Source organism: Sorghum bicolor, chromosome 2 (assembly GCF_000003195.3).
Source record: "Sorghum bicolor cultivar BTx623 chromosome 2, Sorghum_bicolor_NCBIv3, whole genome shotgun sequence".
Taxonomy (NCBI): domain Eukaryota; kingdom Viridiplantae; phylum Streptophyta; class Magnoliopsida; order Poales; family Poaceae; genus Sorghum; species Sorghum bicolor.
This window is the reverse complement of record NC_012871.2, coordinates 4,505,279-4,566,226: the sequence shown is the minus strand read 5'-3', so window position 1 is coordinate 4,566,226 and position 60,948 is coordinate 4,505,279. Positions and strand designations below refer to the sequence as shown.

The window sequence follows — 60,948 nt, the reverse complement described above, 5'->3', positions numbered from 1 at the left end:
CGACTTCGAAGAGTCGCTGTGGGTGGTCAATCCCGCCACGAGGCGGCTAGTTGGCGGTGCTGCCGCCATTAGAGGACGCCGTCCGGATGAGGCCCACCGCACCGCTGGCGCCTACCTGGCGTTCGACCCGTCCGTCACGCTGCACTACGATGTGTTCCTGATCCCGGAGGTGCCTGATGAAGTACCCGAAGGCCGCCGACGACACGAGGGGGATGAGGAGGAGAGTCTCGAGCTCGACGACGATGCTGGTGCGCTGCTTGTTTGATTGCTCAGCGGCGGAATTGGCCGCCGGCCGTGCACAGGCTGCAGGTGTACTCGTCGAGGAGCGGGGTGTGGTGTGGGAGGAGAGAGCCTTCGTCCGCGAAGGCATGCAGTGGCGCCCCGGTTGCGACGGTTGCCGAGGCGTGCTCTGATTCGCTGGAACCAGTGTATTTTGTTGGGCCAACTCGTCGCTACGCTGTGTTGGAGAGGAGCGCTTTACGTCCATTGCCGTGGTGCCTATGTCATAATGTTTCTTATGTTTGTACACGTTGCCTTTTTCCATGAATCTATTATGTTCTTATAATGTTTTGTTGTATATAATTAATGTGTGTCATACATGCATTATTCTTTTGTTTGGCATAACTAAAATATTGGAGCTTATGTGAGTGAAGTATTTATGACCTTTATATGTTGTTTTGTAGGCTGTCTTTGTTAGAAGATAAGTATCAAACAATTAAAACACCAACAAATATTGAAGAGAGCAAGCGTACTAACCATTACCTTGGACGATCGGTTAAGGGAGTGATCATGAACTACGAGTATGGACATTAGACGAATCAAGGGGACAAATGGAGTGGGTGTTGGAGCATCACAGAGATCTCAAGGCATTGCATCAACAAATTCCAACCATTAATTCGGTACGACAATAAAGATAAAATTAAGCAACCATGGGCTATGCTTTATTATATCATTGATAAATATGACTTGGAGGTTCAAGAAGCATCCGAATGGAATTCAGATGATGATGATATTCTAGAGATCACAAAAGGCAATTTGGGACTGGGTACTGGATCAGACTTCAGATTTCTATAGGGTTTCATCCATACAAAGAAGTTATGTTTTTGCGGAAAGGATATGATGTGGTAACCTACCATTTGAGCAGCTCAAAAGCACAGTACTTAGGTCATGCTTACCCATATAATTATGAATGGAGCCCTTGGGCCATGGAGGAGTCATTTATATACACCCCATGCTTAGTTGATGCCCTTCCTAAAGATGATCTATCCATATTTGAGCCTATGGACAAACCAGAGACACCGGTGGGGCCAAGTGCGCCGTCTCCTCGGGAATCTGCAGTGACCGGAGTCTTCACGTGAGGTAGGGCTAGGGCGGCGGCGGCGTTGGTAGTCCAAGCGTTGTGGACGAGACGGAGTAACGTAGATGGATGATCGTGTAAGGAGTAACGGAGGAAATTTTTGGTAGGAGGGTTTAAGTGGATAATTATCCCACCTCCACCTGAGACCATCAAATTAGAATCATATGCTCTAGATTAGAGTTTGCATAGTTTACACAGCTAGTAGGTTTTCATAGCATACTCTCCCATTTATCTCATACTAATACAAGTACTATATTTACTTGGGGCCTAAAATCTTCTAAAAAGCAAGATCCACTTTTATTTTATTTGTGCCTGTTCCTGAATGCAGGTCAAGGACCATGGGTTTAGGACTGAAAAAGACTGATCCTGAATCTTCTTGAATTAACGAAACAAAAGAAGAAATGAAGATGGTCTGAAATCTTTTGAGAAAATTAACTGTATGGCCTTCTTAAAACTCAAGCTTTCTTTCTTGGTCACTTACCTATATTTGACATGCAATCCAACTTTCATTTGCTTTTTGGCCTTCCTGTCAGTTTAATTGTAACAGTGTTAGAGAAGAGAAAAAAAAAGGTAATTTTACCCGAAACAAGTATAGCACTTCAAGAAGGATTCAAACTTGAAGGGGAAAAAAAATCAGATTTGGCACTAAATGAAGAGAAGTTGACCGCTGAGGAAACATCAGCTAATTCTTGATCCAATTGTCCCCAACGACGAACATGTTTCAAGCAATAAATAGCAAGTTCGGCTGAGAACAGATTGGAGATAAAAGTGCTAGTCCTGATCAAACCAGGTATCCCAGTTTTGTACAGAAAAATTGGAGACATGTCCAATAACAAGGTGAAGGCCAAGCCATCCTTTTGAAGAGCTTTTATATAAATATCAGAATATAGTCGTGCAGAAGCGAAAGAATCGACTAAACGAGAACCAAAGGAGTTCTTCCATCACAAGTGAACGAACATCAACATAATTGGTGGTCACCTCAGTATTCTTCATCACATATCCTGCCAATGCATATGCCATGGACTGCATATCCAGGTATTCTAATTATAATCCATGCATGGTTTCGGTATATTCTTGGTTGCCATCTTGTCAAAATTCTAATTATGCTCTACGAAGGAGTCATCACATTGCGATCAGTAGCTGACTTGCCGTGGCTGCATCAAAGTTTATACTATTGAATGTGCTTAAATGTTTAGAAAGGCACACTATTTTCTGTATACATTTTCGATGTTGATTATAGTTTTTGAACTTTATTTTGGCTACATTGGCAGGCCCTAGCTCACCCTCTCTCCTATATTCTCTCTCATCCAGATGAAATTTTGTTGAGTTGCATATGTCTTAGCGAATCTGATATGGTTTAATTGCTACACTTTTGTTTATAGCCTATGTGCCAAAATGAAAACGAACTTAGGTTAAAAAAAATTTAAAAAGTCCATTTCACCTCCCTGTACTTTCCTTAAGTCTAGTTTTTATCTTTGAACTCTAAAACCGGATAAATTATCTCCCTCAACATTTAAAACCGTTCATTACTTCCCTGATCCGGTTATAGGTGGTTTTGTCTTTTTTATTTATTTATTTTGGTTGTTTCTTTTTTTAAAATCATAGTAGATCACAGAAAATCATAAAATAAAAAAAAATCTAATTTTCTTACACTCCACACGAGTAGATATACACAGTGAATGTTTTAGTACAAAGTTTTTGATGTAGCTTTAAATATATATTTTCTGTAATTAATTCAAAGTTGTAGTTTCTTTGGTCCAATTGTGCTGAAATTTTTATGGTAGGCTAATTACTATATAATTGAACTGTAGTAAAAATTTTATGCTCATTGGGTAATTTTAAAAGATTCGTCTTGTAAAAAAACTAATTACCTGCGTTATAGATTTATTTAGTTTATGCTTGTTAAAATGTTTTAAAAAGGTTAAAAGTGTGTAAAAAAAGAAACAACTATGAAACTTTTAATTAGTTAAAGCTACAATAACTTGACCACCATAAAAATTAATCATAATTAGACCATATAAACTGTAGCTATGAATTAATTATAGAAAAATATAGACCTAAAGTATAACAAAAACTTTATGCTAAAACATATCATATTATATATTTATTATGCAGATCTACTTACGTGGAGTCTAACAAAATTAGCTTTTTATATTTTCTATTTTTTATGATTTACTATAATTTTTAAATATTCATCCAAAATAAATAAATAAATAAATAAATAAAAAGACAAAACCGCCTTTGAAATAGACATATAACCGGGTAAGAGAGGTAAAATGAATGATTTTATAAGTTGTGAGAGATGGTTTACACGTTTTTCGAGTTTAGAGAGAAAAACTAAACTTCGAGAATAGTTCGTGGAGCTAAGTGGACTTTTTACAAAACAAAATGAAACCTAGGCCTTGTTTACTTATTTTTTTTCAAAATAGGAATAGTAACACTTTCGTTTGTATTTGACAAATATTATCTAATTATGGACTAACTAGGCTCAAAAGATTCGTCTTGTAAATTACAAAAAAAACTGTGTAATTAGTCTTTTTATCTATATTTAGTGCTCTATACATGTTCCGCACGATTCGATGTGATAGAGAATGTGAAAAATTTTACAAAATATTTTGGGAACTAAACAAGGCCTAACTTGAAACTGGGCCCAAAATAGATGTAAAGGTGGCCTTTTTCTAAACCCTAGAAAAAAAGGAATTCCCCTGGACACGGAGGAGCGTCCTTGGCATCGACGCCGCATCATCATCATTTCTGCGGTTTCCCCTCCCTACTAGCTAGCTAGTCTCCAAATCCCAGCCGAATTTCTCGCTCGCAGCAGGAGTGGACTGGTTGAGCTGAGCATGGAGGGCGCCCAAGATGCCGCCGTCAGGGACCAGGTAGAGCTTTCCATGCGCCTCCTCGCCCACCTCGGCAGCCCCGACGCGGAGGCGGAGTCGTCGGAGCCCACCAACGTCGCCTTCTCGCCGCTCTCCTTTCACGCCGTCCTCTCCCTGCTCGCCTCCGGCGCCTCGGGCACCACCCGCGACCAGATCGCGGCCTTCCTCGGCCCCGCCGGCGCCGACGCCCACGCCGCGCTCGCCTCCAAGGTGGCCTCCGGCGTCCTCGCAGGGCTCCCGTGGTCCGCAGCGCCATGGGCGTCTGGGTCGACGCCGCGCTCCGCCTCAACCCGGCATTCGCCGACGTGGCCGCCTCCCAGTTCAGAGCCGCCGCGAGGAAGGTCGCCTTCAGTGATAACCCCGAGGCAGCGCGAGAGGAGATCAACGGCTGGTTTAGGAGCGAGACCGGCGGCTTGGTACAACCCGATGAGAGGGAGATCGATAGTGAGGATGAGGAGCAGCTTGTTCAGTTTGACATGGACGAGAAGAGCTTGTTCGACGACATTCTCGCCGAGGGTTCCATCGATGCCGGCACGGCCGTCGTCCTCGCCAGCTCGCTCTACTTCAACTGCAACTGGTACGACCCCTTCTACCCGAGTGGCACCGAAGAGGGCACTTTCCATGTCTCGCCGGACCACGCTGTCCGCGCGCCTTTCATGACGGGGAACCACCTGCACACCCAAATGCGCATCGGCTGCCATCCTGGCTTCAACGTCCTGCGCATGTCCTACACCGACCGCAACTTCGCCATGTACATCTACCTCCCCGACGAGCTCGACGGCCTGCCAGGCCTGGTGCGCCAGATCGGCTCCGACCCGGCGGCGTTCCTGCGCAAGACGATCGTGCCGGAGAAGCCCGTCACGGTGGGGAAGCTCAGGATCCCCAGGTTCCTGGTGTCGCTCAAGGTGGAGGCCTCGCGTCTCCTGCGTGACCTCGGGCTCGACCTGCCTTTTGACCCGGCCATGGCCGACTTCTCGGCGATGTTGATGCCGGATTCTCCTCAGCAGGTGGCCGTGTCGGCCATGCTCCACCAGTGCTTCGTCAGTGTCAACGAGAAAGGGACCGTCGCTGCTGCGGGCACCGTTGGGAACATGATGGGCTTCGCCATGCCGGATGATCTCATCGTCGACTTTGTCGCTGATCACCCTTTCCTCTTCTTCATCATGGAGGAGAACATCGGTCTAATCGTCTTCGCAGGTCAAGTCGTCAACCCATTGCTCCATTGAATTGATCGCGGTAGGATCTATCCAACTAGCCATAGTCCATATATACTCCATACAAGGGTATGGAACAAGGAAGAGTTTACTTTGATGCAGACTTCTACCAATCGATTAGCAAGAACTCATGGCATAATCTCTGTGTATGCTTAATGGTAACTGTTTGGCAATAATAGTGACAAGAATTTCAGTACTTTAACCTCTACTTACAGCGAGTATTCATCACTGTCTGTGTCCAGTACTTATCATTGTCTGTCTCTGCTACTTCAGTGATTAGTCATCACTATCTGTCGACTCTGCTGTTGTTGGTGCTTCTTGCGCTTGCCATGTATGCATGCCGCTGTGTGGGCGAACTTTGCCAACAGCTAGCAAAGAGTGTTTTTGCAAGACATTGTTCTAATATCCTCAGAATGCCTGCAGTACTCTGTGTTATTTATAGTTCACTAGTAACATATATAAGTGCATACCATGAAAGATTGATGGCCGGGCTGGAACTTAATATCCTAGAGGTCCTAAAAAATGAATTGGTTGGTGTGGAACTTTTTATCAGGTGGGGAAAAAAATGTTTTCAGAATCAGCTGTTCTGTAGGAGGAACTGGTTGGTATTGAAATTTACTGTGTGTTCATTTTGTAACCAATATAATGAATTTCTCCATCTTTTCACTGCACGTGGATTTGGAGGCAGGGAGTTTTCAGTGTTTGTGTTCCCCAAAATGTGATAGCTTTTGTCAATTTTCGCAATCAGAAAACCTCACCAGTCAAGGGAAGACCTCCCCCGAAGTATTGCTACACGCACCGAGCATCTCCAAGAATTTGCTATTTTTTGCTTGGCAAATCTTGTTGTTTGCCAACTCTCTAAATAATATAAGGAGTAAAAAAACACTTTGTCTCCAATAGTTTGCTATTTTTGAGTTGCCAAAATGAAAAAAAGAGTCCCATAAGTTTTTTTCCCCATGCACAACTGTTTAAGCGAAACCCTTCCTCTCTTGTTCGTGAAGGACGCTGCCGCCGTGTGGAAACCTTTGTCATGCTTGTTGCAGCTGCCCTTCACCGTCGTAGCCAGCCATCAGCTTCTCCCAACCCTCCCAACCAGCCATTAATAGCCTCTCCCTGCCGCTGCCGGCCATCAGGTTCTCCCAGCCGACCATCAGATTCTGGTAGCCGGCCATCTCTTCCTCTGTTGGCCATCTCCTCCACCCAGTAGGCCATCTCCGCCAGCAGGTCTTCCCAGCCGCGAAGAGAAAGAAGAAGGGCGGTGGTCCTGGCTTCACGTGGGAGGCGTGACCTGCTCTTCACGCGCACGGGAGAAGGAGCTGCGACCGCTTCGTGCGCGTGGGAGAAAAGGCGACAGCGCAAGAAAGACCGATGCCAACTACGATACACGCGCGCATCTATACGCGCTGGGGGAGGAAATATGCCAAGTTGGGAAAAATAGCAAGTTGGGATGTCAAATTGTTGGAGGACAATTTTTCTTATTTTACCAAAAAAATGTAGATGCCAAGTTGATTTGGCAAACTCTTGGAGATAGTGGGCACGAACCTTGGCTTTACTCTTACCGAGCCACACCGTAATCTAAACCATAGTGTCACGCTGGTTTCTGCGCTTTATGAAGTTCTAGTAAGGGACCTTCCTGTTAGTCGGTCAATTTTCACAGTTCAATTCATGCTGTTGTATGAACTTATATATCCACCTTGGCCGGTAACTGATCGATCACTACCCAGTTGCACTCGTTGGTATTGTTTTTTTTTGCAACAAATGTCACTACAAGAAATGGTGCTTTACATGACGTTTTTCGGTGACCTTCTCAGAAATCATCACAGAATTACATTGTCTATGCCAAGGATGATACAACCGTGACGATTAGACGTCATAGAGCAACTTGGTTTGGTCACAGATGAAACATCCAACATGGTGCTCATGAAGCATCCAACATGCATGTCTTGTTAAAGTGTGCAAAAATTTATTGTTGATCCTAGGAATTGAACCTTGAATCTCTTTCATCAAAGGACTCAAGAGTTCTAATCATCGGGCTAGTGTTTTGTTGTTGAGTATTGCCTATCACTACCACAACTTAGTTCTTTCCCGTCGGCACTCACTCTGGGCGCGAAAAACCGAAACCCGAGAACCAAACCGAATTACCCGAGACTGAAACCGAAATACCCGAACCGATCAGTTTCGGTCCCCTGTTAGGTTCCAGCATCTCAGGAACCGAATTAGATAAGGTCATTTCGGTTCCATGCCTTGGTTAACCGAAATAACCCTAATTACCTGAAATGTGTATGGCCCATAATAAACATACACTGAAATGTGTATGGCCCATTAGCCCAATAGGGTTTTCCCCCACTCAGTCACTTCTGCTCCTCACTCCACCCCGAACCCAAACCCTACCAATCTCTCCCTTCCTTCTCTCCCCGCGCGCGCACTCCTAGCCGCGGCGCCCCGCCGCCGCCTCCGCCACGCTCGCTCCGCCCAGAACTCACCCTCCCTGCCCCGCCCCGCCCCAGCCGCGGCCCGCTCGGCATCGGCGTGTCCATGCCACGCCCTGCCCGGCGTCACTCCGCCCCACTCTGGCCGGCCGTCGGCCACTAGATCTGGACCGTTCGAGAAGCCCAGGGCCGTGGTCAAGAAGGTCCTCACCGAGTCGCAGCCCGAGGGGCAGAGCGCCACCGTCCGCAGGAGCATCGGCAGGTAAGCAAAGCTGGCAAATGCTCTGATTCAGTCTGTCTCTTTCTCTCCTCGATCAGTCGTTGACTTGTCCTCGCCGCCGTGCACGTACTTTGCTTGCAGGCATGAACTCCGGAACCTGGATCTCTTCCTCATGCTCGACTCGCAAGAAAGAAATGCTATGTAATCCATTATCTTATTTCGGTTTGCATTTCACTGATTCAGCCTCACTTGCTTCTGGGCTAATTTAATATTTTGGTTTGTTAGATCGACTACATGAAAATGATATCTATCAGGGTCAGTTTCGGCCAGAAAGAGACATATTTATAGAAAAAAAATCTCGCTCAACTCTAATTTGTCTGATCTAGCTGGGATACTATGGTAGTAGTAGTAGTAGTAGCTGAATAGCAGTGTAGTTAAATTACTCAATAATCTCAGTCTCAATTTTAATTATGAGCTCTCAATAATCGAATATAGGCTGGTATATTATTTGATATTATGTGAAATTAGATTCCTGATCTGAGTTTTTGTTTCTCATGCGTTTGCCGATTGGACTATTTGGAGAGCCATTTAATTCCATTGATGTTCATGGTGTCTCTGTTCTATTCAGTTGTTGCTCTTTGTAGCTGTAAAATACCAGAGGATGCTCAACAAAGAAAACTGTTCGGTCCTCCTTGGAATCAATGACATTATTCTATGTTATTGTTGCTCTGGCTTGAGGAGGTTGCTGGCGATCCTAGATCCCAACGATGATGCAAGGTGATATAGATCTGATTGTTGTCTATTTAGAAGTAGCAAACAAGGACAATGATCTGACTGTTGTGTTCTTAAAAAAAAGATTTGACTGTTCTATGTTTCATTTAGATTTTCTGTTCTTGCATCACTAATGGAATAAGTACCATGGGACAAGACTATATTATTGTACAGCATGAATGAATCCCAATGCACTATATTATTGTACCATGGGACAATGTTCCGATTGTCTATATTATTGTTTACTGAAACAATGATCTGCTATTGTTTTTGGAGCAGAGCTAGACCCAGTCGCATGCCTAGTGCTCTATCAATAATGATTCTCTTCGAATGTCATTTTGCTATTGCAATTTTCATCTCTTGAGAATAATGTGCTATCTGTACTGCATCTTTGATAAGCACCGGTGGTATGGGCATGATGGGGTTTCTGAATTGAACTTGCATTCCATTTCGTTCAACATTCAGAATATCTGGCTTTACCATGTCCATTGAATGATTCAAGAGCTTCTTTCGTTGCTTTGGGTATTGATAGATACTGATTGTCATTGGTCAAGAAAAATATAGTGCTAGGTGAAATTTGGAAGCCTCTGGTCAAGAAGTGACTTATTGATACCTTTGCAAAATAGTTTATTTCATAGTTACTAATAACTACTAAATCAATGTCAAATTCAATTTTTCTTGCAACCATAGCATATTTCCAGTTTTACTTCATGGTTCGACAACTAATCTGAAGAATGCATGAAGAAATTATCTAGATTTTCTTTACTTATCTTTCAAGATATCTAGAAACTGGTGTTGGAATCTCCCTTTGAAGTCTTTTTGCATGTTTTTAAAGCCCAAGGATATGCGCCAAGATCTTGAGGACCTCGTGGACTCCTAGCGGGGAAGGCCCCAACGTCTATGGTGCGTTTCTCTTTTTCCTGTTGGAGAAGTTGCGATTTGCTTGAATTTGGGTTCTCCTCACTTACGTATTTATTAGTGGATATTCCAAAGCTTTTGCTGCAGTTTGTCATGAGCTAATTGCTAAACAAGGCAATTGTTTAACTAGTTGCTTGTAAATGATAGATATGGACTTACCAGTTGCTTGTAAACAACCACTAAATATTGCTATACTTACCAGTTTGTGTAAGTATTCAAACTTAACTATGTTCACTGTTTCTTTTCAACCATTACAGTGTCTACTCAATTTCATGTACTTGTAATCTTGTTAAATGCAGTCCAAGTTTGAAGTGGATAAAACCTCAATCCATGTGAAAAAAGCATGTGTGGCTATGCTGTTCGCCAACGACGCTATAAGTTAAAGAAGATGTATTTTGATCCTCTTCCACTACATCAAGTGCCCAAGAAATGTGTTGATATTTGTTTGAAATGTGTTGAGACTTGTAATGGTGATGGCATTGACATGTGTAAGTCTTGCCATTTTCTCTGTAACTGATACCCTATGTTCCGGAGATGGGATTAACATGTAATGGAGATGGCATTGATCATCTATACCTGAACTTTTGTTTTCTAAACCTTTTCTGTGATGAAAATAGGTTGTGATCTATGATGATATTTGGTTGTGATTTGTGACAATCTTCATGTGATGTCGATTCAAATTTGAATTTAAGTCGTATTTGAACAAAAAAAATTTGGCCCTATAGCTGATGTGGCAACAACTGACTTGGCACAAACTGCCTGGCAACAATCCACGTGGACCAAATCCATGATGTTTTAGATCGTCACAGTACCCTTTTGCTATGCTTCTAGACCATGCAATCCGTGACAGAAATAAATACGAATCCATGACGGCTCAATTCGGTGCAACAAATGTATGACGTGAGATACATGACGGATTTCTCGTTCGTCATGGATAGTTGACTGTGACGTATTCTTGGCAATTTGTGACCAAATCCATCGTCATGTAAAGCACCAATCCTTGTAGTGTGTTTTGAGAATCAGTGAGGTTCTCCGCGCACCAGCTAATCATTTTGCACAAGACTACAGAGCTTGCGGTGGAGACTGAAACACAAGACTCAGTGTTGTTGGTCACTGACCGAACAATTCATGAGGATCCTGCAGCAGCTGATGTCACGACGCGGCCGGCGGCCAGCCTGACCACAACATTGCCTACTTCGTCTAATGCGCCGGCCTCTCGTTTTGGGTGATGCTGTGGCAGCGGACGGCGGCTTTGAAACGCCGGCAACAAGGCAGCCGCACCACTTGCGCAGTTGCAGAACCATCTCGTTGCGGTTGCTAATGGTGAGGGAGCACCATCCCTAGAACTAGAACCTTTTCAATGTCCTGCCTTTGGGAATCTTGTCCAGCAGGCCTGATCTGCAGCGCAAGACCAGCTGGGCCACTGGGGCAATGTGAGATGGCATGCAGAGCTCGCGCATGAAGTTGTCAAAGCTTCGCTGCCTCCCCATGGAGGCAAGTAAGGGCACAGCTACACCGAATTAAGAGGGCGGCAACCTGACACTGACAGAACACGCGCTGCCACTGCAGGTCATTGCCGCTGATTGTCTTATTCAACCTGGATAGGCCGGCTTTCATCTCGCGTGATGACGCTCTCATCGACCTTGGTGGTCGCGGATGCGGCTGCTGTTCCTGTTCTAGCAGGAGAGGGCGACGAGAAGACGGATGCAGCCTAATGCAAGACAGGACAACCTCGCCAGTTGCCCAGTTCTAGTTCCAGAAACTCCAGTTCAGCGCCAGCTTTCAGTTTCTTCAGTTTTGTGTGTATGATCTATCATCATGTCACTGACTCACTGTTGCTGACCATGCTCCGGTCCCTATGGGGGTATAAACCCCTATACCCTTACGGCTAGACTTGGGCCAGGAGGCTTGGCCCATTACGAGACAAGCTCGAGGTTTGATCCGACAACCCGGAGTTTCGCGCAAGGAAACAAGACGTGGAGATCAAACATGATTCTAGTCGGTTAGAATAGGAATTGATATCGAACTATCTATGGCAATTGTAACCGACTAGGATTAGTTTCCGGATCTGTAACCCTGCCCTCCGAACTATATAAGGAGAGGCAAGGGACCCCCCTAGGACATCATATATTCTCTCAACACAAATCAATACAACCAGACGCAGGACGTAGGTATTACGCCAACTCGGCGGCCGAACCTGGATAAAAAGCTCGCCCGTGTCTTGCGTCACCATTGAGTTCGTAGTTTGCGCACCGTCTACCGATAAACTACTACCGTGGGTATACCCCAAGGTAGACTGCCGACCAGCTTTCGTCGACAGTGGCGCGCCAGGTAGGGGGTGTGCGTACAACTTCCCCGACGAACAAGATGGTCACAATCCCAGCTTCCGCGGCCGTTCCTGAAGGCCTCACGTTCACCGTCGGCCAGATCACGTGGACGACGTGCGGCGACGGTCTCACGACTACGGTTTCGGAAGGAACCCAGATCCAATCTGGGATCACGTCGGCTCCGACCACTCGGGTGACGACTCCGAGCACCCGACCACCATCCCCGCTCTACAAGGGAAGGAGGATCGACTGCTCAGACCTTCTCCGGGCACTTGACCGCGCCGACTCTAAGCTACTTGAAGCTTCCCAGCTTGTAGATGGAATCCTACGCCAGCCTGACCAAGCCGCCTCAACGGATTTTTTCAAATCCCACCGGCCAACTCGTGTCACTACACACGAACGGCTGGGAACGTCCCTGGCGATAACCTCGACTCCCTCAGGACGATCTGTCAAGATCAAGGTCAACCCGGAGGAAGATTACCCTCACGGTCTGAACAACTCGGCCTCTCTCTACTCGAGACACGTCCGACCCCTCTTTAACAAAGCTGGTTGGGCGCCAAAGGGGAGCGGTCGACCAACTCGACATTATGTCAACATGATAACGATCCAAGAGTTACGGGACGGCCAGGTTTCCAGCACAAATTCGAGCACTGGTTCCGTTCCCACTGAAGTCATAAACTCCGAGGATGAGGATTACGACTTGGATTTCCCGTCACACCCTCCGGGTTTCCCACGTTTCCCGGTCTTCCCACCCCGGCGAGGAGATATTGTTTTCAACGTCAGCGCCGACGAGCCGGTTGTTGACGGAGAAACAGACGAGCAGAGGCAGCTTCGCGAGCAGCGCAACGCCGATCGCGCCCGACGACGCGCGGACGAGGAACGACAAATTCCGCCACAAAACCTCAGCGACGCTTTCGACATGGTCGGGGACCAGCCAGTCTACAAAACACCAAGCGCCAACGTGGCTGTCGCCATGGCTAATTTGGATCGGCTCCCTGATACCCCTGAGTGCCAAGGGGTCCGAACTAGTGTCCGAGCACACCTGATCGCCGCGATGGGACAGACAGCCACTCTGCTCAAAAGAGTCCAGGCCGTCTCCTATACAGAGGCTGCCTCCGACCAGACTCACCGTAGCCGGACATCACCGCAGCCCAGCAGGCACCATCGCAGCCGTTCCCCCGACAACCATCGAACAGATTCGCGGCGTAATGACGGCGGTCGGGACACTGGCAGTCAACGCGAGCAGAATCGCAGGCGTGGCCAAGAAGTAAACCAACACAGGGATCTTCGATATAACATCCCTCCCAAAGATGCCCGGGACCGCATCAACAGGCGCGCCACGGAGAGAGCAGTCCACGAAAACTTGCGCCGTATCGAGTATGATGCAACGCACGGCCCCCCGGGCCTGAGACAGTTCTCCTCGCACCTCCGCCAGGTCGTGTGGCCCCGCAATTTCAAGCTCGAGAAACTCAAAAAGTACGACGGCAAGGAAAACCCAGAAAACTGGATCACTCTCTACGAAATCGCCGTCCGATGAGCCGCAGGGGACGAACACGTCATGGCCAACTACTTCCCAGTAGTCCTCGACCAGGCTGGTCATCAATGGCTCCTTGGTCTGCCCGAGGACTCCTTCGACTCTTGGGAAGAGCTACGCCAGGCTTTCACCGACAACTTCATCGCTACATGCGAGCAGCCTGGAAACAAGTACGACCTCGAAAGGATAAGGGACAGAAAAAATGAACCTTTGCGCAATTACATCCGACGATTCTCGGATATGCGCCTCAAGATCCCGAAGATTTCCCACGACGAGGTCATCTCTGCCTTCATTAAAGGCCTGCGCTTCCATGAAGCACTGAGGAACAAGCTGCTGCGCAAAAGGCCAACAACGATGGCCGAACTCCTTGCCACGGCTAAAAATTACGTCGATGCTGACGACGCAGAAAAGTTAATCTGGGACGATGCGAGAGGTCCCGACCAGCCTCCCCGCCGAGACGACAGTCGCGGTCGTTTCGACAACAGGAACCACCGCCGCCCCGACAACCGTGATCACAGAGAAGGTTGGGATAGGCGGCGCGACAATCACGACGATTTCAGAGGAAAGCGCCCCCGCGACCACGACCACGAAGTGAATACGGTCAAGCGTCCCAACGGGCGACGGGACTACCAAGAAGACTATAACAAAACGTTAAAGGGACCGTGCCAACTGCATCCAAAGTCTAATCACACCATGGAAGAGTGCCGCGTCCTCAAAAACATCTATACACGCCGAGCCGCCCAAGACGACTCCGCCAAGAAAAATGCAAAACGGGACGGGCATGACCACGAAGACGAGGACGAGGACCAAGACAGGGATCCCCGACATCAATATGTCAGTCCCACAAACGTGGTCCACTCTATCTTCGGAGGCAAGGTCTCCATCGAATCTAAGCGGGAAAGAAAGCTACTAAAGAGATCCTGTCTCAACATAGACAGCACCGATGGTCTGATCGCAGACCCAAAGTTTCCCCCGTGGTCGCATAGGGAGATCTCCTTCAGCAGGAAGGATCAATGGGCTGCTATACCAGAGCCAGGCGTTTCCCTCTAATCCTGGACCCTTGCATCAACAGCATCAGGTTCGAGCGCGTCCTCGTGGACGGAGGGAGCTCCATTGACATCCTCTTCCGCAACAGCCTGCCCGCTCTCAAGATATCTCCGGCACAACTAAAGCCCTACGATGCTCAATTCTGGGGAGTTTTGCCAGGTCAGAGTTCAGTGCCCCTCGGACAGATAACATTGCCTATCCAATTTGGCACGCCCGACCACTTTCGGACAGAGTTCGTCAACTTTGTGGTCGCCGACTTCGATGGAACCTACCACGCCATACTAGGCCGACCATCACTAACAAAATTCATGGCGGTCCCGCATTACTCATACCTGGTCCTTAAAATGCCCACGGAGAAAGGCGTCCTAACCGTCAGGGGCAATGTCTACACTACATATACTTGCGAGGAGGAGAGCTTCAAGATCACCGAAGCAATCGATCTCTCAATCCACATGGCTGAGACAGCAACCCAGGCTGCACAGCTACCTCCCGACGGGCTTCAACTACCCGAGCAGGAGACCGCCAGGAAGAACTCAAAATCCAAGGAGCACAAGGAAGTGCAGCTGGTCGAAGGCAGCCCCGAGAAGACGGCCCTCATCGGGGCCAACCTGGACCCTAAATAGGAAGACGCGCTCGTCAGGTTTCTAAGGGACAACGTAAGCGTTTTCGCATAGAAACCCGCATACATGCCCGGCGTCCCACGAAACCTGATCGAGCACTCCTTAAATGTCTCGAAGACCGCAAGACCCATCAAGCAAAAGTTGCGACGGTTCGCTCGTGACAAAAAGGAGGCTATTAGGACAGAAATAACATGGCTTCTAGCAGCCGGATTCATAAAAGAAGTGTATCATTCCCGATTGGCTCGCCAATCCGGTCCTTGTACGCAAAAAGAATAATGAATGGAGAATGTGCGTCGATTACACTGATCTCAATAAACACTGTCCTAAAGATCCTTTTGGTCTCCCTCGCATCGACGAGGTGGTCGACTCAACGGCCGGATGCGAACTCCTCTCTTTTCTAGACTGTTACTCTGGTTATCACCAGATCTCGCTAAAGGAAGACGACCAGATAAAAACATCTTTCATTACTCCTTTCGGCGCATACTGCTACACGACCATGTCGTTCGGACTCAAAAACGCCGGAGCCACCTATCAAAGGGCCATCCAGCAATGCCTCCACGACGAGATCCGCGATGACCTCGTCGAGGCCTATGTAGATGACGTCGTCGTCAAAACAAGGGATCCAAGCACTCTAATCGACAACTTAGACCGAACCTTTAAGGCGCTAAACAAGTACAAGTGGAAGCTCAACCCCAAAAAGTGCATCTTTGGCGTCCCTTCCGGTCTACTGCTCGGCAACGTCGTCAGCTGCGACGGCATACGACCGAATCCTTCAAAAGTAAAAGCAGTACTCGACATGCGACCACCTAAAAATGTCAAGGATATTCAGAAGCTTACCGGATGTATGGCCGCACTCAGCCGCTTCATCTCAAGATTAGGGGAAAAAGGCCTCCCTTTCTTTAAACTCTTGAAGGCATCGAAAAAATTTTCTTGGACAGAGGAAGCCAACGCTGCGTTCACCCAGCTCAAGACTTTCCTCACTTCCCCGCCAGTTCTTACAGCGCCTCAGCCCAATGAAGACCTACTCCTTTACATTGCTGCAACCGACAGGGTTGTTTCCACGGCAATAGTGGTCGAGCGGGATGAGCCAGGTCATGTCTACAAGGTCCATAGACCCGTTTACTTCATAAGCGAAGTCCTAAACGAGTCCAAGACCAGGTATCCACAAATACAGAAGCTCATATACGCCATCCTAATAACATCGAGAAAGCTAAAACACTACTTCGACGGCCATCGAGTCTTGGTAACCACCAGTTTCCCTCTCGGGGACATTCTGCGCAATAAAGACGCCAACGGCAGAATTGTAAAATGGGCGATGGAGTTATGCCCATTTTCCCTGGAATTCCAGAGCCGCACCACAGTCAAGTCGCAGGCCCTGGTCGATTTCATTGCTGAATGGACGGATCTCAACGAGCCTCCCGTTCCCGACGTCTCCGACCACTGGTCGATGTTTTTTGACGGGTCCTTGAACATCAACGGCGCCGGCGCTGGGATACTCTTCGTATCGCCTAACAAGGACAAACTGCGTTACGTCCTTAGGATCCTTTTTTCGGCATCAAACAACGTCGCCGAATACGAAGCATGCCTGCACGGCATAAGGCTAGCCGTTGAGTTGGGAGTCAAACGCCTCTATGTCTATGGCGACTCTGCTTTAGTTATCAACCAGCTCAACAAGGAGTGGGATGCGACCCACGAGAAGATGGATCTCTACTGCAAAGAAATTCGCCAATGAGAAACCAACTTCTACGGCATAGAGTACATCCACGTGGTCCGGGATAGAACCAGGCAGCTGATGCGTTGTCGAAGTTAGGGTCATCTCGGGCCCCGATCCCGCGGGGTGTTTTTGTCCAGGACATCCATGAGCCAAGCGTGGGCTCTGCCCTGGTCGAAAAGCAACCCACGGAAACCATGCTTATAGACGATGCCACTCCGACAACCAGTGGTCGTGATTGGCGTGCCCCGTTCATCAAGTATATATCGGATGGTACGGGTTTCCAGGACAAAACAGAGAACGAGCGCCTCATTCGACGATCAAAGAATTACATACTGGTGGACGGCAAACTCATGCGAAAAAATGCAAGCTCCGAGGTACTACTCAAGTGCATATCTCAAGATGATGGCATCAAACTCCTCGAAGACATACATGCCGGATCCTGTGGCAACCACGCTGCATCCAGAACGCTGGTCGGGAAAGCTTTCCGAGCAGGATTTTATTGGCCAACCGCGGTCAACGACGCCGAAAAACTGGTCCGACACTGTGAGGGGTGCCAGTTCTTCGCAAAAAGGACCCATGTACCCGCTCACGAGATTCAAACTATCCCGTCATCCTGGCCTTTCGCCTGCTGGGGACTCGACATGATCGGGCCATTTAAACCGGCCCCTGGTAGCTTCAAGTTCGTCTTTGTATTAATCGACAAGTTCTCCAAATGGATCGAATACATGCCACTGATAAAAGCGACCTCCGAGAAGGCTGTGGAATTCCTCAGTCAAATCATACACAGATTCGGGATCCCGAACAGCATAATCACCGACCTGGGTACTCAGTTTACTGGCACTGCATTTTGGGACTTCTGCGATGACAGGAGCATAGTCATAAAATACGTGTCAGTAGCACACCCACGGGCAAACGGTCAGGTCGAGCGTGTGAACGGAATGATCATTGACGCCCTCAAGAAAAGGCTGTACACCGAGAACGACAAAGCACCTGGTCGATGGATGAAAGAGTTACCAGCTGTGGTCTGGGGCCTCCGAACCCAGACTCGTCGGAACACGGGAGTGTCACCCTACTTCATGGTCTACGGCGCTGAGGCAGTCCTACCGTCTGACATAACCTTTAGTTCTCCTAGGATTGAAAATTTCGACCAGACAACAGCCGACAGCGCCAGAGAACTTGAAATCAACTGCATGGAGGAAAAGCGTCTGAATTCTTGTCTCCGAACAGCAAAGTATCTTGCGGCAGTCAGGCGGTACTATAACAGGAACGTCAAGGACCGTTCTTTCGTGTTCGGCGATCTGGTACTCAGGTGGAAAACAAGCCAGGAAGGAATGCACAAGCTATCCACTCCCTAGGAGGGACCCTTTGTGGTCGCCGAAGTCACACGACCTACATCCTACAGATTGGCGTATCCAGACGGAACACGCGTGCCTAACTCTTGGCACATAGACAAACTGCGCCGATTTTATCCATCAGTTCCAGTAACTTTTGCTTGTATGTCTCTTATAGTTGGCAGTAATAAAAGTTTTTCTTTTTTGGCTATACTTTGTTTACACGCGGAGTTTTCGGTGAAGAACAACAATATCCTCTGCGACGGAAAACCTCAACGACCATGAATCAAACACAGTGACACATCACTCATACAACTTCACAGCGCTCAAAACAGTAGTCATGAAAAATTCAAAACTTTATTACAAACTTTACATACAAAGTTTACAATAAACACCCTGACGGGCGGACACTAGTCTACTCCTACAGACTATCCTACTGGCCTACTGCTCGGGCTGATCACCCGCCTGGCCTTGCTGCCCGGACGAAGGGGTCGGGGCCACCGGCGCCTGGCTGGTCGAGACCGCAGGCGTCGACCGCCCATCTCCCGCAATAGACGCGCCCGACAGCTCCCTGGCCGACCTGTCTGAACCTGGCTGGCCGGGGGGAGTGGCCGTTCCGCATAGATTGATGTCGCTGATCACCGTCGACGACAAGTCCAGCAGACCCCCCCCCGAAGCTCGTCCGCCTCCTGCGGGCCGACCTCCTTGGGGTACCCCTTCTCCAGCCTGGTCAAGTCGACCACGGGGTAGTGGGCGCGCACCATGCTAAGGACATGCGCGCCAGCAAACTCCCCGGCGTCCTTCACAAATTGCTGGAGCCAGTCCCACGCCCGTTGCGCCTTCTCCACTGGAGTCAACCTCGGTGCGCGGGGCTGGCTCTCCGGGAGCTCGGGACTGATCAGATCCAGGACCGGGGATACTCCCTTCCAGATCTTGCAACAATTGATCTTCCAGGAGTCTCGGTCCTTGGTCAGCTCATCCAGGTGCTTCTTGGCGTTCGCCTTGAGCACTGTAAATCAAGGAAGATGTTACCCTCGGCATATCAAACAGAGTGGTAAAGAAGCAAATAACAGAGGCAGCGCGCGATACCAGACAACTCCCGGTCCTTTTGGCCCAGCTCCTGCCCTGCGCGACGACTGGCCTCCAGTGCCCCAGCTAGCTCTCGACCGAGCTGCTCCTTCTCTTGTCGGAGGCGCACCACCTCCTCCTCCAAGCCTACGTGAATCATAACCTGGTCAACAAAGCCAATTACACAGCTACACAAAGCTGCTCGGAGCGCGTGACTGACCTGATCGCTGCCGGTACTGGTCGGCCAAGCGACGGGTAAGCTCGAGACGATGCTCCTCCTGGGCATTCATCTCAGCCACCTTCTCCCCAACCTCTGACCGCAGCCGGTCTACCTCCGCGGACAAGGCCTTATTCTCGGCCACGATTCCTTCGATCTGGTCGAAGCACCGTTTCCGGTACTTCGCCGTTTTCATTGCGCCCTGCAAAAAAGAACACACGTCGAATACGGGAACACTGCACAAAGATATCCAAGCAACACACAGGATCACCTACCTTAACCTCGTCCACGAGGCGTTTAGCCACGCGCTCCACCCTCGCGGCCTCCTCCGTCTCCGCGAGCTCCTCGTGACCAATAAAGTGGTCCCCGCGCTGGCGCCACACATAGACGTGCTGGCGACCATCACGGGGACGACCCTGGACCTCCTCCACGTCGTCATCGGAGGCCTCCTGGGGCTCGTTCGCCGCACTGCTTCCGGCTGCAGTCGAGGGCATCACTGGTCCCTGGTATGGGCCAGGGGAACCCACGGGCGAAGAAGCTCCCGCTTGGGGCGGTGTCGGCACCCTCCCTTCTTCGGCTGGAGGAGTCGGGACTCTGCTCCCCTCCTCTGCATTAGTACTCGGGGGAGGGGTCCCTGTTGCCTTCCCACCCCTCGGCTGAGTGCTCGGCGCGGCACCAGTCGGGGCAGATTGATCTGCGGTGCCCGCCGCCGCTGCAGGTTGCCCTGTGACCTGCGGTGCGGCGTCTTCACCAGCGGCAACCGGAGCGGTCGTCCCCTGTTCTGCGGTCTGGTCGGGGTTGACGTCCGACGCCGCGCTACATAACAGAGCGATATTTTCAACAACAATTCAAAACAAAAAAATGGCCAAAAATATGTAAGTCGAACACTTACAGGTCCGATCGACGGTGGGCCGCGGTGAACCTCCTTCTTGCCCGGCCGGTTGGCACCTGTGCCCCCATCTCCTCCATGCGAGGCGCAGGAGGGTCGCTGGCCACCCGATCAGCAGTGGCCGGCACGCCGTCCGGACGGCTATGAGGCCTCCGGACCAACGACGGTACGGCCTCCTCCTCCTCGTCGTCGTCGTCGATCCGAACAAACCGACGGCGCTTTGACGCTCGGCTGCTCTCTGCCGGCAGTGTCGGTGCCGGCGACGGATCCGTGGGCATTGGCCTTTTCCCCGTCACTCTGTCCTCGGTGGTCGGGACGGGGTGGGCTTGGTCTTCCTCACTGCTGGTGTAATGAGTACACCGAGCAGCGTTTTCCTCTGGCGGATCTTCTCCCGCAGGATTCTCCATTCCCGGTGCCAGTGATACATACACTGTGCACCGGTCGACATCTCCGACCTGCAAAAGTAGCAAAGTTAAGTTAGCTGCAGACAATATACGGATGCTAAAGCGAAGTAATTAATAACATACCTTAGGCGCTGGTCGCCCCAACTTGAAGGCTTGCACCCGATCACTGCCACGGATGAAGCCTCCGTCCGCGAAGTTGAACAGCTCGTTCAGCAGCTGCTGTACCTCCGCCTTCTCCAAGATTTCAGGTCGCATCCTGGTCGGGTCCACGCTTCCGGCATACTCGTACGCCGATTGCACCCTCTTCTGACAGGGCATCACCCGACGACAAATGAAGTTGCCGACCACGCCAAGACCGTCCAGGCGCGACCAGTCGATCAGCTTCATGAGATCCGCCACTTGACCATCGAACTCTGGGCGGTCGGTCCAGCTCACCCTCTTCTCAGGGATGTATCCCACGTCGCAGAACGTGGAGCTGCCCGGTTCCTCCCTGATGTAGAACCACTTCCTGTACCATTCGGTCAGGGAAGTGTTCCATGGACAGTGCAGGTAGCGGTTCTTCATTCCGTCGCGAAGGTTGAGGTATACTCCACCAGCAACCTTGGAGCCTCCAACTGCTCCCTTCTTTCTTAAACAAAAAAGATAGCAGAAAAGGTCGAAGTGTGGCTCTATGCCAACATAGGCTTCGCACAAATGAATAAAAGTAGAAATAAGAAGGATTGAGTTCGGGTGCAGATTGCAAATCCCGATCTCATAATAAAGAAGAAGACCCTGAAGAAAGGGATGAACAGGAACCCCAAAACCCCTCTTAACGAAGTCTTCGAACACCACGATCTCACCGGCACGGGGGTCTGGGAAGCTCTCTCCTTCCGGCGCTCTCCAGCCGCCGAGCTCCGGGCCGTGCAGAAGCCCCATATCGACGAGGTCACCGAGAGACTTGGCGGTGCTGCGGGACTTCTTCCACTCCTTGGCCATCAGCTCGGCCCTTTTCTTGGAGTCGCTCTTCGCCATTGGAGTTGAGGAAGTGGATTCGAGTTTGGAAGGTGTAGATGATTGAAGGAGGCAAGAGTAGAAGGCTTGAAGGCAATGGCAGGGTAAGCAGTAAAGGGGGAACTGTCGAGCTCTTATAACCCACAACTTCACCCCTCCCACTTCCCGCATCCTCGGGAGGTGGGCGGGCCATACGGCAGATGCGGCGTTTCGGTTTTCAATGATTATCGACAATTAATGCGGCGGAGTTTTCGTACAAATTGATGGTTTCCTTTTCTCAAACCGCGCAAAGGACGGTTGTACAGTTGCCAGGCGCAACTTTTCATGCATCCATCTGACATCCCTCAGAAGGACTCGTCACGTCAACTCTTTGTGTGGATAAATTTTCAAAACAAGCATACAAAACTGGTAGGGAGTCAACAATACGGGGACTGCACCGACCACCGAGCACTTGATGCTCGGGGACTGGTCGCCCAGTCTATTGACTCGGAACTTCAAAGACTGCACCGACCACCGAGCACTTGATGCTCGGGGACTGGTCGCCCAGTCTATCGACTCGGAACTTCAAAGACTGCACCGACCACCGAGCACTTGATGCTCGGGGACTGGTCGCCTAGTCTATCGACTCGGAACTTCAAAGACTGCACCGACCACCGAGCACTTGATGCTCGGGGACTGGTCGCCTAGTCTATCGACTCGGAACTTCAAAGACTGTACCGACCACCGAGCACTTGATGCTCGGGGACTGGTCGCCGAGTCTATTAGCTCAGAACTTCAAAATATCGCACCGACTACTGAGCGCTCGATGCTCGGGGACTGGTCGTCCAGTATAGCAATGCAGAATTCTAAGAAGCGCACTTGGCGTTTGGGTTCTGGTTGACATACTATTGTACACCCGGGGACTGGTCGATTAGTCTATTCAATTGCAGAAGGACTGGTAAATTTAATTTTTTAGACCTTGCTACAAGGCTCATACTTCGCCTTCCAGCAAGCTCGGGGACTACATCGGTACGATGCATCTGGCGATGCATCTCAGTTACAGAATTTCTTTGAAGACTTTTCTTTTGACCCTGGCACCACGTGCCTAAGTCACCTACTACCAGGCTCGGGGACTAGGTGGGCACACTTCACCTTGCGGTGAATATGCTTGCTTTTTTGAGGTTTATACTTTTCTTAAAAGTAAAGTGGGCACACTTCACCAGGAAAGAAATCTTTTTTAAATTTAGAGCACCATGCATTCTTCGAACAACCAGCTTCTTCGATGTCAATGTTGATCAACTGTCTTTTGAGTTGGTCAAAGTATCGTTGCAACTGTTTGGGCGACTTTTCTGTTTACTGAAGATGTCAAGCCTCACTGATCGAAGAAGCTCAAGACGGCGTGTTACATCACAATACATGGTGCTCGGGGACTAGCTGTGGGGGTATAAACCCCTATACCCTTACGGCTAGACTTGGGCCAGGAGGCTTGGCCCATTACGAGACAAGCTCGAGGTTTGATCCGACAACCCAGAGTTTCGCGCAAGGAAACAAGACGTGGAGATCAAACATGATTCTAGTGGTTAGAATAGGAATTGATATCGAACTATCTATGGCAATTGTAACCGACTAGGATTAGTTTCCGGATCTGTAACCCTGCCCTCCGAACTATATAAGGAGAGGCAAGGGACCCCCCTAGGACATCATATATTCTCTCAACACAAATCAATACAACCAGACGTAGGACGTAGGTATTACGCCAACTCGGCGGCCGAACCTGGATAAAAAGCTCGCCCGTGTCTTGCGTCACCATCGAGTTCGTAGTTTGCGCACCGTCTACCGATAAACTACTACCGTGGGTATACCCCAAGGTAGACTGCCGACCAGCTTTCGTCGACAGTCCCTGAAGAAGCTGCTTCGAATCAGGCTGGACACTTTTCCACCGCAAACCACAAACCAAACCGCACCGAATTGTTGGTTTAATCCATTTTCGGTTGCAATGATTCAGAAATTCGGTGTCCGCCGGCCGGCCTCGGTTGCGGTTTTTTACTCGAGTAGAACCAAGAATTTGAACTACTTAGTGACTAGCACAAAAGGGGAAGCGATGGCAAATTCAGGAGGCATTAGGCAAACCAGCCCTACCGGCCCACCAGGCCACTCGTCTCATCTCCAACTCCAGTACACCCGAGCGCAGGTGGCTCACTCGACCGGGCTCGCGTCCCACATAGCCCTAACCTAACCTTGGCAGCGATCGGCGGCGCATGCAGGTGGAGCAGCGGCCGCGACCACGTGAGCAGGGGGGTGACCATGACCATGCTAGCTAGCGGGAGGGCGCGGCGGTAGGGTGCACACATGGTGGCGACTAGCAGGGAGCATGTGCAGCGCACGGTGGCGAGGAGGTAGTGGTGCATGTGGGCAGAGCAGTGGCACCGAGCAGGGCACGCGTGGCAACAAGCAACTCAGGCGGTTCGATTTAAATCGAAAAACTGCCATTGAAAACCGAACCTGAATTTGTCTGTTTTCATTTTTCAACCAAACGGTTTGGTTGCTATTTTTGGGAAAACTGAATTTATGTGAAACCAAATGAACTGAATGCCCAATCTGAGCTTCGAAGCCTAAAGAACTGGTTCTGGTGTGTGAGAAAGCTGAAGATGGTGCATCAAGAAAGGGAAGGCTGCAGGCCGCAGCGGAGGAAAATCCTCAAGCTATGGGCCCAAATGGGTGAACTAAACAACTCCCTCATGTAATGCTAGAGTGGAAGAGAGGAGGCTGAACTCGGTCATATCTCTGAACCGTACCTATGGGCAATGTTTTCCTAAATGCTAAACCGTAAACAGTCAGTCACCTACCGTTTAGCCATTATTCGGGCTAAACAGTTGTTGATGCAAAACTGGTCTGCAAACACAAAGGGCTAATACCCGATTCAAACGTTAAGGCGTGCCAGCCGATTTGACCTTGCTATCGGCAAAGGTGATAACTCGAATACTTTAGTCCTGACAACAGCGATGCGCCCGGATGTCACGGCTAAGAGGTACTCACGCGGAACTTGAGAACACGTCGAGCTTAAGTCGACGAATTCCTAAGAACTCGTAACAAAAAGAAAAAGTATGACGAAGTCGTCGAAAAGTAAATGCTGGGATATGAGTAAAAACGTGTGTTTGATTGATTTCTTGATTCCTTATTACAAGGTCCTAGGGTCTATTTTATACCCTGCTCAAAGAGCTACAACCAGACACGATTAGAATTCGAATTCCAAATCACACGGAATCCGTATACAAAAACGATGCAAATAATTAAGGAAATAATAAAACTATCCTTCGTGACAAACCGAAACTCCTCCATATGACAACTGGCAGCTTCTGGACTCCTCCTTAGCATCATTGGCAATCCCCTTGCCATAGTCATCGGCAGACCTTTTTATCCGGCCATCGGCACCATATTACTGCCTGTGGACTTAGTCACATTCAACCTCTCCCTCATCGGCAACTATCCTCATTGGCAACCCGCATCGTACTGCCACCCTATCCTGCCATCCTAGACACGTGCCCAAAAACGGTGTCAACACATGCCCCCCAGTTTCGGAGTATAAAACTATTAATGCTCCGAAATTCCCTGCAGTAATGATGCCTTCTCCGCAATTAATGCTCCTAATCTGGTAACCGACAACCTCAATCTGGACAACTCTGATCCTAATCCTCCGCAGATTCCTCGAAATCCCCAACTTCCCAAACGGGCATTCTTCTCAGTCGTACATCGGTAACAATACCGTTACAAAGATCTGCCGATGCTCTGACCAGGATATTCGCAAAAACGGTTACTTCCCCCCTATCCGCCCATCGGCAAGATGACCGTTATAGAATATTGCCGATGGACCGACCAGGAGATCTCGCACAGTAAAATATCTTCAGATAATGACCGCTTCCCATCAAATCACCTGCACAATCCCTGGATTATCGTGCGAACAGTTACCATATCCACCTGAGTACCCTCGGGCTTCTCGGATGCGGCAAAGAGATAAGTCGAATTTGCCCTTGCCCATCTTGTCCTATAAATAGTTCCTTCTTGGGTACTCCTCCCCCATCACACCATTCTACTATCCAACTTTACTTTTCCAGCGGCGGCGCCATTTACAACCTCCAAGACCTCCGACAAGCACTCCTCTTCATCAACTCCGGTGCCCTCCAACGTCCTCTTCACGACAAGATGGCCATTGGCTTCGTCGTCCCTGAGGTCAGATTTCCATCTTATCTTCTGTGTATACTCCTATTCATTCGCGATTCATCTTACTGAATATTCTCCTTTTCCTTTTTTCTTTGTATTTTTATTCCCCCAAAATCACTAGGAGTTGTCCAATAAAATTGTCATCCCCACCGATCAACCACACCTTCAATGTCTCGGTCCTCTAGGGGATTCAGATCCAACCAATCTTATCAACGCAGAAACCAATAGAATCCCCTTTAGAGCTGAAAACTTTTCTGTAGATCTGTGGAAAGACACTTTCCGCTCTTGGCCCAGCCCTACCGTAGGGTGGAAAGACTGGTTCTTGAGGGTCAGCAATTCTTATGAAGTCCAATGGGGTGACAGGAAGCTAGCCCAATGCATTAGACTATCCATTGCCGATATGCACAGGAATGAGTCATTGCTGATAGCTGCATCCTACTTTTGGTCAGACACTCTCAATGCTTTTGTTTTTGGCCACGGCCCTGCTTCTCCTACCCTTGCCGACGTAGCCATGCTCACTGGGCTAGATATATCTTCTGCCGATAGCACCCACTTTTTTGATACTGCCCCCAGTGCCAAAGTGGAGACTCGCGCTATCGGCGGTTGGTCAGGGTACATTCAGAAGTACCGCGGGAGAGGGCTTGTCACCATAAAGGAGCAAACCACCTTTCTGAGCATGTGGCTGGACAAGTTTGTATTCTGTGGTCGATCGGCAGGACCGACTTCTGTCTATCTATCGGCAGCAGAAAGATTGGCTAACGGTGGCCAATTTCCTCTCGGCCGATATTTGCTCAGCGCTGTTTACCACCTTCTTCATCAGGTAGCCCAGAAACTCCTGCTTGGCCAATCCATCGGCAACTTGGGAGGCCCCTGGTGGTTTATCAACATGTGGCTCAATCTGCACCTGCATAAGCGCCTTGATTTCAACTTGTTCTCTCAGCACTTCCCAAGAGATATAGCCGAAAATCATGTGTTGGGTGAAGAGGAATCGGCAACGCGTGCCCCCTTGAACTTTGGCGAAGCCGTTATAGTCCTACCCGGTTCAGGGAATAATCCGGATCAGATCGGCCGATTCTTCGAGATTCTGTATGAGGGTCTGGCCAGAGATGAACGACCATGGCTGGCTTATGATGACCCAGATAGCATGCTCCCTCTGACCTTCAATCCATTTGATGAAGCTCTCGACAGGGATAATGAGGCGATGATGGCAATTGTGACTCCCAGAGCCATTCCAGTGAATTTCTTTGGTAGCACGAAAACTTCTCCCCAGACTTACGAATTTTACAATCCATCGGCATTAGCTCGCCAGTTAGCTTTCGGCCAGTTGCCGATTGCACTTCCTTATGCCGATGTGATAAAGCCCAGAGAAACCATCAACAACCTTCATGAGTGGACTCGAGTAGCCCAACTACCACCAAACGCCGATGTAGACGTAGATCTGTCAGAATGGGTTCCGGCTGCTTTTATCACTCAGGCATACAAGTTATGGTGGGCAGAATGGAAAGAGCATCTGTTCTGCAGATCGGCACTTTCATACCGCGGCATGATTGACCCCGAATACGAAGTTCCCGATGACACTGTAAGTAACTCAAACCAACATTTCATTTTCTCACTATTACTTCCATCGGCAGCTTACCCTTGTATTCCTTTTGCAGGCTGATAATATTCCTCCATCGGTTAGCAGGAGTGGCAAGCCGATCGACTTGTTTCCATCAGGCCCGATTTCCTCAATCGGCCACAATGCTCCCACTCTGGCTTCCATCGTGCATCGGGGCGTGCGCCTCAGGAAAGTTACGACCAGGAGAACCCAGACATCACCAACGGTAGCTGCCCCCACTCTGGCGCGGGTTTTCAAGGCAATTTATCAAATCTCTGTTTTTTACGCTGACTATCTTTATATCGGCTTTATTTATACTTATAAACTCCTTTTTGTTGTTGCAGCAAACTGGTGCATCGGCAAAAGCCAAACGCCAAGATACCGATGCCCCCCAGTCTAGCCAGCCAAAGAGGAAGGGCACCCAAGGTGCTAAGGCTGGAACAAAGCGCCAGAAAGTGGCAACTCCCCCTCCTCCTCCGGTGTCTCCAATCCCGGTGGAATCTTCCCCTTCTTCTCCAGAAGTCCAGACACAGCAAGCACCATCTCCCCAACCAATGCAGGAAGCACCACAGATGGAAGAACCCCAGCAGGAAGAACCTCAAACAGAAGGTACATCAGTTGATATGAGTGAACAAACGACTGGTCCGGTGGGTCCAATTATATCATCGGCGGCTCTCCTGATTCAGACAACCGTTGTCCCCCCTCCAGGTAACATACTCTAACAATACCGTTGCCGATGAACTCATTCTTATTTAGTTTCATAACTCCTTTTGTCTTCTTTCAGTTGACATCGTTCCATCGGCAATCTCAGCCGATCAACCTGTAGCTCCATCGGCATCTTTGGCCGATCAGCCTGCAGCTCCGCCAGCACTTCTCAGTCAAAGACAAGAGATCACCTTGAAGCAAGTAAGTCACCCAATTTTTCCACCAGTATCGTCTGCCGAAGCTTTGATCATAAAAAATGACTTATTTCATTCTCATTTTCAGGAACAAGATTCTCCTGATAGCTTATTCTCCTTCGCCATTGATATCTTCGAAGAAGAAGGTGAGGAAGCAAGCTCCTCTCGGGCAATTGGGACTGTATCGGCAGAAACCAGGGCTAAGCTGGAGGAGCTATCGGCCATACTTCATCAAGACACAGCTCAACTGGTCAACGATTCTGACCCAGCCAAGGCCCTGTTCAAAACCCTTAGAGGCCAAATTCCTGCCGATGCTGAAGAAACCCTCTTCCACGCTGCACACCTAGAAAGCCGCCAGCTACAGTACCAGAGAGCCACTCGACGCCTTGCCGATGGAGCCGCTCAAATCCAGCTTTCTGAGGAGATGATGAAGGAAAAACTCTTAGCCGATGAGAAACATAAGAACATCGGCACCTTAAAGTCCTCAGGTGATGCACTGAAGCAGAAAGTATCTGATCTATCGGCAAAAAGAGAAGCTCTACTGGCCGAACTCAAGCAAGTAGAGGATGCTCTGTCCCAAGCCCAGCAAGAAGAGAGTCAACTGCCGGAGACCATCAAGCATCTTGAACAAGAACGAAACGCCCACGGTCGCAAAGCGCTGCAGTTGAAAAGGAAGCTGAAGCCGATAGAAGGTTCTGCCGATGATGATATCAAAGAGATAGATACAGCCAATCAGATCCGGCTGCGCGCCATATCGGCAATCCAAGCGCTGCTGAACATCTGAAGCTTTCATCGGCAACACACCTTTGTTTTCCCGCTTTTAGCTTTTAGTCTAGCCGATAAGACTGTTATCGGCATCTTTTGAAACATTAAGTCTGCCCCCAAACATTTAAATCCAGCCGATAGGAGTGTTATCGGCACTTAAACTATTATGCATCGACCCATATGCTGGGGTAGTACTTCTTTAAATATTTGCCATTTAATGCTCTGGGAAACTCAACTCCTTCGAGGGTTTCTAGAATGTAGGCATTACCAGGAGCCGATCGACTTATCCGATAAGGACCCTCCCAATTAGGAGACCACTTCCCAAACTTCGAACTTTTGGTCCCAATTGGTAAAATTAATTTCCATACCAAATCCCCATCGGCAAACTCTTTAGCCTTCACTTTCTTATCATACCATCTAGCAACTCTCTTCTTATTTTCTTCTATACTCATTAAAGCTTTTAACCGATGCCCTGCTAAATCATCTAACTCATCGGTCATCAAAGTGGCATAATCATCGGCAGCCAATTGATCTTGAAAAGATAATCGCCTAGACCCAGCCTTAATCTCCCAAGGCAACACTGCATCATGTCCATACACCAGTTGATAGGGTGATACCTTGGTCGATCCATGACAAGCCATCCGATAAGACCACAATGCTTCATTTAATAATGTATGCCACCGCCTAGGATTTTCTTCAATCTTTCATTTAATAAGCTTGATAATTCCTTTGTTAGACACTTCGGCCTGCCCATTGGCTTGAGCATAATAAGGAGAAGAATTCAACACTTTAATTCCCATACCGATTGCGAATTCATCGAACTCCCCCGATGTGAACATGGTGCCCTGATCGGTAGTAATCGTTTGGGGAATCCCAAATCGGTAAATAATATGCTCCTTCACAAAATCAATCATATTGGCCGATGTGACTTTCTTCAAAGGAATAGCTTCAACCCACTTAGTGAAATAGTCAGTGGCAACTAGAATGAACTTATGCCCTTTGCTAGATGGTGGATAAATCTGGCCGATCAGATCGATGGCCCATCCCCGGAACGGCCAAGGCTTTATTATAGGATTCATAGCCGATGCAGGTGCTCTCTGGATATTACCAAACTTTTGACAACCTTGACATCCCTTAAAATATTTAAAACAATCTTCAAGTATGGTTGGCCAAAAATATCCATTCCTTCGAATCATCCACTTCATCTTAAAAGCTGACTGATGCGCTCCACACACTCCTTCATGGATTTCCCCCATCAAACTTCTAGCTTCATCATCACCCAAGCATCGGAGAAGAATTCCGTCGATAGTTCGATAATACAATTCATTTTCAAGGAGCACATACTTGGTTGCTTGAAATCGAACCCGTCTTTCAACTTTTTTGGATGGATCTTTTAGATAATCAATAATTTCTTTCCTCCAATCACCGGCACCGACTGCCGATGTCGCATTAATCATTGGCTGATATCCCGAGGCATGCTGAGCTAACCGATTAGCGTCTTCATTATGCAATCGGGGAACATGCTCCAATCGGAAGTCCTTGAATTCCTTTAACAGTTGCATACTTCTCTCGAAATAGGTTATGAGAACTTCACTTCGGCATTCATAGCTCCCGGCCAATTGATTTATGACCAACATAGAACCCCCGAATATTTCAACAGCATCAGCACGAACTTCTCTTAACAACTCCACTCCCTTGATCAGAGCTTGATACTCAGCCTGATTATTTGTTGATGTAGCAACAATCGGCAAGGAAAACTCATACTTCCTCCCCTTAGGGGAAACTAATACAATGCCGATTCCTGCCCCCCGGTCACAGGTAGATCCATCAAAGAAGAGCGTCCAGGGTACAATTTCCAAGGTTTCCACTAGACCGCAATGCTGAGTCACAAAATCGGCCATAATCTGCCCTTTGACTGCCTTAGCCGATTCGTAACGCAAATCGAACTCCGACAGCGCTAAAATCCATTTACCGATCCTACCACTCATAATCGGCATAGATAGCATGTATCGGACCACATCATCTTTGCAGACAACAGTGCATTCGGCCGATAACAGGTAATGTCTCAGCTTGATACATGAAAAATATAAGCATAAGCATAGTTTCTCAATGGCCGAATACCTGGTTTCAGCATCAATCAATCTCCTACTCAAATAATAAATTACTCTCTCTTTCCCTTCAAATTCTTGAACTAAAGCTGAACCGATAACCGATCCATCGGTAGATAAATACAATTTGAAGGGCTTCCCTTGTTGAGGTGGAACTAAAACTGGAGGATTTACTAGATACTTCTTGATTTCATCCAGAGCCAACTGCTGTTCTTCTCCCCAAACAAACTCTTGATCGGCTTTCAATTTAAGAAGAGGACTGAAAGCACGAATCCTCCCAGATAAATTCGATATAAATCTTCTGATAAAATTTACCTTGCCGATCAAGGATTGGAGCTCGGTTTTATTGGTAGGGGCCACTATTTTATTGATGGCATCAATAGATCTTCGACTAATTTCAATACCCCTCTGATGTACCATGAAACCAAGAAACTGCCCTGCCGATACGCCAAATGCACACTTGTTGGGATTCATCTTCAATCCATGCTTCCTTGTGCACTCCAACACTTTTCGTAAATCGGCAAGATGCTTTGAGAAATCTCCAGACTTAACCACCACATCATCAATATAAATCTCTACGAGCTTGCCGATGAACTCATGAAATATAAAATTCATAGCCCTTTGATAAGTAGCACCAGCATTCTTCAACCCAAAAGTCATGACTATCCATTCAAATAGCCCAACATGACCAGGACACCTGAATGCGGTTTTTGGAATATCCTCCTCCGCCATGAATATTTGATTGTAACCTGCATTACCATCCATGAAGCTGATGACCTGATGACCAGCCGCAGCGTCAACCAGTAGATCGGCGACAGGCATTGGGTATCCATCCATCGGCGTAGCTTTGTTGAGATTCCTGAAATCAATGCACACCCGAAGCTTCCTGTTCTTCTTGTAAACCGGAACGACATTGGAAATCCACTCGGCATACCGACACTGCCGAATAAACTTAGCTTCAATAAGTTTGGTGATTTCGGCCTTAATATCAGGTAGAACGTTAGGATTACATCGGCGGGCTGGTTGCTGGTGCGGCCGAAATCCAGACTTGATGGGTAACCGATGTTCAACAATTGATCGGTCTAAACCAGGCATCTCGGTATAATCCCAGGCAAAGCAATCTTTATATTCCTTTAACAAACTAGTCAATTGTTGCTTACTCTCAGGATCTAATTTAGCACTAATAAAAGTAGGCCTAGGCTTATCACCACTACCTATATCTACTTCTACCAAATCATCGGCCGATGTGAATCCCTGGCCTAATTTTCCATCATCGGCGAATCTATCCATTAAAAACCGTCGTCAGAACCGACTGCTTGGATCGGTGGAATCTCATAATCGGCAACTTTGAGAAAATATTTCTCCCACACTTCTCCTGAAATGCACCTGGTTCTTTCGTAAGTATCCGCTTCTGCCGATGCGATAACGTAAGAAGAATCTCCTGGGACAATCTCAATCTTGTCACCTACCCACTGAACCAAGCATTGATGCATTGTAGATGGGATACAACAATTGGCATGAATCCAATCTCTTCCCAATAATAAGTTGTAAGTACCTTTTCCGCTGATCACGAAAAAAGTTGTCGGCAAGGTTTTGCTGCCGATGGTCAACTCTGCACATATCGCCCCCTTGACTGGAGACACGTTTCCTTCAAAGTCTTTGAGCATCATATCGGTCTTGGTCAAATCTTGATCCCCTTTCCCAAGCTTCCGATATACTGCATACGGCATAATATTAATAGCAGCTCCACCATCAACTAGGATCTTGGTCATTGGCTGCCCATCAACCCTTCCTTTGAGGAACAGAGCTTTAAGATGCTGCCTCTCGTCATCGGCAGGTTTCTCAAAGATAGCAGTCATCGGATCCAGAGCCAACTGAGCTATCTGGTCAGAAAATTCCAACTCATCATCACTGGCTGGTGCAAGAAACTCCATCGGCAACATGAAGACCATGTTGACACCTGCCGATGGACCTTCCCTCTTAGTGTCTGACGGCTGCCAACTTCCAGAGTTCTCTCCTTTATTTAGCTCTTCTTGCCTTTCACGTTGCAATCTCCTTTTCTGTGTCTTGGTTAATCCTCCAGGGCACCATGGAGGAAGTGGCCTTTGCCTTACCGTCGGGCGTCGGTTCTCCCTCGACTCCATACGATGCGTGTTAGCGTCTCTGCAAAATATGAATTCATCGGGAACCCGCGCATCAGCCATTCCCTCGAGCTCTTCTTGGTTCCTAGGAAAATACTGGACACGGTCACTAAGTCTGTCGTGCCCACTAAATCTGCCCCCCAGCCGGTCATGAACTGACACCCTTCCTCTGATTGGCCCATTAAATCGCCGTTCATCATCATGATAATGCCGATCGATCCTATCGTACCGATCATAACCGTTGCACTCAGGGCAGTCTCTGACAGTAGGAAGCTTGATATTTTCCTCTCAACAATGGATGAAGAATGGACAATTCCAATGATCCCTGTGCCGATTCCACTCCTGTCGGCGTCTTTCTTCTTCCCGTTGATAATCTTCCTGCTGGCGCCGATACCGATCTTCCCGTTGTTGCCATTTTTCTCGAGGCCTCCTATGAGTTATGACGATACCAGATCGAGGAAGCCTTCTTGAGCTAGTTCCTTCCTGGACCAAGCCCTTACTTCTTGCATCGGCAGTAGTAACTTGATGCTGAGGATCTACCGATGCACTCTTCTCAGCTGTCTCCGACGTTAAGACCTTAGCCTTCCCCTTAGCATCCAACATGTTTGTCGGGAAAGGATGTTGGTCTATCTTCATCGGCTTCTGGACTTTGGAACTGTCAAACTTGATTCTCCCCGACTCTATAGCCGATTGCAGCTGCTGTCTGAATACTTTGCACTCGTTGGTGTCATGGGAAGTTGCATTATGCCACTTGCAATATCTCATCCTCTTCAACTCTTCTGCCGATGGGATCACATGGTTGGGTGACAGTTTGATCTGACCTTCCTGAAGTAGAAAGTCAAATATCCTATCGGCCTTAGCGGTGTCAAAAGCAAACTTCTCTGGTTCCTTCTGCCCAAAAGGACAAGACATCGGCTTCTTGTTTTTTACCCACTCTGCCAAACCGATTACTGGTTCCTCATCGGAATCTGAGCTTGTTGCTTCATCAACAAATGACACTTTCTTATTCCATGCCCTCTTAGGCTCGAAAGGCTTGATGACTTGATCAGATATCCTCTGCACCAAATGACTTAAACTTTCGAACTCCTGAGAGGCATACTTATCCCTGATCTGTGGCAACAAACCCTGGAAAGCCAAATCGGCTAGCTGCCGATCATCCAGAACCAGGCTATAGCATTTATTCTTGACCTCTCGTATCCTCTGCACAAATCCCTCAACCGATTCATCATTACGTTGCCTCAACTTGACCAAGTCGGTAATCTTCTTCTCATGAACCCCCGAGAAGAAGTATTTGTGGAATTGCTTCTCTAGATCGGCCCAAGTAATTACTGAGTTGGTAGGTAATGATATGAACCAAGTAAAGGCCGATCCAGACAATGATGATGAAAATAGACGAACCCTCAATTCGTCCCTGTTACCAGCCTCTCCACATTGAATGATGAACCTGTTGACATGCTCCATGGTCGACGTGTCGTCCTGTCCGGAAAACTTTGTAAAATCCGGTACCTTGTACCGATGTGGAAGCGGGATCAAATCATACGCGGGAGGATACGGTGTCCGATAAGAATAAGTATTGACTTTGGGTTTTATCCCAAATTGTTCCCTCATTACTTCAGCAATCTTATCGGCCCAATACGCATCGGCATCTTGCCGATGAGGCGGCTGCGGATCTGGCACTTGGTGGCGAACCTCCATGTGTCTGTTCGGGACGTGACCTGCATGGAACATTGTATTGGTCACCTGCTCTCCAACCTGCGGACCACCAAACTGCTGTCCACCGATTGGCTGTCCTCCGAGTTGCTGTTCAAAATTCATTGGCTGGTTGGGAATCCCCTGACCTTGGAACCTGGGATAGACCTGCCCTTGCTGGAACCCTGTATTCTGATAACTCTGCTGGGGCGATTGTGGAAAGGCTTGCTGTCCAAGCCATCCATTATTAGCGTTCATCGGCATAGGTGCTGCCGATAATTGGTAATTGGGTACCGTCGTTGAATTGACATACCCCGACTGGGCCATAGACCTCTGTTGCATCAGCATTGATTCTGCCGATGCGTTGGGCATCTGGAACATTGAATCTTGAGGATTTCCAGTGTGAGGCCTTGCAGTAGTAGTTGTGGTATACCGAGGACTCTGATTCACCGGCGCATTGGGAGGTGCCGATGTCATAGGAGTTTTGCCCCTCATGTCAGTTATTTGTGATGTTCCCGGTGTCAACTCTGGAGGCATACCGTAACCCCACCAGTTGGGGGGAAGAGTCAACCCTGACATCGCCGATGCCAACATATCTGTTGTCAGTTTATGCTGCCCAACTGAAATTTGTGGGTTGGTTGTCATCGGCGTAGATAGTGCACCAGTAGTCCCCGATGTACTTGGAGGGACGGCACATTGTGTACTTGCAGTCGTTAAGGCAGCCGATGGAGCCGTGACCTCTGGTGCCGTTGGCTGATGATGGGAGGGGCCCACATAATCTGGTGGAATTTGTCCTTCCTTGAAAGTTCTTGCCACGGCATTGAAAACCGTGTTAGACAGTACACCAGCTTGGTTAATCAACGCTCGATTGATGGCATTGTCAACCATATCTTGAAGCTTGCCAGGATTGGCGTCAAAGGTAACCTGCCGTGGTGCCGGCAGTGCATCTTTCTGGACTACTTCGCCGCTCCTGTTCATGCTGAAAGACCTCAGGCATTGCTGCTTGAACTCTTCCATGGCTTGGGCAATAGCTTGCTTCTGCTCATCCTTGAGGTTGGCCTCCGTCACGGGGATGACGTTCTCTTGATCGAGGTCGGAGATCGACATGTTGATCTTGATCTTGAATCGGTCCCACCGAGCGTGCCAAAAGATGTGTTGATGCAAAACTGGTCTGCAAACACAAAGGGCTAATACCCGATTCAAACGTTAAGGCGTGCCAGCCGATTTGACCTTGCTATCGGCAAAGGTGATAACTCGAATACTTTAGTCCTGACAACAGCGATGCGCCCGGATGTCACGGCTAAGAGGTACTCACGCGGAACTTGAGAACACGCCGAGCTTAAGTCGACGAATTCCTAAGAACTCGTAACAAAAAGAAAAAGTATGACGAAGTCGTCGAAAAGTAAATGCTGGGATATGAGTAAAAACGTGTGTTTGATTGATTTCTTGATTCCTTATTACAAGGTCCTAGGGTCTATTTTATACCCTGCTCAAAGAGCTACAACCAGACACGATTAGAATTCGAATTCCAAATCACACGGAATCCGTATACAAAAACGATGCAAATAATTAAGGAAATAATAAAACTATCCTTCGTGACAAACCGAAACTCCTCCATATGACAACTGGCAGCTTCTAGACTCCTCCTTAGCATCATCGGCAATCCCCTTGCCATAGTCATCGGCAGACCTTTTTATCCGGCCATCGGCACCATATTACTGCCTGTGGACTTAGTCACATTCAACCTCTCCCTCATCGGCAACCATCCTCATCGGCAACCCGCATCGTACTGCCACCCTATCCTGCCATCCTAGACACGTGCCCAAAAACGGTGTCAACAACAGTCTATTAAACAGGCTAAACAGTTAATTAAACGGACTAAACGAATGATTAAACAGAAATGGTGTACCACTGTGTAGCGTTTACACGGCGTTTAAATGGTCTAAACGGCTGTTTAGGCGAGTCGTGCCTGAGTGACTATGACTGCGAGCACGACGGTGGCCGATGACTTGACACCTTGATCCAATATCTACCAATATTGATAACTGATAGTAGTAAGGTTACATCTGGTATCAAATCTGCCACCCTAGCGCCACACCACCACCACCATCTGGTATCATCTAGACCAAAATGAGCTTATTTTTTACAGAGGGGTCTAAGTGGGCCATCCAACTTGCAAAGGCTTTGACTAGGTTGAGACTGGCCAGTGGACTAGTGTAGAGCCCAAAAGTTGCCAAAGTGGTCGGGTCAAATTCAAAATTCAAATCCAAAGAGCCAGCCTTGAATCGCTAGAGGCTCAATGTGATCGCCTACTTCACTGTGGGGTTTTGAAGATGGTTCCATCCAAAGCGAAAATGTTCAATAGGGGCACAAAAGTGGAAACCAAGTGCCTTGGCAATGAACACTGACAAAACAGGGGAAGAGCCATTGGTCTAGGTGACCCAAAAATCGACAGATGGAGCAAGGGGAGAACAAAGATGCCTACAACTAGGCAACAAAGATTTTCTAAGGCATGAGTCTGAAAGAGCGTACCAAGGTCGGAAGACAGAGGGTGTACAATGAGGGAAGACAGACAATGATGAACTTTTGACGATTCAGCGAGGCTCGGAAGATATATACCCCATTAGCAAGAGCCTCTTGTGAATCAAGACACTTAGGTAGGAGGGAGTTGTCCTTTGTCAAGCAATGAGACACAGTAGCAGAATCTTCCTTGAGGTGACATGGCACGAGCATTTGTCAAGCACTCCACATGGAGGTGTCCAAGAATGCCGACGGAAGACGTAGTGGAGCCACCGACAACAAGGACATGCTGGCGAGGAGGCACCACAACATCATGAGGTAGATAGCTTTATATGCACGGACCTCAAGCTTAGTGCAAATTGGTAAGATGGGAGGTGGCAATCAGAGGTGAGTATGAGTGGAGACAGGGTGCCAAAGTAGAGAAGACAGAGGGTGGGTGTGCGTGAGTCATCGTGGTAGGGTATCTATAGGTGGAGCGGACCCCTGAATTGCCAAGCCCCATTAGGGAGATTGAGGGGGAGCAGTAGCTGTGGTGAGATGTGCTAGGGCCACGGTCATCAGCCGCTATGTGGATCACCAATGAGGGTGACAACTATTATCAGTACCAGCATCAACTGCACAGGAGTAGTGAGCTGCCTCGTAGCCTTGACTGGAGGGCCAAGGGGGATCGTGACACTCGTAAGAACTAGAGTGACCTTGGATCTTGTTGGGCCTTCATGTTGTGGCTATGATTGAGGGCCCCACCACATTGGGTGGGAGCACATGCCCCTTGAGGGTAGATTTAACATTCCCCCTCCACCACATCAACAAGGGGAAGCTCATCTCTCTCGGAGCAATAGCTCAAGGATTGCACACTCGACAGTGAGGAGAAGTGCTCACCCCAGAGGGGCCTCCAATTGATCATTAGCAACGGTGGCGTCACTAGAGAGAGTGACTAACCTTACACAGGCCGCATCGACAAGTGCGACCAGGGCAAGCTCAAGAATCACACCTCAACCAATGTTGGCTTCAAGTAGATTGATAATAGCAGAGTGAGCTAGCACTGATGGCCATTGTTGCATAGTAACCCATTGTAGTGGGTCTTGCTCTGCCCCTTCTTCAAGTCCTAGAATGCTAACATGATCTTTAGTGACCCCTGCATGGAGACAAAAAAATAACTGTCTCACCATCATCGAGTACAGAGAGAAAAGCAATGAGTTGTTATTGATTGCCAACAACTCTTTTGGCATGAGTTAGGGAGATAAAAGCTATGTGCTACTCAAGGGGGGCCTCAGCGGTACCGGACTCTGCAAGATTGTTAACTTTGTGGTCCACCCCTACCATGAAGCTAGCTAGGCTAGCGGCCTCTCAACTACTCAAACTTAATATGTTGATTGATCCAGATCAGGGGTGGACCCAGTGGTGGAGCAAGAGTGAGGATGGGGGCTTGAGCCCCCTACCCTCTACTACACCATTGGAGCCCTCCCGTAAAGTTTTTAACCATAGTTGTATGTTGTAGGAGGGGCCGAGGTCAAACTGGAGGTAGGAGAAAGTAAAGGTGGATCGCGGTTTTGGCATGACCTACACATGCATTTAAAAACTGGTATGAGAGAGGCAAAGGGAATGTGGTGTTTTGTGTAAGGCAAACAAGGTTCTCGGAAAGTGTTTTTTTTATAATGGAATTTGGGTCCAGTCTCTACACTCTAAAGAGGTGTACACAACTCATTTATTACATTCTAGAGCACTCAAGCTCAGCTCTCTCAAAAGAGACGATAAACAAAAGATAAAACCTTGACAAAAGGAAAAGAACCAAGACAAAGATTCAAGTCTACTCCGAAACTTCCATCCAAACTTCACAAAGACCTCTATAATGACTATTTCCAAGATCCTATAACCACTCTTCATGTTTGATCTTTCATATTCTTTAGTAGTAGCGACCATTGCCAAATCAAATATGTTGCTCTAAAAACCACATGCAAAAAGGTGATTAGTTTACCTTTGTTGAATACCACATCATTTATGTTCAACAATATAGCCTAACAAATATACAACGGCTGCTCCAAATCCAAGAACACGTGGGCCTAAGATAAGACACTGGGTTTATACGTCCTTCATCCACAACCACCATGGTTGGTGGCTCGCCGACCTTCCTAGCCACCTTTTCCGCCAGTTCTTTCTTCTTCACCAACACCTCTAGGATGCCCTGAATATGAGCCCAAACCATGATTTTATTAAGCTTGTAGTCCTTGACGTTTGAAAAACCATCATGTTCTTCTAGGACCACCCCACCAAACAACCAAGGTCCTCCCTCCATGATCCTAGTCCAATCCCCTAAACATTGGAGTTGGACAAGGAACATATTCTCTCCTAGCACCTTGGATGTAACCCTTTTTACCGCCAACCACGCGTTGTGTATGACATTCAATAGAGTTAAATGGTTGAAAGTTTTTGTGGTATAAACCCCAAATGACACCAAAGGTCATCGTCTTCCTCCCCCAACAACGTGAGCCTCTACAGACCGGCCGCCGCCGTCCCCGCCTCCCTCTAGACTCAACATTCCACTGTACTGCCGGATCTCCTTGAGTACGTGCCATGCAACTTGTGTGCATAGTTGGGAGAGAAAAGGGCAGCAAAGAGCGACACATGATTTGACAATTTGGTGGGTTTTGCAGTTTTTGGTGGACCCTTGTCAGCACCGCCAAAGAAAAAGGAGACCCTAGGAGAAACCCTAGGGGAAACTTTTGCCTTAGGACTGTGCCAGAGAGCTATTGTGCCATGCCATTGACGTAGCTAAAAGAGCTAATTCTAGATATTCTAGATATTCTAAACTAGAACTTGTTTAGTTCTCCTTGCTAAATTTTAGCCGGCTAAACTTTAGTTACTATAGTAAATAAACTTTCAAACACACTAACTAAAAAGAAGCTAAAATAATTTAGTCCCACTAGTCAATCAAGATTAGATAAAATAGTTTTTAGCTGTATAAAATTTAACAAGGGAACCAAACAGACCCTAACTTGTTATTCTGGTGTGAGTTATGTGACGAGGGATCAGAAAACCGAAAAAACGTGACTCGCGTAATAACAAAAAAGAAATATATATTAACAATATTAAGAGGAAAAAAAACATTGTGGAGACGGAGGCGACCCCCCTCTTTTCTGGAATATTCTCTTTTCTGTTGCCGTTGGATAGTCGGCCCAATACACTTCGTCACGCGCGCAAAGCCTCCGTTCCAATTCCAATTCATCCTACCCAATTTCTCGAGCAGCTTCCGTGCGCGGCGGAGAGGGACAAGAGCTCCGATGCCGAAGCATGGGGATGGCGCGGGGCGCTCCGCGTACGTGCTAGTGCTCCGCGAACACGAGGAGGAAGGCAGGGGCTACGCGCTCGAGCTCGCCCCCCTTTTGGCCAGCGACGCGGCCCCGCGCGCTCGAGGCCGCGCTTCGACTAGGGTGGAGGAGACCGCGGCCGCGGCGGCGACGGCGACGCGCACGGGCACGGGCACGGGTCCACGCGCTCATGGGAGCGGCCAGACGAGGGAGGAGGCGGCCGGCGGCGCGCCCTCGCGTGATCAAGGCCCGCGCTCAACTCGGGAGTCGGCGACGGTGACGAGCACGGCTCCTCGCGCTCGCGGAGAAAGCCCGGCGAGGGAGGCGGGGACGGCGGCGGCCGGTCGGGCGCCTCGTCCGCGTGGCTGTCACGGTCGCGGCCTTAACACGGCCGTGGATGTGGCGGCGGGTGGCCTGCACGGCGGCGATGGGGCAGGCGGCGGAGGCGAAGCCGCGGACGCAATCAGCGACGACCTAGCAGGCGCCGCCGGGGAGCAGATACTACGCGACATGAGAACCCTTCTCTTCTCTCAGCCCGACGGCAGTCTGACGCAGGATTCGTTGAGAATTGATGATGCCAACAAGAACCTCAAGCTCCGCGAGCGCGAGGTTCTCATCCCGGTCTTCCTTTCCCCTAAGAAGAAGGGACAGAACAAGGTACTCTCTCCCTCGCCTCCATCCTCAATCCTCCAGCTGCTTCTCTCTTCCTCGCCTCCATCTTCACGCTGCTGCGCCCTGCCTCCCCACTCTCCAAGCCTGATGTCACGGTGGGGTGAGTCGTCAGGCACCCGTAGTAGGGAGCCAAGGTCGCATCAGAGGATGGAGTTCTCTGGTCCGGGGACTGGCCTCCCCTGCTCATGTGCCCAAAGTGCGGTCAGAGTAGAATCATCGAGCTGTATGTGTTGGCCACTTGGGCCATGTGACAATAATATCAGTCTGCCAGGTCAGAGTAGAATAATCGAGCTAGGCTCCAAGAAACTGTTGAATCTATACTGATGTACTAATGCCTGTAGCCCTCTAAAGAACCCATCTATGCTTTCCCCTAAATGCACAGAAGAACCTGGTAAAATGTACATTCTCTCCAATAGTCCAATTTGTACTGTGTCTCTTACCCTTCAAATACTTCTTCTGTAGTATCCTTGTAGCAATGTTATCCATTCCACTATCCAGCTTATGAATCCATTTGGATAACAGAGCGATGTTCATTGCCTATATCAAGAAAACCCAAACCGCCAAACTCTCTAGGTTTGGCCAACGCTTCCCATTTAATTTAGTCATATGATATTTCTTCTTTTTTGCCACCCCTCCCAAAAGAATCTCCCTCTAACAGAATCGAACTTTTGATGATTTCCCTCATACAGCCAATAGAAGCCGATATAGTACATTGGGATACTTGACAAGCTCGAATTAATCAAAATTGATCTGCCCCCATATGACAGTTGTCCACATTTCCAAGTCTCCAACCTCTTTTCTATCTTGTTCCGTGGCTCACTCAACTGAAGCTTAGTCAACTTCACATCACTTGTTGGAATTTCTAGATATTTCATAGGCAGTTTGCCTGGTTTGCAATTCAGAGCATCTGCCACCTCCATTGCTACCACCTTCCCCAAGCCCACTGTGAAAACCTCTGCTTTATTGTAGTTAATTTTCAAGAATTTCACATTCTGGATATTCTCATTACTGCTCTTCAAGAACAAAACTGTGTCATCCGCATATTGTAAATGAGTAAGTCCTCCCTCCACTAGATTAGGCACCGACCCCTCCACTATACCTTTCTCTGCAGCTCTCCTCAAAGATGGCATCTAACGCATCTGCCACCAAATTAAACAGCACTCAGGAAAGTGGATCTCTCTGCCTCTTCCCTTCATAACTTCTGAAAAATTCTCCTCTCTCACTATTCAAGTTAACTGCTTCTCGACCACCACAAACCACTGTCATAGTCCAATCAACAAATTTCTCATAAAACCCTTCTTTTCCAGCACCTCTTTCAGAAAATTCCAATTAATCTTGTCATACGCCTTTTCTAAATCCAATTTTGGAATTACGCCTTCTTTCTTTGTACTCTGCAACTCCTGCAAAACTTCATGAATAACTACCATACCATCTAAAATATATCTTCCGGGAATGAACGCTGATTGTGCCCTGCTAATCACTCTTGCTGCTATCTTACCAATTCTTAGGGTCAGTGCGATCTAAACTGTTTAATATTGGTGGCGCCTTTAATCTTTGGGATTAAAGTCAACACACCATAGTTCAATCTCCACCAGGTCCAACTTCCCTTCATGCAGCTCCCTCAACATTTCCAGAATATCCCCTTTCAATCTGTCCCAGAAAACTTTAAAGAAAAGGACTGAAAGCCGCCTGGTCCTGGCGCTGTATTGGTCTTCATCTCTTTAATCACCTCCAACTCTGCCATGGTAAACATCCTTGTCAGCTCTCTATTATCCTCCACTGACACCCTCAAATGATCCCTTCATATTTCTGTGCAGTTTAATTATTGGTTGTTCTTTGCTGCCAAAAAGCTTTTTATAAAAATCTGTCACATACCTTTTCAAATCCTGTGAGTCTGTTAACACTCTGTCCCCCTCTACTAAACTGTGATTGAAGCATTTCCTCTTACGACCGTTAGCAATACCATGAAAGTAAAAAGTATTAGCATCTCCCTGCAGCAGCCATCTCTCACCTCCTCTTTTCTGCCAAAATAATTCTTCCATCTATAAATTTGATTCATTTCCTCCACTCGATACCTCGCCTTCCAATCCACCTCATCCACTTGCTTGCCTTCCACCTCTTTGTCCCATTCTTCCCGCGACAGTTTCAACACCGGTTTCCTTTTCCTCTAATCACTGCCCAATTTACGGCCCACCCTTCCAAACTACTGTCAACTTATTAGAAACAACGCTCCAATGATCCTAAATGTACCCCTTCCGTCTCTCTGGCCACTTGTTCAGCACCCACTCTGTAAAACCCTCCTGCTTAACCCAGGCCGGCTCAAATCTGAAAATGTTCAATCTCACTCTCCCCTCCATCTCACCTCTCCACCAACAGAGGATTGTGATTAGACCCCACTCTAGTTACGGACTGAGCTATTACCATCGGAAACTGATTTTCCCACTCCGTGGAGACTAACACTCTATCCAAGCTAACCATTACTGGATTAATTTTCTTATTTGTCTGAGTAAACTGTCCCCCCGCTCTTTGCAGCTCCTTTAAGTTCTGTTTCAGCTACAAAGTCATTGAGCGCTTACATTAAATTATCATTGACATTTAAGATTTCTCCTCCACCCTTCTTATCAAATTAAAGTCCCCTCCTAGCATCTTTGGTGACTGAAAATGTTCCACTACACTTTGTAAACCTTTTAAAAAAAAAATCTAGTTTCTTATCATCTTGCACTGGCCCATATACATTGAACAGCTGCCAGCCTGCCACTGAAATTTATCCTGTAGTCCAACTAGCGACATCCCTTGAAAGCCCTCCCCTGAGAAAGTGGCATTCACCTCCACTAGTTCTCCATTCACCCCCATAAGCATTCCTCCCGAGTGACCACAAGCTTGGCACCCAACTCCACTTAAACAAACCACCCCTACTGATCCCTGCCAACTCTCTGTCAGTAAACTTTGTCCTGATAGTTTCTTGAATACAGATACAATCCACATTATGCTTATGCATCAACTCTATCAGTTGTTTTCTCCTCTATCCGCTTCCCAGGCCTCTCACATTCCAAAAAAAGAATCCTCATTTCTTTTTGGTCATCGTCTTCACTGCTTTGCCATCCTTTGCTTGGAGGGGGTTATAGTCTTCCTCTGTTTACTCCACTATCTTGAGATGTTCTGAACTCCAATCTATCTGTGTCTACCTCCACTTCCAATTCATTCACTTGAACTTGCTTTGCCTTCTCTGTCGCAGCCAAGGTTGCTGTGCTACTTCTTTAGCCTTTATAAAACTAACTATTGCATCTATTTCCTCCGTAGACTCCCCTAACACTAGCATGCACTCGGAAGCTATACTAACCAATCTATTATCCTCTACATTTTGCAATACAGTAAAAGGATTACAAATCATACCTTGGGAATCATCCCTTGCCTCTCGCCTCTTCAGCGGTACTGGTGACTCTTGCACTGGTACGGGTAGCAGCAACTGGCGCAGCCCCCACCACCTTCCTCTTCTGTCCCTGTGGCTCAAGCACCGTGGACAGCTTCTTCAGCTGCATCAGTTTCTGAAGAGCTTCCTGAGTACTGCCCTCCTCCCTTCCCAAGACCTCCTCCTCCATCACCTCCCCTTCCCCAGCCAGCTTCTCACCCCCATCTACCCTGTCTCAAATTCAGTTACTTCCCCCTGTCCAGCACTACTCCAAACCAGTCCCACCTCAGTTTTTTCACTAATACTGGTGATCCCTTCCTCCCCTAAGCCTCCCCTTTCTGTTTGCTCCCCTTTCTATCTGAACCTTGTTTACTGGATTCAGGAATATCCCGCCCAGCAGTAATCTAATTCTCTGAATCCTTGGGAGAAGGCTTGCGGAGCTGTTGGAGGAATGTTTCACCCATGACCCTGCAATTTTAAATTTGGGGCTGGTATTAGACATATCTTGGAGTTGCTCTAAGATGGGGCTGGCATCAGGCATATCTTAGAGTTGCTCTAAGATAGGCACTTAGGGGATTGGCTAATAAGTTATTTTATAATCATGGTATTTTTGTTGTTATACAAAATAGATGCAGTGGTTCACAAGCATTATTGTTGTTATATGTTGCAAGACAACACTCACTTTGAATAAGCAGTAATACAAAAAAAATGGATATGTGTAAAATTGTTAGCTTAATAGGGTTCTAAGCATTGCGATTGTACCAAGCAAAATTTGCATTTAGTTATTACTTGTGCTGCACACAGTTTTCTGTAATACATCTACCCCAGTTACTTGACATTGTATTGAGTAACATTTCATTGATTTTGTTATTGCAGGATGACATATGGAACAAGCGGCAGATCATGTATGGAATTGCGCTATTGGGACTTTTGAGTTTTGTCCCTGCAATTGTAGCTTTTCTGCCAAAATGGGTGCTCTTCGTTTTTGCAGCTATCTGGGGTTTAAGTAGTATTGGTTTCCCATTTGGACTTTTTGGTACATCTAAGCTGGAGATGGCCTACAGTCGTCTTATGGGGCGGTTTATCTTCATGGTGTTTTGCCTATCTGTGATCTTCATGTTGTACCAATATATGACACCACATAACACATTTTGGACTATTGGCTTTGCATTTGTTGGTGCTATCGTGATGGCAGGGCATATGATTTCTTGGGTCACGGTAATGCTATTAACTTTCTTTTCTTGTGATTTCTCTGATTTTCACATGATGTTTCCTTTCTCTGAAAATGTGTATTAAATGTTTTTCTATTTCATTGTAGGGCTGCCTCACTGGGAGTGATAAAGATGATGAGTCTAAGTCCTCAGGAGAGCAGGATACAATAACTTCAGATTTACTGCAAAGGTAATTGTGTTGTACAACCTTTCTAGCCTTCAGTTTTGTTTTGTCACTTCTTGTTTTCTCATTTTCTCTTTATAAGAGCAATTTTTTTCAGACTCTTGGACAGGCACTAGGATTGGCGAATATCTCATGTTAAGTAGCTTTTCAGATGAGAGGAGGACATGATAACTTCAAATCTACTACAAAGGTAACTGTGTTGTACAATCTTTCACTATGCCACAACCAATCTTTAGCATCTCCTTATGTGTCGTTTGACGCGTTTTACAAACTTATAACAACATAGTGCCTGATGATATATATTTTTAGTGACCGGCTATCTAATGTTAAGCATACAAAAAAAAATAACCATACGTTAACCATACAATCACCATGTCAGACATTCAGACAATACACAATCATCAAACACATAAACCGGACCAAAGCTCATAATTTATATATTAAAACCATCAATAATTGTTATATGCCATTTTAGATACATAATTCATGGCAAACAAGCCAAGATGAAACAAATTTGGCCCATATCTTATTTGGCTTGCTTTCACTATTCACACGGTACTGTTCACACGCTACAGTACCGTGTGGGCCCCTGGACCAGCTCCGCTTGCCATAACACTACTCCACCCTTCCAAGACAGCTGGTCCTCAAGCTGTGACGATTGCTGGGGGAGTCTGCATGATGAGGTTGTAAGGCGCGGTCATGCGCTTGGCATACACGATGATCTCGTCGTCGTCCATGTTGCGTAGCGTGCGGACGTCGCCCATGACGGAGCGGCGCACCACCCCGACGACTCCACCCCTCCAACAGAACAAAGAGCAAGAAAATCCAAAGCAAGAGTGAACCTATCACTGTAGCTGGAGATCGACTAAAATGTACAATTTAAATAATTGTGGAACAGTAAACTATTAAGTCCAAAGTGGTTTACTTCCTCAAATTTTATGAAATTATGCTTCTGTTTCATAAAGTTTATCCCACACAATGCCTTGGAACATATCATGAAACATGGTACGCAAGGAAGACTATGAAATAAAGCAGTAGTACCTGTCCATTCGCATGCCGAGCCATAGGATGCCGGAGTTGCGTGCGCAGAGGCACTTGCCACCACCTGCCTCGCACGCTGCTGCCGCACAGGGGCCATATATAGCCACCACTTGCCTTGCACACCACCACCAAGCAGTCAGCAATAGATAGGACACAGAAAGGATAGCCTCTGGAATTGCTGATAAAAGAATTTATTCTATCCTCAAATACTAGGCTGATACTCGATAGTAGTACTGAGTAGATAGGATAGATCATTGTTGATGTATTTAACAGATCCTGTGAATTCAAATACTATGCTGATGCAGATTGATCATTCAAAGTTCACTTGCACAAGAAGGCATTGGAAAAGTGTGAAAAGGCAACTGACAGGACAGTAATATTGCACTGTGTTAAGTTTTAGGAGACAGAACCAAAATGGACGTTTGCGTTGGTGAGGTGCAACATTTTTTTCTTGAATGAAAGAATAGAGGACAGGCCCCTACTGAATGAACATAAAGAGCAACAGATTGTACATGTTCCTAATACAAAAATCTAATAGGTATTTTTAATTGCCTACTAGTACATGTATATAGGAGCACAGAAAATCCTTTGCACAGCAAACAGCTACTTTGCTCTGGTCCTTTGCAAGAACAAAGGAACAGGCTAACAGTAACAGCTAATGCCTAAAGCAGGCAATTTGGATTTGGACTGAAGTATTGTATTAAGTATATATACCTGCCTAGATTATTACAAAGCATTGGGATGCAAAAGTAGGTTACTAGGTTCCTAGCTGCATCTGCTGAGGGTAATGTCCATACTCCACCTCATTTATCTCCCTAATCGGACCAGTGGAGCAAAATCATTTTTTTGTGACATGGAGAGCGATCAAACTTTTAAGCTGTGGGTGATTTGATTGATGCTGAAGTCACATCACTATGTACCAATTAGTATTTTTTAGTAGTATGAAGAAAAGAGGCAAAGAGAGAAAGATCTTGTTGGTGTCAAGGTCAAGTGGGAGCAGCAGCTTCATCTGGTATGCCTCATGCACAAACTTGCTGCAAGATAGGATAGGAAGCAACAGATCCACGATTTAATTTCAGTTTGAAGCAACATGAAGGAGAGCTGCAACCAAATCTATTGGCATCAATAGAGCACCGATAGAGAGTGGATTTGTTGGCTCGCTGGTTTTGTTGAAACGAAGGGAATCACCAAATCCATATCTTGCAACGAGAGGAGCAGCAGGCCAGCAGCAGAGAAGCTTGGCTAGGGAGGTGGAGGGGGTGGTGGGGGGCGGCTTGCCGCCAGAGGAAGTGGTGGAGGTGTTGGGCAGGTGGAGGACGTTGGTGAAGGCAGATGTGGACTCCATGTAGGTGGCGATGCCATCTTTGATGTCAGCGAAGTAGAGCTGCTCACAGAGATCTGGCAGGCGAGAGGGGTTGGGTCACAGGTGGGAGGATGATGCGCGGGCGGCAGCCATGCGGAGGAGCAGGCCATGACACGCAGAGGGTTGGGGCGTGGTGAAATGCTGCGTTCAAGGGGCGGGATTGGGGATTATGGATGCTAAGGTTTGGTCTGACTAATGGACCAGCAAAAAGTAGGCACGAGTTGGGCCAGCTGAGGACACGCGAGCCTATTTATAATGACGGATGGTTGGATCCAAATATCAAGATTTAACGACATACTGTCAAACAGCAAAGCGAAATAACAATGACGACTGATAGTCTTTTGCAAAAACGAGATATAAGAATTGACCATGAGGCGCCAAAATAATGTTGGACGATGCTCTCCGCCGCCGCCCGAGGCGCGGCACCCCCTCCCCCGCGCCGGTGCCGGCGCCCGTCCTGGTATTTTAACAATTCCCGTATGATGTAAATTTTTTAACGTCCGACCTTCCAACATTATTTTGGTATTTTTAACGATTCCCGTATGATGTAAATTTTTGGCTGTTATATATTGTTTCTAGCCTTCTTTTCAGTTTTGTCAACTCTTGTTTCCTCAGTTTTTCCTTATACGAGCAAAAACTTTTTCAGACTCTTGAACAGACATTAGGATGGTGAATATCTCCTATTGAGTAGCTTTTCAGACGAGAAGAGGGTATGGTAGCTGATCTATTGCAAAGGTAACTGTGTTGTACAGCCTTTGTAGCCTTCAGTTCTGTTTTGACAACTCTTTTTTTCTCAATTTTCTTTATATACAAGCAATTTTTTTCTAATCTTTTTCGACTCTTGGACAGGTATTAGGACCGATGAATATCTTTCAGACTCCGATTGTTGGATGGACATTAGGACTAGTGAATCTCTTGTTGAGTAGCTCCCACTTAAATATGTCAGACTTCTTGAATTTGTATTCTGAGATTGATCTTGGATTGAGGTGTAAACACGGCTAGATTTTGATGTGTACAACCTACAGTGAACATTGCAACATTAACTAGTGGATGACTGTAGACATCATATTCATTCACAGTAAGTTGTTAGGCATTGCTGACACTAGTTCATATATGTTCATAATGTGATGTTGAGAATTGGTTCTTATGTGGATAATTCAGTAATGAGATTGTTCATATTTTTATAATGTGTTGTTGAGAATTGGTTCTTATATGATGCTATTCAGGTTATACTTGTTGCTTATTAGAACCTTATATCTTTTTGGTTAAATAAATGTTGCTTACTAGGGCTTATCTTTTTTGGGTAAATGACATATTTGTATGTATATTTTGGGTTTGATTGGTTTGCGGTCAAAATTTACCATGCCAAGGATTCAGCAAGCCATGATTTTGGCTATTGTTTGGTTTGCTATCAAAACTTGCCAATCTCTTACATTTGGTTTGCTAAATCCGTGGTAATTTTTTTTATTTAACTTTGGCTTGCCAAATCTATGACAAATTTTGGTCACAAACCAATCAGACCATGTGCGACTTGATAATATGGTATTCTCAGCCAAACATCCAAACATATCCTTAAGGGTACACCTAAAAAGTTGTATACTTCTTCATAACATCCAAACATACCCTAAGGGTACACACCTAAAAAGCTCCAAATTCAGCTACAGGATAGCGGCAATGCCGGCAGCGTATGACTGCACGTGTCTAACTGTGCAGCACCAGAGAATTAAGGATGGGGTGGTGTTTCAAATAGATACACATGTGGTTCGATATACATTTGGAACACTATCCCCATCCTTACAGAGAATCGATAAAACAATCCAGTGTGAGCAACCATATCATGGCCGCCATCATGGCAACCATGACCAGAGAAGCCAGCCAGGCGAACGCTTCCGACCCGCTCTTGCACATCGGGAGCAGCGAGACGAGGAAAGCCGACGCCAGCAGCCACGCCACGACGATGAACGACTGCGCAGGCAACAGATATATATATGTTAGGTCCAATCAATGAATGGAGGATCGATCTGCTGCAGTAGTAGTAGTTACAGTAGTTGGGAACGAACATATATACCCTGATTGCGATCTTCCAGGCACGACTCAAGGGGCAGCACCCTGCTGGTTCGGCTTCCCGGCCGCCGCCGCCGCCTGCTGCGGCATCGCCGCCGGCGAGCACCAGACGTGGATTTCGCCGGCCGCCTTCTTCTAGGAGCGAGTAGAAGAGATCGTAGTAGTACTCTCTGTCGTCAGCCCTCGACCTGGACGACGCACCTGCGTTGCACGAGTTCAGTACCGCCGCCGACGTGTACATCGATCGTCTTCTAGTTTTGTATATATCTATCTAGTAGTAGTCTAGACACGTAAATAATACGGCGTTCGATCAAGAGACTTATTTGCTTATATATATTACTACCAAAAGAAAAAAAAAAGGAGGACAGCATCGACTTCGTCTTCTCTCGAGGCGTAATGGAGTCGGAGTCGGACGTCCGATAGCCCTGGCGCCCTGCTATATAGTACACGAATATTTTTTTTCTTCGATCGTTAGCACCTGTCAGTCGTGCGTGCGTGCATGTACTCCGTTCTAGCCGCGCCGGCCGCATCGCGTCGTCGTCGTTAGACCAAATGGGTCATTTGGCCTTTTTGTGACTAATTCACTACATGGGTCGTGTAATTTGTTACGTGTCTAACACGCGACTATCGTGTAATGGCGCGACCCCCTTACCTCTAACTCTCACATACGATGCTACCCCACTCTCCCTCTCCCACGCGACTGTGCTCGTGCCTGTGTCCTCCCCGAAGAAGGAGGCGCTAGGGTTTCGATGAGCCATATTCTTCTTTCTCAACTCCGGCGGGCTAAGAAGGGGGCCAAATATGTGTTTTAGTTAATTTAGATTTCGAAATTCAAAAACTAAACTTTTCAAATGATATTCAATGTTGACATAGTTAATACCAAAGTTATAGTGGTTGACTCAATTTACAAGTTTGTAGTTGATAGTTTTTTATTCGAAATTGTTTAGAGACTTAAATATTTGTTTTAAGTTAATTAGATTCAAATTTTCAAACGATCTGGGAACAAGATACGTCCAATACAAAAGTTCTAGCGCTTGACAAGATTCTAAACTTTCTTGTTTTTTTTGCTTGTTATCATTTATTGGCTAAAATATTGAATACAAGGTCACAACATGTTGATAAAAAAGATAGCATCCTATATTTACTCACAAATGAGTGTGTAGTGTAGTGGTAGACCTTGTTATGTGAGTTGAAGGTCATATAGGTCCAAATCATGTAAAACACTCATTTTAGACTACTTATAAGATGGCCGCCTTTGTTGTTAATCAAGAGCAGATGAATATTTGATGATGATCATAAGAGCGTAGCTTAACAAGAGGTTTTTCACAATCTCGACTTGCAGATGTAATTATCTGGTTGAGCCCTGAAGTTCCTGGGAATCAGCAGACCATACACAACTCTAATTTTTTTTTATAGTGGACATAAAACCATAGCTTAATCGGAGGTTTTTCATAAGCTCGACCTATGGATGTAATTAACTAGTAGCATATTATAGTTCTTGGGAACTAGCAAACTACACAACCCTATTTTTTTATAGTGGTCATAAGAGCGTAGCTTAATCAGAGGTTTTTCGTAAGCTCGACTTATGGATGTAATTAACTAGTAGCATACTATAGTCCCTGAGAATCCGCGAAATATGCAACCTTTATGAGTTAGACCTTGCCTTAAACATGATGCTCAAGACAAAAGAAGACATTCTTCCAATGATCATGATTTTAATATATACTAGCAAACATGCATTTTTGTTTGTTGCAACAGAACATATAATAACTTGTGTGATGCCCACGCCAATGGTAATGAGCTAACTAGCCTGTTCGCTTGAGCAACATATCAGCAAACAATGCTTTTAGCCATATTTAGTTGTGCTTGGACTAACCTTAAATAAAATAAATCCTAACAAATTCCTATAATAAATGTGTAATATGCGTATGAGAAATTGATAGGCGGTGGTTGACTCGATTTAAATAGGTGGCTAATATGCATACATGGTGTAAGTTTAAGAAATATGGAAGGCGAGATACACGCTCAAACACGCGCCACAACACGAACATGACCAGGCAGTCAAGCCATGACATGAGTGGTGCCGGGTGAGAAGAATGATAGTGCGGGATGATAAAGGAGTGTGGGATGGACAGTCCAAACTCAAAGTAAGAAAGATGATAGTGAGGTGTGGGTTGATAGAGGAGGGAGGGATGACGGACCGGATAGAGAGTAGAGATAAAAGAGAGAAAATTTTGCTCTTTAACATTAGTGTATATGCATTAAAGAAAACCTAGTTAATGAATTATGTCGTCCTATACATATACCGCTCTTACATGCATTATTACATCTATAAATTTTTAGGTCAAATTTGTTCCACAACACGGCCAGATGTTTTCTTTTTTTCATTTTTTCTTGTAACCCAAGTATTTTATTTATTTCTTTTTAACCGCGTTGACATGTTATATAAAATAACTTAAGTACATATGTTGTAGAAAATAACTTAGGCATACAAGTTTTTTATAACTTTTGTACATAAGTTGTGTTTCATAATTTTTGTGTTTCCAAGTTTTAATATAAGTTAATCTGTTCCTTTGTGTTTTGTTTTATGTGTTTTTAGTATTTTTTGTATTTTTACTTTTATATTTTTTATTTCTAATATTTTTTATGCAGCGTTAACAAGTTATATAGAATAATTTATGCGCATAAATTGTATAGAACCAGGAGGTGGGCTTGGAAGCAGCCATCCTTTGAAGAAAGCGTAATAGCTCACTCAGATCCATGGCACCGAAAATGTCTCAGCTCAAGTGATTCACCAAATTAAAGCGACGAGACCTTGAAAGCTGCTTTTTCAAGTGTCAGTAGTGGGACATCCTATCAATCAGGGAAGGTTTTTGGTGACAAGACCTGGAGATATCAGAAGTGAGAATGCTGACATGAGTTGTTTAGTTCTAAAAATTTTTGTAAAATAGGAATAGTACCACTTTCGTTTGTATTTGACAAATATTATCCAAACGTGTACTAACTAGACTCAAAAGATTCGTCTCGTCAATTCCAACCAAACTGTGCAATTAGTTTTTATTTTCGTCTATTAATACTTTATGCATGCGTCTAAAGATTTAACGTGACGGGGAATCTGAAAAATTTTACAAAATTTTCTGGAAACTAAACAAGGCACGAGAAATCTTGCCAGTGGAAGGCTTTCTGCATTTAGTCAATCTACGCAGAGTGAATCGGTACTCGCAAGGGCTGCCATCCGATGGGTACACGAAAGTGACAAAGTTGCTTTGACTACTAAACCATTCCTAGATCGTCGGAGCGAATTGGATGATCGGGCCGAGGGCTGCGCCCCCTCTTTCCCTCGCTCTCCTTTCCATAATAATTTATGTATATAAGTTATATAGAATGCGTTTGATAGCTATTGTACATAAGTTATGTTTTATAACTTTTGCGTTTTCAAGTTTTGGTATAAGTTATAAGTTAATTCGTTCATTTGTGTTCAATATAATTTGTTTTCAAATTCTGACATAAGTTATAAGTTAATTCATTCATTTGTTTTGAATAACTTTTATACATAATGTGTGTTTAGTAACTTTTGTACATAATTTTTGGCATATAAGTTATATGTCATAATTAAGTTAGTACACATAAATTGGTACATAAAATATTCTTCGAAACATATGTAATAAGGTCTAGTTTTGTTCATCTTGTCGTATAGAACCCACCAGTGTAAACGAAAGTAAAAATAGAAACACCATTAAAAGGTTGTAGTATTTTGAAATAAATATTTTGTTTTTTTCTACCTTGCACCACGTGCTGACGTCACAGTTAGAAAAGGATTGAAGGATTACAGGGTGAAGGAGTAGACCACCCAAAAAACGGGAATTGATTTTTCCTAAAATAGAAAGTCATGATGTCAGAATTTTGATCGCTCGTCTGTAAGCGTCGTCTGTGAGCGTTCGCGGAATATTCTGGCCGCACCTGTTTGGACCAAAGAAAAACAGCATCCCTTTCTGTTCCCGGTCACATACATATATCTGTAACACACTAAAATTTACTCCTTTTAAAATATAAATAAAATTATTTAATTTTGTATTTTTATGCTCATAAAAATATAGGAAAAATAATATTTTTCATTAAATTAAAATTTATCATAAGTCTTAGCAATATTATTATGTATATATGCTGGTGCATATGTTTTGATGTGATGTTTGTTGCTCCTTTATGTGTTGATAGTAAGAAAAATATTTAAAATACGTTTAGTAGATCGATCTTCCTTATTCGGCACGTATTTATCTTTTATCTACAACCAAATTCCTTGTTTCTAAGCTCAAATTTTTATTAGGACATTCCTAAAATATTTTCTTTGTCACTCAAAGCACTTCTTTTAGTTTATCGTTCATCAAGCACTCTCTACAAATTTTTCGGGAATTTTTTCAGCTTCTGTTCTCACTTTTCTGTGAGCATGATCTAATTTTTAGATGCTCCAAACAATCTTCTCATAAGAGCCAAAAGCTTTATTCGGGTTCCCCATGTTCTATAATATCTCTGAGAATTTTTCCTGAATTTTCGAAGCTTTCGGAGTATTTTTCATGGCTTAAATTATAAATCTGGACTTTTCTATGATTATTTTATTCGCCAAATTAATTAATTTCGAAAATAATAAAATCTTTCGTTTTATCTCACGCTCAAGCCCATGATATCAATGATCAATGTCTTTATTTACTAATGAGCTTTAATAATTAATTAGGCCTATTAGTAAAGATGAAGGTTGCAAATCAATTAGTACCATATCGCTAGTTGACGTAGAGGTGGGGAGTTTTTCTCCCTATATATATGTACCAACCCCTTAGGCAAAGCACATCAAAGACTATCATATGAGAAGCCTCTAATTTGAGAATTCCTAAGGTAGTAAAATAAAATTTATATTTTCTTCTCTACAACGTGATCGCCATCGTCTCGCCTATACACGACATCTACGAACGGTCGGCTGCTCCGGCGTTGCTGTAGCTCCAAGAAAGCGTCACTGCCGGTGAACCTACTCCCTGTCCACCAACGTAAGCCCCAATCAATTTATCTTTCAGTTTGGAAAATACAAACAGCTCGGTTTTAGATTAAAAATACGTTTTCACTATTTACAGAATTGCCACTGACTTTCTTTTGGCCATAAAATATTCATTTTAACTCCGATTTGACCCATTCAAATTGCGTTAGGTTCGTTTTAATGAGCTCTACATGTTAGTAATATTGTTTTCTCAGTTTGAAACTTTTTATTTTCGTGACCCTAATTAATTAATTACTTTTCTATATAAAATCTTAGAAAATTCATAACTTCTCCGTTTTAGCTCCGATTTTCGTGATCTTTACGTCTATGATATCGTAGCGCTGCGTAGAATCTTTTTATGAACTCTCTATACTTTTTTTATATGATTGGTGTACTGTTCTAATTGTAGTCTTGTTTGCTTCGTGTATGTTTGTCTTCGATTGTTATGTGTTGGTGATTGATGATCGAGTTTAGACGGTGAGCAATCTGTGGTGAACAGGAGTGCTTCAGTGATCAAGATCAGAGCCTTAGACAACTAGTAAGACCAGCAGGATCAAGTATAGCATTTGGATTTTATTTCTGTGGCCATGATCCTGTGACTAGATTAATGTTAAGTAATAAATGATAAAAATGACTTTTTAGCCACTTGATGATTTATCTGTAAGTGATAACCGGGACAACAGTGCAACCATGAGGGCTATAATGGCTCTGGCTTTAGCTCAGTATGAAGACCTTTTCTAACTTGTTAGAGGTTATCCAAAAGGGCGGAGGGGCTGAACCGTTTTGGGTATAGTGTGGCCTTTGTCTGTATGTGTATAGGCTGCGAGTCATTGTGCCATCGGAAGGGGGGCTCTATATCTTCGCGCAAAGTAAACCTTGCGGCCCTAACATGTTAGACGAACATTTGAAAGGCTTCATAGTGATCCCTGCCGACCTTCCTTGGAAGTGGGTTAAGAGGCTGATCACCTCGGGCGAAAGGGTAAATCATGACTCATGGGTAAAGATGTACAACCTCTGCAGAGTGTTAAATACTAGTATACTAGCCGTGCTTACGGACAAGAGCGGCCTTTGGGATTCTTGCATCGACGATAATAATTCTTGTGTGTTATATATGTTCATTATTTATTATTTAATGCTTTACATTATTTATGTCACATTGATCATGAGATTGTGGGATATATACAATCTAGTTGCTATACTAGTTGAGTTCGACATGGACTCACTCTTGCTATGTCCCCCAAACCTCACGAGAAGCTTAGGCTTGTGATCAACCAGTCAGTTGGATCCTGTAGAGAGAAGTTAATACCCGAAGTTTGGAGTTGTCTATCCGTTGTTTGCTATCAAAGGTTATCTCTTTTATATTATGTACGTTATATAATTTATGCATTGTCTTTTGATATTACCCCTTATTTGTAGCTATATGTGAGAGTTGACTTCTAAAACTCATATATGGTGTATATCTGATTTTGTCCTTAAAATCGGGTATTACAATATCTCTGCACATATAATCATCATGTGCTTGCTACGGCTGATCCCAAAGTGACCACACGTAACCGAGGACCGGCCGGGAAGGCGAAGGACAGGACCGGGAAGACGCAGAGAAACACATCCTCCTTGTTGGTCGACCGCATCGCGCCAGCAGCGCGACGTGGAGCACCATGATCACCAGCCACACCTATTGGAGAAACCCTGCAGAGAGAAACCCACCCCATCATATATTGTATTGTTCATATATATACACGCAGTGGAGACGTGGAGCACGTCATCTAGTCTATAGCACTAGTACAGCCAAGCTTTCACTCTTTTTCTCTACTGGTGGTTCGAAATGAACACACGCTAGTAGAAAGAAAACAGTGAGTCCTTGACTCAAAAATCGGCTTCACATACGGTCAATCAGAAGCACCGTCTGTGAAAAAAAAACATTCCTAAGGCGGCTTGTCCAACAAACCACCACTGTAGAGATGGATTTCACAGGCGGCTAGCGTGCAAATCCGCCGGTGGTAATTCTTTCCACAGGCACGTGATGTGTAGCTAGCATGCATTATCGCTAGCGGTTGACTTATAGACCGACAAGGTAATCAGAATTACACTGGCATCTATTTGCATGAAGCGCTCGTGAAAATGTTATTATCGCTAGCGGCTCACTTAAATGAACCGCCAGGGAAAGTTGATTACCACTGACGGTTCTTAGGTAATCACATGCATATTAGTTAGTTTCTACTAGCCTTTGCCACTGGCGGTTCCAGTAGCTGCCAGCATAAATGCTTCTTAAACCGCTAGTGCAAAGCTCGGATGTACTAGTGTAGATAGCATGCAGTGGCGTTCCGTGTACCTACCCTGATCACGCTATGCGGGGGTACGCCTACTCAGTGGCTCAGATGTTGTGCAGGGCGCGCCATCGTGTGGCGACCGAGATGGCAACGGGGGCTGCGACGGCACGGCGCCGGCGGTGGCTGCAGGAGGCAAGCCTTCTTCCTTTTTGGCGATCATGCCGAAGCATGTATTTCATAATGAAGAAGGCAGGCCTTCTTCTAGCAAGCAGTATAGGCGGTCGCACTTGTGGTGCTCCGCCGACGGTGTCCCATGGCCGAGCAGCTAGCAGGCAAGACACGCGTGCGGTTGATCTGGATTTCTGTTGTTTCATTTATCTCCCATCTATTTATCGGCTACCAATTTGCTTAATAGTCTCTCTTGCCTACTCCTGTTCTTTCCCAATCCACCAGATCGGACTCCTAATAGTCCATAACTGATTACGGATTAGATTAACTATACTTTGTTTAGCGATTTTTTGTCACGATTTCCTACAATTCAGTCGCTTGAAATCTCGCCGCCACAACCGCGTCGGCCTGCATCTTCTCTAACTTAGCAAACATCTTCTCTCTCTCTCTCTATCTATCTATCTATCTATCTATCTATCTATCTAAATCCGGCATCTTTGCAAACTCCGTTCGTGCACACCCTCTAGAAGGAGTCAAAGCTAGGCCACGCACCCTACCACCGCCACTTGAGGCTCGAGGGATCGACCACGGCCCCAGGCCACGAAGCGACGGTTGCCCGACTTCCGCCCATCATATACCCAGGGCAACCGTCGCCCCGAGTCACATATCGGGGCTGAGCCCAGGAATCCAGATACCATGCCCTCTGCCCATTCAATGGGGGTGAGGCCCTATCGGCCACTCCTTCGGTAGGGTCACGCAATCGACGTGACCCAATAAGACAAGGAACTTCACCAACTCTAGAGCATGGCTATAGACCCACTAGTCATCCCTTTCACTCCTTGTAGGCCAAGGAAGCCTCGAGAAGGCTCACCTAGGGGAGGCTGCACTGCAGGTCTGCAGTAGACAACAGCCCCTAACAGTTAAGTGCCAGAAGGATAGCAGTGGCGTCAGGGGGTGGTTGCGGCGCTATTGACTCCTGCATATGTGACAAGGCCATGTCTAGCAACACGCGGCAGAGGACTCATGCACTTGAAGTATAGATCATAGACTACAATGAAAATGACTTGTACACCATGTCCTCACTAGAATATAAGAGGTGTGGCTCACCGGAGAAGGAGGTTGCACGTTTGATAGATAGATAGACAGACAGATAGGAAGATAGTTAGACAGATCGAAACCCACCTCAACTATATGGTAATCCAGAAAGGTTGAGATGCAAAGACATTACCGCAATACATATCCATGATTTGAGAAACATCATATTATTAGTTACTACTTTTATATACCACCGTAATGACTCGTGTCAAGCTGAAAACAAATTAAAGCATTATTCGTTCTGTCAAAAAAAATTCACTTTCAAGCCAAAATTTATCCGGGGCATCACACTCTGGCCGCAACATGTGCACTATATTAAGCTGTTTATAGTTGCTTTTGTGAAAATAATAGAACCTCCAATTGAGGCACAACAAAATACTCTCTTTGTCCCACATTATAAGTTATTTCAAGAATTTTGAAGAGTCAAATCATTTAAAGTTTGATCAAACATATGTGATAAGATAATAGCATTTACGATGTCAAATAAAGTATATCTATTTGATGTCATAAATCTTTTTAATTCTTCTGGTTTGACTCTCTAGGGCCTTGGTTCCTCTTGTTAAATTTTAGCCAACTAAATTTTAGTTATTTTAGTAGCTAAACTTTCAAATACACTGACTAAAAAAAAGTTAAAATAGTTTAATCTCACTAGTCATCCAACGATAGCTCAAATTTAGTTAGGGGAACTTAGAATGTCTCGAGGGAGTACCTACCAACCAGTGCCGCAGGCAATCAATAGGGCCAAACGTATGTCCATGCATCTAGGAATTGGCACATGAGACTACAGCAACCTATCTTATCCCTCCTCCTCATCATGTTTGCTACGGCTGATCCCATGAGGAAGATGCCGACGCAGATGAACACACGCTCCTTGTTCGTCGACTGCTGCATCGCCGTGGGCGCGAGGAACACCAACATCACCAGACACATGGTATTGGAGAACCCCTGCGCCACAGAGTGAAACCAACCATCAGATTTACTTACTGTTCATATATATATATATATATATATATATATCGAAGTCTGTAGCATCAGTCGCGTGTTCCGTGTACCTACCCTCATCGCGCTTGCCCATGCCGGAGTACGCCTGCGCGGCTCAGATGTGACGACAATGGCACCGGCGACGGCGCCGACGGCGTGGCGGTGGCCGGTGGTGGAGGGGGAGACCAGGACCGGCCTTCTTCTAGCAAGCGGCATAGGAGGTCGTACTCGTGGTGCTCCGCCGACGGTGTCCCCATGGCCGAGCAGCTAGCAAGCGATCGAGACGCGCGTCCGGCCGGCTATAATCTGGATTTCTG

General features: G+C 46.4%; 3 protein-coding genes, 1 long non-coding RNA gene and 1 pseudogene across 5 annotated transcripts; 4 read left to right on the top strand and 1 right to left on the bottom strand.

The window, feature by feature from the left end:
• Positions 4,110-5,678, top strand: LOC8081178 (annotated as a pseudogene).
• LOC110432576 lies at positions 7,690-8,700 on the top strand. The gene is made up of 3 exons (XM_021453317.1): positions 7,690-7,697; positions 7,785-8,141; positions 8,241-8,700. The coding sequence occupies exons 1-3, from the start codon at positions 7,690-7,692 to the stop codon at positions 8,302-8,304; spliced, it is 429 nt and encodes a 142-aa protein (XP_021308992.1). The 3' UTR covers positions 8,305-8,700.
• On the top strand, positions 9,180-10,147 carry LOC110432456. The gene is made up of 2 exons (XR_002449901.1): positions 9,180-9,773; positions 9,936-10,147. It is a non-coding gene; the product is annotated as an uncharacterized LOC110432456 (long non-coding RNA).
• Positions 40,913-50,212, top strand: LOC8081177. 2 transcript variants are annotated; one of them, XM_021452657.1, is made up of 6 exons: positions 40,913-41,807; positions 46,108-46,449; positions 46,550-46,632; positions 46,724-46,816; positions 49,677-49,765; positions 49,880-50,212. In XM_021452657.1, exons 1-4 carry the CDS (start codon positions 41,124-41,126, stop codon positions 46,740-46,742), a joined length of 1,128 nt encoding a protein of 375 aa, XP_021308332.1. In that variant the 5' UTR covers positions 40,913-41,123; the 3' UTR covers positions 46,743-46,816; positions 49,677-49,765; positions 49,880-50,212. The 2 variants fall into 2 exon arrangements, with proteins under 2 accessions (XP_021308332.1, XP_002461522.2); XM_002461477.2 differs by lacking the exons at positions 49,677-49,765; positions 49,880-50,212 and adding an exon at positions 47,973-48,919.
• Positions 50,603-51,335, bottom strand: LOC110432575. The gene is made up of 2 exons (XM_021453316.1): positions 51,099-51,335; positions 50,603-50,995 (listed from the first exon to the last, which is right to left on the bottom strand). The coding sequence occupies exons 1-2, from the start codon at positions 51,333-51,335 to the stop codon at positions 50,825-50,827; spliced, it is 408 nt and encodes a 135-aa protein (XP_021308991.1). The 3' UTR covers positions 50,603-50,824.

Coding starts and splice junctions, on each gene's coding strand:
- LOC110432576 (XM_021453317.1), top strand. Junction 8,142..8,240: donor GTCCGCAGGAGCATCGGCAG/GTAAGCAAAGCT, acceptor CTTTGCTTGCAG/GCATGAACTCCGGAACCTGG.
- LOC8081177 (XM_021452657.1), top strand. CDS start 41,124: ATGCCGAAGCATGGGGATGGCGCGGGGCGCTCCGCGTACGTGCTAGTG. Junction 41,808..46,107: donor AGAAGAAGGGACAGAACAAG/GTACTCTCTCCC, acceptor TTGTTATTGCAG/GATGACATATGGAACAAGCG. Junction 46,450..46,549: donor ATATGATTTCTTGGGTCACG/GTAATGCTATTA, acceptor ATTTCATTGTAG/GGCTGCCTCACTGGGAGTGA.
- LOC110432575 (XM_021453316.1), bottom strand. CDS start 51,335: ATGTACACGTCGGCGGCGGTACTGAACTCGTGCAACGCAGGTGCGTCG. Junction 50,996..51,098: donor CCTGGAAGATCGCAATCAGG/GTATATATGTTC, acceptor TTGCCTGCGCAG/TCGTTCATCGTCGTGGCGTG.